General features: G+C 39.8%; 8 protein-coding genes across 19 annotated transcripts in view; 5 read left to right on the top strand and 3 right to left on the bottom strand.

Annotated features, from left to right (window-relative positions):
* The first annotated feature begins 1,467 nt into the window (after window positions 1-1,467).
* Window positions 1,468-14,110, top strand: cers2a (ceramide synthase 2a). Its single transcript, XM_079367581.1, has 11 exons — window positions 1,468-1,890; window positions 7,123-7,296; window positions 7,428-7,545; window positions 7,778-7,896; window positions 8,838-8,895; window positions 9,164-9,214; window positions 9,339-9,431; window positions 10,572-10,700; window positions 10,983-11,089; window positions 12,133-12,286; window positions 12,399-14,110. Exons 2-11 carry the CDS (start codon window positions 7,124-7,126, stop codon window positions 12,543-12,545), a joined length of 1,149 nt encoding a protein of 382 aa, XP_079223707.1. The 5' UTR covers window positions 1,468-1,890; window position 7,123; the 3' UTR covers window positions 12,546-14,110.
* Window positions 14,111-18,786: 4,676 nt separating this feature from the next.
* On the top strand, window positions 18,787-23,795 carry LOC306839194 (histone-lysine N-methyltransferase SETDB1-B-like). Its single transcript, XM_079367744.1, has 8 exons — window positions 18,787-19,131; window positions 19,418-19,483; window positions 20,574-20,915; window positions 21,121-21,294; window positions 21,874-22,075; window positions 22,348-22,421; window positions 22,953-23,143; window positions 23,263-23,795. The coding sequence occupies exons 2-8, from the start codon at window positions 19,423-19,425 to the stop codon at window positions 23,380-23,382; spliced, it is 1,164 nt and encodes a 387-aa protein (XP_079223870.1). The 5' UTR covers window positions 18,787-19,131; window positions 19,418-19,422; the 3' UTR covers window positions 23,383-23,795.
* A 654-nt stretch (window positions 23,796-24,449) lies between these two features.
* LOC306839192 (uncharacterized protein) lies at window positions 24,450-28,736 on the top strand. 4 transcript variants are annotated; one of them, XM_079367738.1, is made up of 10 exons: window positions 24,450-24,608; window positions 25,105-25,287; window positions 25,548-25,669; window positions 25,773-26,219; window positions 26,274-26,354; window positions 26,727-26,876; window positions 27,314-27,509; window positions 27,626-27,699; window positions 27,881-28,071; window positions 28,194-28,736. In XM_079367738.1, exons 1-10 carry the CDS (start codon window positions 24,595-24,597, stop codon window positions 28,308-28,310), a joined length of 1,575 nt encoding a protein of 524 aa, XP_079223864.1. In that variant the 5' UTR covers window positions 24,450-24,594; the 3' UTR covers window positions 28,311-28,736. The 4 variants fall into 4 exon arrangements, with proteins under 4 accessions (XP_079223864.1, XP_079223866.1, XP_079223865.1 ...); XM_079367740.1 differs by lacking the exon at window positions 24,450-24,608 and adding an exon at window positions 24,700-24,843; XM_079367739.1 differs by lacking the exon at window positions 24,450-24,608 and adding an exon at window positions 24,878-25,031.
* A 1,623-nt stretch (window positions 28,737-30,359) lies between these two features.
* clk2a (CDC-like kinase 2a) lies at window positions 30,360-38,682 on the top strand. Of its 4 annotated transcripts, none has more exons than XM_079368943.1 (13): window positions 30,360-30,563; window positions 31,604-31,791; window positions 31,895-32,180; window positions 33,206-33,296; window positions 34,139-34,205; window positions 34,581-34,697; window positions 34,973-35,139; window positions 35,613-35,707; window positions 35,921-36,050; window positions 36,589-36,671; window positions 36,930-37,009; window positions 37,116-37,206; window positions 37,376-37,622. In XM_079368943.1, exons 2-13 carry the CDS (start codon window positions 31,604-31,606, stop codon window positions 37,562-37,564), a joined length of 1,584 nt encoding a protein of 527 aa, XP_079225069.1. In that variant the 5' UTR covers window positions 30,360-30,563; the 3' UTR covers window positions 37,565-37,622. The 4 variants fall into 4 exon arrangements, with proteins under 4 accessions (XP_079225069.1, XP_079225071.1, XP_079225070.1 ...); XM_079368945.1 differs by lacking the exon at window positions 30,360-30,563 and adding an exon at window positions 31,330-31,433; XM_079368944.1 differs by lacking the exon at window positions 30,360-30,563 and adding an exon at window positions 31,333-31,441 and having other exon boundaries at window positions 37,376-38,682.
* LOC306839973 (uncharacterized protein) lies at window positions 38,173-42,269 on the top strand. Of its 2 annotated transcripts, XM_079368949.1 has the most exons (6): window positions 38,173-38,259; window positions 39,241-39,385; window positions 40,703-40,933; window positions 41,117-41,389; window positions 41,648-41,735; window positions 41,829-42,269. In XM_079368949.1, the coding sequence occupies exons 4-6, from the start codon at window positions 41,178-41,180 to the stop codon at window positions 41,985-41,987; spliced, it is 459 nt and encodes a 152-aa protein (XP_079225075.1). In that variant the 5' UTR covers window positions 38,173-38,259; window positions 39,241-39,385; window positions 40,703-40,933; window positions 41,117-41,177; the 3' UTR covers window positions 41,988-42,269. The 2 variants fall into 2 exon arrangements, with proteins under 2 accessions (XP_079225075.1, XP_079225074.1); XM_079368948.1 differs by lacking the exon at window positions 40,703-40,933.
* A 410-nt stretch (window positions 42,270-42,679) lies between these two features.
* On the bottom strand, window positions 42,680-45,419 carry dnajc8 (DnaJ (Hsp40) homolog, subfamily C, member 8). Its single transcript, XM_079368947.1, has 9 exons — window positions 45,311-45,419; window positions 44,803-44,904; window positions 44,449-44,505; window positions 44,256-44,322; window positions 44,038-44,132; window positions 43,865-43,936; window positions 43,473-43,564; window positions 43,242-43,317; window positions 42,680-43,143 (listed from the first exon to the last, which is right to left on the bottom strand). Exons 1-9 carry the CDS (start codon window positions 45,380-45,382, stop codon window positions 43,021-43,023), a joined length of 756 nt encoding a protein of 251 aa, XP_079225073.1. The 5' UTR covers window positions 45,383-45,419; the 3' UTR covers window positions 42,680-43,020.
* A 712-nt stretch (window positions 45,420-46,131) lies between these two features.
* On the bottom strand, window positions 46,132-53,344 carry LOC306839968 (heterogeneous nuclear ribonucleoprotein R). 5 transcript variants are annotated; one of them, XR_013781278.1, is made up of 16 exons: window positions 53,136-53,344; window positions 52,336-52,496; window positions 52,123-52,241; window positions 51,912-52,019; window positions 51,678-51,791; window positions 51,323-51,499; window positions 51,060-51,195; window positions 50,740-50,945; window positions 50,458-50,607; window positions 50,249-50,370; window positions 49,627-50,165; window positions 47,751-47,811; window positions 47,113-47,251; window positions 46,907-46,967; window positions 46,467-46,582; window positions 46,137-46,285 (listed from the first exon to the last, which is right to left on the bottom strand). XR_013781278.1 is itself a non-coding variant. In XM_079368933.1 (12 exons), exons 2-12 carry the CDS (start codon window positions 52,490-52,492, stop codon window positions 47,777-47,779), a joined length of 1,863 nt encoding a protein of 620 aa, XP_079225059.1. In that variant the 5' UTR covers window positions 52,493-52,496; window positions 53,136-53,344; the 3' UTR covers window positions 46,976-47,776. The 5 variants fall into 5 exon arrangements, 2 of the variants coding, with proteins under 2 accessions (XP_079225059.1, XP_079225058.1); XR_013781277.1 differs by having other exon boundaries at window positions 46,132-46,285; window positions 47,113-47,811; XR_013781279.1 differs by lacking the exon at window positions 47,113-47,251 and having other exon boundaries at window positions 46,138-46,285.
* An 11,830-nt stretch (window positions 53,345-65,174) lies between these two features.
* The window catches only part of LOC306839745 (adhesion G protein-coupled receptor B1-like), a 23,012-nt gene continuing 20,693 nt past the window's right edge, over window positions 65,175-67,493 (bottom strand). The window contains exon 32 of the mRNA XM_079368629.1: window positions 65,175-67,493. This exon is cut by the window's right edge and continues 410 nt beyond it. The gene's annotated coding sequence lies outside the window, so the exon portion shown is untranslated.

The raw sequence follows: 67,493 nt of genomic DNA on the forward strand, positions 1-67,493 counted from the left end.
ATCATGATTCAATCATGATTATGTAAATCATATCCCGAGTACCTAAGTAAGCGCAATGACTTTTTGATGACATTTCATGCAGCTCAGATTTGAAGATGAAGGAAAAGCTGAGGTGTAAGTAACCACAGCTGGGATGTGTCTGCATTTTCGTGTTGGTCTGATGCGTCCAAACACGCCTCGGCCCTCTTTGGCATGCATGGATGTATGCAGGGTGATTAGTGCTACACAGACGGATTGAATAAGAAAAAAAGTATTTTATGATACCCTGTCATTATTCTGTTAACACTGTTGCTACAATTTGGGGCAGGGGGGAAGAATCAGAATCAACAAATATATGTATGAATGGGAATCAATGCAGTATTTGTTGATCTAATACATTCAAGAAAACAGAAAACTGTAACTTCTGAAAGTGAAACACCTAGCAAAAGCAGAGGTGCTGCGTGGTGGTGCGCCGGGCCAGTTTCCCCAAAGGACTGAAAAACATTAAACCACAGCAGTGACTCAGACTGTTTGCAATGACAGTGGAAAACCTAGTTTTGGCTCCCCATCTAACAATAATGTTATCATGCATTGCATTTTTATTCCTGTGAAAACCTAAGTTTGACAATGAAATTCACAGAGACAATAAAGACGATTTATCCGAGAGTGAAAAAAGAAAACAAAACAATGGTGAGCAGATTGTGATGATTAGATAAACATATTAATTATATTAGCCTACTGCTTGTGAAGTTACTCAATGATTAACGTTTGTATTGCTCTTTATATTTATATTTTCCAAATAAGAAGGTTGTTAATGTTCTTCATATTTATATTTGAAAATTATAGCCTACTAATGGAACTTGGCAATTAAAAAAAAAGCTTATTGGCAGGCCATCTGTATTATTCCTTTGGGCCTCAACAGATTTGTTAATTGCCACTGTGCAAAAATGCAGTTGCCCCCCAAAAATGGGGCAAAGAACTTCTACAACCCTCCAGTGAAGAAAACAGGATTAAGCACCATGAAGGGTGCAAAAGCGAAGTGTGTGATGTAGTCAATTTGCAGTGCCCTTTAAATGCAGTGGAGGAAATGTAATCCATTGAGAAACACTTCCATTGGACGCAAAAATAAATAAATAAATAAAGGGGACTTGTACGGCCCCCATGTGATGAGTCAACAACATTGTTTGAAGTTCAGGACACTTTACAATATTGGTAAAAATACCTTAAAACTGGGATATATGTCACAATATGCCAGTTAAGAGTGATTAAAAAAAACCTTAATGATCTATGGTTTGATTTCATGGGACTTTAAATAGTTCTCTCACTATTTGTTAGGCTACAGTGCCAGTTTTACTTTCAAAATAGTCACATAAATATTTAGCAAAGAAAATTTACTTTTACCATAAATAGGTCAAAGCGTTTATGAGTAGAAGAACAAGCCATATCCCTCACGTGGCACTAACCACTCCTCATACATAGAGAAAAGAGGCTCGTGTAACTTTAAATAGCCTGCTCCCCGCCAGGTCCACTTTTAACATACTACCATGTTACCACCACTACATCCGTCCAATTGAATAACTCGACTGCAGACCAAAAAAAGCCGAGGTCTGATTTGGTAACTAAAAATCAGACGGAAAGGGGAAAACACTTGTCATTTCCCCCCCTCATAAAGTGGATTTTTGCGAGAAAGTGCGACACAGTTTTTCCTCCCGAGAATGTGGCGAAACCGAGGTTAACAAGAGAACAGAACACATTGAACGATCAACAAGTTAGGAGTCCAGTCCAGTCGATGGAGAGAACTACATGAAATCCCCCAAAACTTCTATACGCAGAGGAAGAGCAGCAGTACAGCCGGACAGAGAGCATTTTTGACACGACTTCCCCGCAGACATCCAGAGAAAGCGAAGAGAGGTAAGTTACCGTTAAGTTATGACGCGAGATGCGTTCACTGTCAGTGAGCTGAACGTTTATGTTGTAAAAAAAAACCGCTGCTCGGTTAACGTTAGGGCCGTAAATGAAGAACTTCTCTTCGGGGAGACGCAATGGGTTGTTTATTTTTTTAAGACAGAAATGTGAGCCCCGTCTTCTCATGACGATTTATGTTACGTTTTAGCCGCGGAAAAGGCTTTTAAACTCGGCTGGCAGACTCTCTCCGGAGCCCTGTCGAATCCAGCCGTTAGAAGACGTTGATTAGCTCACATCAAAGTGAAGCTTAGCTAACAGGCCTTCGTTCGTCCTGATCTCGGAGATGTTTGTTTAGTGATAGCTCCGTGATGCGAGAGCAAAAAAACGTTAAGTATAACACTCAAGGCACAACAACAGCATGTTTAAAAAAAAAAGCAGAAGTTGAAAACCGACCGAAGACTGCCATGTATACCTGTTACGGGAAAAATGAACGTAAAGAAAGTTTTCAAGCGTAAATAGGAGTTCGCAAGGGGGGAAAGTTTGGCTCTAAGTGATTTTCTAACGCGTCGAAGGTGGAGTTTATTTTTAATCTCTCACAGTGGAAAAGGTTTGCTTAGTTTGGTGTTGCCAAACTTGTTCAAAGCTCCATCTCTACTGTCCGTGTGCCGCTATGTCCGGGAGACTCCCCGCTTGCGCCACGCACTGAACCACTCCCTATACGACGAGACTACGCAAACAGCGTAGAGAGCTGGGACACTCACAAACCTATGAAGAGCTGATCCTATAATGTTGAAATGATACAGTGGCTTCTTCAATAATCAAAGAGGAACCAGGAGTGCCTGATTCCATGTTTTTCCTCATAGATTTGAGGCATTGTTTTGTCTTCTTTCTGACTAACTACATGACTAACTTGTATTTAATAGTTTCTTTGCAGTGTGAAGTGAACAACATCCATCAGCCTCTTTTCTTCAAAGTGTCGGTTCACAAAAAGTCCTCACTAGTACTACTTGGCTCTAATTGTGTCATCACAGTTATCATGGCCTGGGCTTGAGCCTTTAACGTTTACAAAGTGCCTCAGGGAGTTTTCTTGGAAACAAACATGAGCTATGTTTACCTTAAGTGTCACTCACTAAACACATTGCTTGCAAGGTCTCGGTCCTTTTAATCACGCTTTGTTTGCAATGTCTACCAGTTTGTAGTATTTTATTTCTTCTCAGCCCTTTTCTGTTTTTTTTTGGGGGGGGGGGGGGGGGTTTGCTCATAACTCCCAGATGGAGTAATGTTACGTTATTATCAGGATATAGTCAGTCCTGTGCTTGTGTATGTAGTCAAAGACATTTTGCCCTTTAAGAAAAGTCTTTAAAACTGGAGGTGTGATAGTAACAATGCAGGATAGGTATTACAGGAAGTAATGATGTGTTTTAATGTGTTCTAATCCATATAATGGACATTGGGTCTGGAAATGTCTATCTCTGCCGCACAGAGTTTGATTGTCTATTTGCTATTCAGCTTTATTAAAGTGCATTACCGAATCACTGGTTTATGACTTTACCTCTTAAAAAGAACTAGACCGTAAATCTTATGAAGAGCAGAGGAAGCGTCCTGTTTTCAAGATCAGATGACCTAGATATCATACAGGAAGAGCTAAGACAAACGAATAATTCCATGAACATAATCAATGTCATAAATAATGCATAGATCTAAAGCATACAGATCACTTGAAGATACCACTGACAGTAGAAGAGGCCCATGATGGAATGGGAGGGTACACCAATTAATTGCATATAACAAACAAATAGAAAGCACCCAGGTTGTTTATGAAGGTATTGGTCTTTGTGCAGTGCTTGGTGTTGCTCAGCTTTCAAGAGGGAAAAGGTGAATCACAATGAAAACGTAGACGTGAACTAACTCGTCTTGGTACTTCTCCAAGAGCAACACTTAACCACCGATGCTCCTCCTGTGCACTTTGTTCTTTCCGAAAAACTCTCCGTGGAGTTTGGAATATTTCAGACTCAGCATTAGGTGAGTGGCACTGGATTCAGTGATAAAGTCATGCCAAAGTCAGTGGTAGTTAACCTAAGCACAGATGCGGGATAACACTCCAGTCATTTTAATACAGACAACACTTGTGTAACAGATTCATTCATAAAGTCTGCTCATGTCGGCTGTTCAGTGACCAAGTGTTGGTCGTTTTTGTGCTTAGGATCCAAAATGTGATTTTTGAAATTGTAGAAGGTTTAAGCTAAACTGCACAGACCAGTCTACTTGTCTTGTTTGTTCCAGTTTATGCTAATTCTGACAACATTAGCTTGGTTAGGAAGTTTACTTTAGCTTGCAGCAGTTGCACCCATTGAACGAACATTGTAATCCCTAACAGCACAAATCAACACCTCAGGGCACAGGGAGGTTTACTGTGTCGAACCTGCACACACGTTACCTCTGGTTTCCTGTGAGGTTGCCAGTTTGGAGATGTATCCCGGTTTGCTCTCATGTGTTGAAACAGATCCTTTACAGGAACAGACAAATATGTGCTTAAGAATTTAGACATAGACCTGAGAACTTTTCTCGCCCCAAGGTTTTGTTTCCAGTTTCCCCCATTTTGTCAGAATAGATCTGTGTGTATTCACCACAATCTCATAATTCAAGCAAATACTGAATGTAAACATGAGCTTGTGGTAGATTTCTGACATGGGAGGGTACAAAGGCAGCAGGTTGACCTAAACCCACAAACTGATAACCTTTTTAAAGAGTGGTTAGTTTCTGTTTGAACACTCTGGTTTTGAAGCCACCTGTCCTTTTAAATGCAACACAGACCTTGTTAAAGTTCAAGCGAAGCTCCTCTGCTAACAAAGGCAGCCTGCAGGAGTTACTGCGCCCTCACAGTAAGCTCATAGCGGGTTAAAGTCCACAGACAAACAGGCCTTGTCGACGGATCGGACAGGAAACAGAATAAATTTCCCTCTTCAATGATTTGCTTCAGAGGGAGGTCACGAAACTTTGACTGCAGAGACGAAGGTGCAGCAGTAACACGAGGCGATATGATGATCCAAGTGTGCTGACCTGACATTGTTAAAGTCCACAGGTGACCCAGTGTTCTTTAAAGAGGTAATTACAGCAGCAATGATGTCATACTAAGTTGTTTAACTGCAGATTGAGTTGCCATTTCCGCACTCTGACAACAAAGCAGTAAGAATGTGCTTTTGGGACCGGGTGTCCGATGTTGCTCCTCTTTATTCAGAGTTCAACTTGAGGCCCTAAAAGACCTCGAACCTTGGCAGGAATCAGCACATTCAGGCTGTGGTGCTTAGAATGACAGTAAGGAAGTTCTCGCTAGGCTTTTTTTTTTTTTTTTTAATCATTCATTTTGCTCTGGTAAAATCAAGTACTGATAACGGGTAACTCAACGGCAGGATATCAACAAGTAAACAACTTGAGCCTTTATGGACTGTGATTGTCTGTAATCAATCTGGGAAATAGTTCAAGAGACAAAAAACACGTGCCTATACAATTCATCTGCTGCAGGATAACATGAACATGTTTGACCTGCAATAACACAGTTTGATATTTCTTTGCAGTGTATAAAGACATTTTGAAGTATTCATATAAACCCTCACTATCAGTTTGTAAAGTGGACTTTTGTCCTGCTGTTTCACAGGGTCATCAGTATTGCATTTCTTATTAAGTCGGTGCAAACTAATCTGAAGGTAGTTAAGGATAAGAATGAACTGCGTCGTCCCTGGAGGGACGTTTGTCGACGGTGCCACGCGACGCCGCACACACACCACTGATGCTCCAATCAGACGGTGACACGACAACCGCGACGAGACACAAAGAACAACAGGGCAGACCACAACGACACAGGATGTCTCCTTCAAGATGGCAGGATAGTCACAGGAACTCCCTTTCAGTGCACCTGCACCGCAACCTTTCACCCTCCTCTTCAACCATTTATCATATATCACAAGTAGCAGATTTACAGTAGCAGCTCTATTACGAGATATGGACCTTTTATGGTCAAAGCAACCTCAGTTAAAAAGCGCTCTTTCTTATAAACACAGCATGGCTGTCAATAAACACAGCATGGCTGTCAATAAACACAGCATGGCTGTTGTTGGAGTTTTTTATTTGTTCACATTTGTTCAGTCGTGGTGTTTATAGAGGTTAGAGTGGGAATGACTAACTTGGTGTAAAGAACCCAAAGTCACACGAAATGTTGCCCAAGAGATTATCGGCAACTGGCCTGTATATTGTGCAATTTCCTTTTGTCTGCTCAGATGTTACAAATAATTGAGAACTTGTGAAATTACGTAAGAATCAGCAGGACAACGTTTGTGGACAAGGTTGTACAAACCTTATTTGTGTGAAAGGTGCTTTTTTTTCTTTAAAGATCTATTTTGGGCCTGTTTACCTTTTAGACAGAGGTCAGAGGAGGACAGTGGGCAGAGAGAGTGAAGGCAGGAGTCCAACCCGAGCTGCCTCTGCATATGGAGCGTGCAACACTACAGCTAGCCAACCAGTCTCCGTAACATTAACGTTGATCATCCTTTTTTGGAAGGTTGTGTCATGGTAACTGTTGGATCTTCCCCCCCGAATCACTCACTGTGTCATGCTCACGAGTTTTATTAGAATCCAAACTTTGAGAATGAACACAGCCCCTTTTAAAATGCCATGAGCTACCCATTTGACAGGGAAGATAAAACATTTTTTATAAGCATCTGAAATCTTAATTACCCGGCTCACTATTGAGTAAACTAAGGAGCATCCATCTGAAAGGCCTGGATACAGGAGCTGTGTCAGACCAAGCCTGTGACTTGAAGTAATAGTTGTCTTTATTTAGCACTGATAAAATGAATTACCAACTAAAGTCCAGATTAGAACTCCGCATGAAATCTAACAGGTTTTTTAAAGGCCTCATTGTGTGCAGCCTCTCTTCATCACCCACCCTTTTCAGCTGTGACAGGAAGTGGCCAGATACAGTTGCCTGTTGCAGATGCCCAGAGAGATTAATCACCTCCAATCAATACTCATTTTCTCTCAGCCCTTTCTGTTTCCTCGTCTTCCTCTCAGGATACTGTCACAACTCAGTGGGTTTCTAAATTGATCTAATGGAAAATCTGAAAGGCAGATCACAGAGCTGACTGTTTTTTGTTTGGTTTGTTTTATACTTCTTAATTTCCTTCCACATGACACAAACAAGCCCATCAAATCATTTTTTTTCCTTTCTCTGTTTGTTTTCAGGATGTTGTCTCGTCTGTATGAGCTGGTTTGGGCAGACTGGATCTGGTTTCCTAAAGGCCACGGATGGGCTGATCTGACCGACCATGGCGATGTAGTCTTCCCTAAACCAAGGGACCTCTGGGCCACCATACCCATTGCCTTTTGCTTTTTGATCATCAGACAGATATTTGAGAGGTTACTCATCACTTCTATGGACTAAAAGTCCATTTCTATGCACCTCACTACCTTTCTTGTTTCTTCCTTTTGAAGTATAAAATGATTCAGAAGCGATATTTTCCCTTACGTGTGATTTTTCTCTCTTCCAGGACGGTAGCGACTCCTCTCGCCTCCCTGCTGGGAGTGAGGGACAAGAAGCGTGTTTGTGCTCCTCCAAATCCTGTCTTGGAGTCTTTTTTCTGCAGCACATCAAAGCATCCCACACAGGTAACCATCCTGCATACGTTAGCAGACCAGAACTGCCTCATACATATTGTGTGTCCTTCTGGCAGCAGAACAGCTTGGGACTGATCACAGAATGCACAGATGTTTTAAGAATGAAAGAAGCATCACGTCCATTTTTCTTACGTGACCAGTGCAGCTGTCATCGTTTCAAGACGACAAACATCAAAGCTAGTACTGACTATTTCCACTGTCCTTGTCCTGCCTTTGTCGTCAGAGCTCCGTAGAGAGTTTATGTAAACAGACGGACTTTTCAGTGCGACAGGTCCAGAGGTGGTTCAGGCGGCGGAGGAACCAGGAGCGGCCGAACAAGCTCAAAAAGTTTCGGGAAGCGAGGTAGCTGCACAACCCAAACCTTTATCTCTGTTATCTTTCATACCAATCTGTGTGTTTAAAGATGTGCCTCCAAACCATAAGGGAAATGTTGGAAGAAAAAAAAAATCCTTCAAAAAAAAAAAATGTGTTCTGTATGTGTCATTGTCAGTTCAGAGTTTTGCAGAGAGCATGATGTGCTGTAAAAAAAAAAGTAAGATACTTCAAAAGCAGAAAGACAGCAGCTAGGGGTCCAGGTGCCAACAAAAAAAACTAGATTCGCTTAATAAGCACAATAAAAAAATTAAAACGCTGTATGGTCTCACTGGCTGATTTCTGCAGCTGCAGTGTTCACTGGTGCTGAAAACTTTCTGCAGTATGCACAAACAGCAGATCGTTAAACAAGCGCAGGTTCATTTTTTTTCACTGCTAAACTGCAGTGCAAAAATGATTGAAATATTCTGTATCTGGTACAGTGATTTCATCAAATGAATACGGGCGTTCAACCATGACACCCACGTACTGGGAGCAGGCATGACTCACAGACGCTTCCAGAAGAATGTGCAGAGATAGGAGGATACAGAACACTTTACATTCACACTTATAAAAAAAAAAAAAAAATGCTGAAAAACACATCGACAGTAGTCCAGATGTTTCCCATCAGCTGTCGGAGGGAATTTTCCTCCCACTGTGAGTTTATCTAAGATTGACAGACTGTCAGTGCTGTAACTCTCAATGTGATTGTATGTTTGTCTTTTCTTTATGATTTGAAGTAATCTGTTAAAAAAAAACAAAAAAACGTTTCCACGGTTTTGATGCTTTAAGACAGTCGCTTTCATGAGTTGTTTTTCTCCTCTTCACTTTTCCTCGTGTGTGTCTCTTTAACCCAAAAAGCTTTGTGCTACCTTTTTAAACATTGTTTCTGTAAAACAGAATGTACTGAGTTGCTATGTTGTCTCTTACAGTTGGAGATTTACCTTTTACCTTGTTGCTTTCTTTGCTGGCCTGGCTGTCCTTTACGATGTGAGTACTTTGACACCAGCCTGGTTAGCACTCACAACTAGAACTGTATTGATTTAGTCTGTTTTGATAAATGTTGTCACCCCTGGGAGAATCTTTTTTCTGCTGCATGCTTAACACAAAGTCAAGAAAAGTAGGAAGTGTGATGTTCGAGACAGTCGGATGCCGGACAAAGAGTGTTTCCCACTCTGTTGTTGTTGGTGCTGTAGAGTGCTTGTGGTATTTACTTGAACACTCAGTATTCATTAATATTGAGAACCTCTTTCCTCAGAAACCATGGTTTCACGATATGAAGCTGATGTGGGACGACTTCCCTAAAATGGTAGGTCCTTTATAAAGCCTCACACATATGAAACGACCTCGCCCTTACATTTCCTTGACTTAACTTTCGATCCTTTGTTCACAAGATTACAAACTAAACAGGGAAAATTCTTCTCCCCTTCCAGCCGCTGTTGCCTTCACAGTACTGGTACTACGTGATCGAGCTGGGCTTCTACCTCTCCCTGCTTTTAAGCGTAGCCACGGATATCAAACGAAAGGTAAGTGATACAGCCCTTTCTCCTTAACTTCATTATCTCTGGGCTTTGAACCCCCTCAGAAACCATCCCATCTAGAGAGATCACTCACTGAAAGTAATGAGAATGATCAGTTATGTTGGGAGTGTATTTTGAGGTTTTGGATATCGATTTCCTCCCTTTAAGATGCCCCGGCTTTATGCGTTGCATTGAGTGGAGCTGTCGGCATGCAAAATGCCGTTAAAGATAATGTTCAGCTGCACTCATCCACCTCCACTGAAGTGGAGTAAAGTCTGAACTGAGCCGTGTGTGTGTGTGTGTGTGTGTGTGTGTGTGTAGACAGGGATGCTATATGTGCTGTGATCGGAGCTCTGTGAGGAAAATCTTACTGTGGGAGACAGACAGTCCGTTTCTTCAACAGGTCGACACGTTGTAAAAAGTTGTCCTTCAAGCCTCTGAGATGTGAGAGGCCTCCTCTGTGCCAGCTTGTGTTTTATAACTGCAGCTTACATGACTGCAGGGAGTTAAATCTTTAACACCAAAACAATGGTTTTCTAAACTGTGTGTGTGTGTGTGTGTGTGTGTGTGTGTGTGTGTGTGTGTGTGTGTGTGTGTGTGTGTGTGTGTGTGTGTGTGTGTGTGTGTGTGTGTGTGTGTGTGTGTGTGTGTGTGTGTGTGTGTGTGTGTGTGTGTGTGTGTGTGTGTGTGTGTGTGTGTGTGTGTGTGTGTGTGTGTGTGTGTGTGTGTGTGTGTGTGTGTGTGTGTGTGTGTGTGTGTGTGTGTGTGTGTGTGTGTGTGTGTGTGTGTGTGTGTGTGTGTGTGTGTGTGTGTGTGTGTGTGTGTGTGTGTGTGTGTGTGTGTGTGTGTGTGTGTGTGTGTGTGTGTGTGTGTGTGTGTGTGTGTGTGTGTGTGTGTGTGTGTGTGTGTGTGTGTGTGTGTTGAAATCAGCTCCCGTAAGGTGGGGACGGATTTTGTAACGTTACCCACTCAATGTGCGTTTGTTTTGTTTTTATAACCGCTCACCTGCTCCAGCTGTTTTTTTTTTTTTGCGGAGCGTTAATCATTTGTAGCATCATCAGACATCCCCATTTTGATTAGTGACCAATCTTTACAGCTGGATCAATAAGTGACACAACACGGTTGTATTTTGTTCCCCCCCTGCAGGATTTCAAAGAGCAGATAATTCACCATATAGCCACCATCTCCCTAATCAGTTTCTCCTGGCTGGTCAACTACATCCGGGGAGGAACTTTGGTCATGTTAGTTCATGATTCCTCCGACTATCTGATGGAGGTAAGACATGCTAACAGCGTCCTCGCGTGGTTTGTTTTTTGATGTCATAAGCTCATTGTTAGATTATTATTTGATTAAAAGTAAGGACGATTATAACCTCATATATGTGCTGCCTTCTCTCCTGGCTTAGTAACTGTTAGCATTGCTGAGTAGCTTCATAATTATGATGACGTTCTAACCAGTGTATAACTCACCATCTGCCCCCTAGAGGCAAATAAGAGAGACAGCAAGACATTTCAAGTTGTGATTTATGAACTCTAATCACTCTGCCTCTCGTTCCAGTCAGCCAAAATGTTCAACTACGCAGGTTGGAGGAAAACCTGCAACTTCATCTTCACCTTGTTCGCTGCAGTTTTCATCTTCACCCGCCTCGTCATCCTCCCCTTCTGGTAAAAACTCCCGACTGTTTCATCAGATTCACCGCAACTGTTCTGACTCACTAATAATAACATGTGAGATGTGGTACCATGTGTTGGCTTTCTTTGCACACATAAGTACAACAGCACAAGCACAGTTATTTAGAACGTAACACAAACTTTACTCACAGTTTCATAAACACTTTTTTTCAAGCTTTGCTCAGGCTTAAAATGCCATATAAAAAGAGATGATCATGTAACAAAGGCTGACGGCTGATTTTTCCCATAAGCCTCATCACAATAGTTCTATTATTTTTGTTTATTGTCAATAAATCCAGTGTAACGGCCAACACTTAACGGTGCTTCCATGTATTCCCAACAATAAGTGTTCATCTGTGGATACAGCCTTTTCCTCTGTGTGAAACATAGAGTAGAAACGCCTGTATCTTCATAATGATGAGCGTGTGTGTTTTAAATGATCCCAGATACATGGACCTAACTTCTGAGTCAAATGAGTGTTAAAGAGGACGTATTGTGAACAGCTGAGTTTGGAGCTGTGTGACACAGACGGGGCCGTCAGAAAGGAGAGATGAACACGTTTGATTTGGTCTTTCTTATCGGTTTATTGACAAAGAGGGAAAGCTCATCAATTGTTTTTTTTTGTTGTTTTTTTTAAAAAATTTTATTCTTCTACTGGATACGCCCTGTTCATGCTATGCGGCCGCCCACTGTGACAGAAGAAAAGGTTGTACAAATGGGGGTGTTTATGAAACTCTCTCCCTGCTTGCAGCTGGATACAAAGAAACTGAATGAGATCTGTAAAAATCCATCTGAGGTTAAAGCTGCATCGGCATAACTTGTGCTTGTATTTGTTGTAAGGAGTAAGTTTAGTCGTTCGCTCATTCATTTTTGCGCAGATTTCGTGCAATAAGTTTGGAACGTTTGCAGTTATTTTCTGTAAATGCAACAACAGACGCATTGTGTGACAGTCCTGCTGCCTCTCAAAAGGGCTTTTGATGGTGAGTGTAGGTGGCTCTGACTGGACTCTCTGTTCTGCCTTTGTCCTCTCGTCTCAGGATCATATACACAACGTGTGTGTACCCTCTGACCCTCTACCCTCCCTTCCCCGGCTTCTACTTCTTCAACGGTCTGATGATCGTGCTGCAGGTCCTGCACATCTTCTGGGCCGTGCTCATCCTGCGCATGGTCGTCAAATTCCTGCCTGGCAATGTATGCACCATCACTTCGAGTTTTTTATTTTTTTTATTTTATTTTATTTATTTATTATTATTTATTTAACCTTGAGCAAAGCTAACTGAATGCCTTCATTTTTACCCGACAGGACATTGTAGAGGACGAGCGGAGCGACAAAGACGAGACCGATTCTGAAGACGAAGGAGAAGAAGGCGAGCTCAGGGAAAAGTCTAAAAATGGCCACGTGCAGAACGGCCACACTCCCCTCAACAACAACCACCGTAAGATTGACTAACGGGACAGTGAAGAGCTGGAGGGGAGGCTGTGTGAGGGAGAGCGTCACATGTGGCCTTCACTTGAAAGCCAAAGAAGGAGAGCGTGGCATGTTGACAGAGGCATCAGGCAGCGCACACACACACACACGTACACACACGTACCTACCTTTCTCCTACATCCTTTCTGAACCCCTCGGAGTAACGATGAGACTATTCTGCGATGAAGAACCACTATGATCTGCTAAGCACCTTAGCAGCAGAGAGGTTGTCTGGTTACTTACGCTTTATCCTCTTTCCTCTCCCCTCTAGCCTGGTTTTGCTTTTCTTTCTTTTTTTTGTGCCGTTGACCAAGTCATCACCCGCCTAATCTGCCTGCGTGTAGCTTTAAGTTTGTTACTAGAAATGTTTGCAAGACGCACTGTGGTCAGGACGGGCCTTCTCTTCCTGCTCAGTGAGTTAAAACCCTTCTTAGTATTACAGCTCTTAAATCAGTCTCAGTTTGACTCTTAATAACCAAACGGCATCATTGTGAGGAGGAGTGAGAGTCTTTTCTATGGACCTTAATGTAATTTATTGACTGAACTTCAAGAGTTAATGTTGAAAGTTTGCAATTTAAGTTGTTGCAGTTTCCATATGGTCACGTTGGGTCTTGCCAATGGAGTTGCTGAAATGTAATTGTTCCAGTAATGTTTAAAAATAATAATTAAGAGGTAATTAATGTGGTTTTTAACAACGTGAAAGAGAGCAACACGGTGCTCCATCGGTGCCACGTGTCGTTCAAATGTGCCTTTTGTGAGCGTATGTCTTAAAGCAGAGATCGATGTTGTTAAGGTATGAACAGGTTTTTTGTTTATGCATTGTATCCTATTTTTAGTTTTATGATTTTTATTTTGTTTTGTGTTGTTTTGCAGCCACGTTGACAGTTTAAGTTTGGGAGCATTTTGTTCGAGAGGAGCCCAAAACAATCAGTGACTGTTAATGGATTCTTCATGGGCGGGTAGAGTCCAGAGCATTTCCATTCAGTGTTTTTTCCCTATCCATCCAAAGATGCACTTTATGGTCATTGATTTCATATCTTGTAAACAAGCTTAGTAATAGTGTTTGATTTACATTCAAACTGGTTTAGTTCAGAACGATTTCGAGTATGATTTAAAGTTAGTTTTATATTTATTCTCAGAGTTATTATCCACCCAAGATCTTCCTCTTTATGTTTTTGTAAAAAGAAAAGAAAAGAAGAGTTTAATAAGAATTTATCAAAAGGGGTAAAAATGAAACACCAAAGTTTACATTTTCTAACTGCCTTTTTTAGTTTCAAGTGCCTTTATTATTTCAAGTGTTAGCGGTCCCTTTTGTCTTAATATCAGACATCTTTGTGTCCCAACACGTCCAACACTTTTTGCACTGTAACGCTCTGGGCCTTATAAAAAAGCAAAAAAAAAAATCTGTATGATTGGCTCACAACCACAGATCTCCTGCAGCTCCCTCTACAGAGCTCTGCTGAAACAGGAAGTGTTTTTTATTCTGTGTTCTGTGCGGCTGAGATGTAATATCACAATGACTATGATGATAAAAAGATAATTGTGAATGACTCGTCTGTTTTTGTTTTTTTTGACAGTTATTTCTTTAGTTAGAATCTGCACTGGAAATTTGTTTAGATTAGAACGTTTAAATGTGATGAAAATTAAGCTCTTGAAATCCTCTTTACTCTGATTTATTGATGAATATGTCAAGTTTGTTAATCAAGTAGTTCCTCAGAATATTACATGGAAATGATCAGAGTTACAGCTGTAACAGTTTCAGAACAGATACATGTGATCTTATTGATGAAGCACATTTCATAACAGCTTAAAAACACAGGAATACAGAACACCACAGTCAGGGTCAAGATACAGTCATACACACTACAAAGAAAACATCAGCTACCATATAAGTAATGTCAAAAAATTGTTTTGCAAAGAAAGGGGGCGAAAAAAAGCTCAATGTCTGTAAATGTAAAGAGATGCACAAATGCCATCAGACTTCTAATCCCACTTTCAGGCTTGAACCCAAATACTTTCTCATGTTTGCCTGAGAAGATCAGAAATATATCTGAATCAAGCTAAATCGATTGCACATCGAAATAATTTCTCAAAACAGAAATACATTTGTCAAACAGAAACCCATTATACATCTTGCATAAGTATAATATACAAAATATAGACAGTATGTACTTTGAAACTGCTACATGAGTCAATATGCTTTTAATTGTTCTCACTCCCTTTGGTATTTTATGATTCGGAGTAACTGTAGTCCAAAGCGTGCATTACTTGACATATTTCAGGAGCTGATATATGTACCTGTACATAACAAAAAAAACCACCATCCTGAGGATTTTGTATCAGAGAGGAAGTGGAGCAGACCAAGCCTGGCATGATGAGCCCCATCCATCAGTGAGTTGTTCTGAGTAGACGTGAAGGCACCATGGAGCCATTACAATATCAGGTGGCATGGTGAGTAGAACCTGGCTGGCACACATTTGGGTAGGCGCAGTGTTGCCAGAAATGTTATTATAATTATCTCAAAGTAACAAAGAAGTTGGACCTTATTCAGAGTGCTGCACTTTTCTATCCATCTTTTTTAAGAGACAACTTCTTGTTCTTCCTTTTTCCTCTGCCACTTTCCCTCACAGGGTCTTTGCTGTGGTGTAAAAAGGACTCCTTGGCTAATTACATATGGAGCTGGATCAATTTACCTCTACACTGTTCTTGCCACTGCCAACCTCACTGTTACAATCTCCATTTTAAAGCGGCTGGGTCAATTTCCATCCTCTACAGTTTGATTGCTAATGCATCTCCTGTTTCTTCTGCTCCTACACCTGGGCTTGCATATCCATGCCCCCCCCCCCCCCCTTCTTCGTCCTCCTCCTCCTGTGTCCACTCCTCTTCCTCAAATCTTTGCCTTTCCTTTCTCATTACATCTCCCCTCCTTCTTCTGTTGTCTTCTGTTGTGTAATGAATAACCTCATTGTCGCCCAAGGTGCTTGAGTTAATTGTGGTGTGAAGATGAACTGGTGACAGCGGCGAAAGACAGGACAACAAAAGCTGTGGGGTGTTTGATTCACATGTGAACTGTGTAGACCGATATTCAATTCCTGCTTAAGTATTAATAAAGGCTTTACACACCAGGGGGAGGTTGCAAGGTGCAAGTGTGCGCTTGTGTTTCTACCATGTGCATACATGTATGTGTGTGTGTGCAAGAGTCAATTTGTGGGCTGCTCATTTTTCCTGTGATGATCATGAGAAGAGAGGGAACAGTTAAGACTTTGGTAACTGATGACTGTCTTATGTAACTTAGCGGAAGCTCGGAGGGAACAAAGACCACAATGCCATGACAGACCCTGTAAAGTTTGGATGGGAGGTGGACAGAGTCTGCAGAGACAAACAGCTGGATCACTGTTTACAGCACACAATGGTGAGTTGAAATGATATCTTCAAAACTCTTTTGAAATAGTTCCTTAAATCTTTTGAGAAGTTTGTTTGCCTGAAATTCTGTGTTACTGTTAGAATTCACTCTGACAGTGCTTTAGACGTAATACTTCAGGATGTCTTGAAAAGCATAGTGTGGGGGAAAACATGTTTGATGGCTTAACTTGTCAAAAATAAACAAACAAAGTAGAGCTGAGGAGGATTAGTTGATAAATCCAAAATTACGTTTATTTTAAAACTGAAGGAAGATATTGATCGTATTTAGTAATATAAAACAAATAGTTCTGTCCTTGAACTAGTATAGTCCATATCTGGAAACTGGTCTTGTAGCTGGAGAGGTGCCAGTTCCCTTCCCGAGAAATATTCATGTGCCCTTGAGCAAAGCACCAAACCCCCAACTGCTTAGGGGCTCTATTGAGTTGCATTCTGACATCTCTCCATTAGTGCATGTCTCCAGGACGCTGCTTGTGCATTTATTTTAACCTGTCTGCAGCATGTCTCAACAAAAGTCCCTTAAAGATGAATAAAGTATTCCCTCCTCTTCTTCTCCTTCATTTAAGTCCATTTTCATGCAACTCTATCAGAAGAGCTTCTAAAGAAAATAGAAAGCCTTGCTCTCTGTGTTGGATTCAAAGTTACTCAAGGTTAGGTTCATAAAGGGTTGCTTCCAACAGAGAACATATTCAATTCAGACAGTATACCTTGGCTTCCCAGGATGTTTACACTCTAATATTACAGATATCATTTACATTGTGAATAATTTAGTCTGAAGATTAATCAGTGATGCAATCAGTCAATTGTGCTTAAAACTTGAACAACATTTTCACTGTAGCAGGGTGGCTTTTTTCGGTCGACGTGTCAAATTGATTTAAACTTTAAAATGGGAACCAATAAGGGAGAACTGAAATGTTTCACAGGTGAAAGTCATGTGTTTAGAAAATGAAGAACCATCTGTGGTTTCAGAAGGAGCAGCTTCAAGTTCCTAAATTGCCTTAAGTGATGTCACATGAGTCAGGGCTGACTAGAACATTGAAAAGAGGGAGTCATGGAGGTAATATACAGACCCTTGACAGCATTTCTTCATCTGGGTTCAGACTAGCGGCTTAAGGCTTCATTAGCTTTAGGCTTCAAACTTTTCAAACCATTCTCCCCAACTGGACTGCCAGTGTGGGTTATGGAGATGTAAGATTGTGAGAAGCAGGATTTAAAGTTTGTGAAGATATCTAATGTGTTGCTACACTGGTAGAGACATTTTTCTTGAATGACTTATATTTGTTTTAGAGGGATTTGGGTGTTTTTTTTGTTTGTTTTGTTTTTGAAGTTGGAAGGGTTAAATGCAAAGAGCAAAGAAAAAAGAAAACAACGTGCAACAAAATTGAATGACCTGAACCATATGACAATTTTGATTCAATAAAAACAGTTTTTGGCTGGCAAACAGGGTGCTCAAGATTGAGAGTTATGTGCAAGAAGAAGCCTGCTCTAACTGTGTTTATCTATGTCTGTGTTTCCATTTTATCTTCTGGTATCAAGTCACCATCATCCTAAAAGAGCCAGAACACATGACTGTCCTCATTCTTAGGACGTGGTGCTGAAAAGCCAAAGAGAAGATACAGTTCAAGAGGGATCAACAGTCTTCCTCGACAACATGGACCAGGCTCCTCACCCTGCGTTGCCGTTTGAGGTAGATGTGGATCTGGGTTTCGCTCTCTTCTTCCTCGTGCTCCTGTGTTTCTTCCTGCTGGTGACTGTGGTGCGCTGTGCTCAGACTGTGATGGATCCTTACGGCTCCATCTCCACCTCCACCTACCAGGAGGAGCAGATCACCTGACAAAGAGGACGTACTCTCGTCACTTTATAAAGACACATCTGACACCTTGCAGTCCCAAATGGAAACCAAGTCTACACCACATCGGACCACTTATAAACAACATGCTGTTATTTTACTTTTATTGTAATGTGGTTTAGGTTGTGATTTAAGCTTGATGATACTGCAAAGTGAAAGTGATGAGAGAACTTAAAGATCTGCTTCAAGAGAGGACATATTGGGACTTCAGTGCTCAGACAGAGCACTCAACTTGATTCAACTCAAAAAAGTTGATATAGTTTGGGACAATTTTTAATTTTACTATCAAGAACATGGTATTCATTGTGGAATAAACTTTATAAATAAAATTGCTTTTTTAAAATGTTTTATATAGAGTCTGAGATGTAGTTTACGTTTTAGAGATTCATACATTGCTTTGCTTTCAATGCAAGTGAATGAATTAACAACTAATAATATCACGTTAATAGGCAATATACTGTTATACAACTTGTTGAGTGAGTTCCCAGCTTTTATCAGCTGCAATTGTTTCTTTTCAATGGTATGAATAAAAAGAAGGGGACAAAAATGAATTTGTGGAAAAGGTATGAAAGATGTTTTGTAAATTATTAGCCCAGATATAACCCTCACACAATGTCATGAAAAATGTATTCTTTTAAAACAATTCATACCTATTATGACTGTCTCATGTCTATTAATAAACGTTTTAGTTTCTAAGCTGCAACTTGAGCTCAAGATGACCTTTGCCACTTGAATATTCTACTTTCTACGGCCCAACATATGTCACTGATTCTCAGGTTGGTAAACGTGGAAAATTAGACAATATTTAAAGTTGTATTAAAGACAGAGGGATGTTATTGATCTAATTAACGATATAAGTTCATTACACAACAAAAATAGTCAAAAGAAGGGCAGACGCCTCTTTGAAAAGTCGTGCTGTTTCACCTCCGGTCCGGTAGGTGGCGAACACTTCTAATTCTGCTGGTTTGTAAAACATAATATACAAACTAAGAAAAAAAAACTAATATCAAAATGGTGGCAGTGGTTGATGCTAATTTTGCTCAACATTATGCTTAGGTGGTCAAACATTACAAAAAAAATGTTGCCCAATATTTTCCAGTCATAAGCAAGGCGAAATCAGGAGCGCGCTTGTGGAGTGCGCGCTAAACTTTGGAACCTTTTACACAAGGAAGCTATCAAGCTAACGAGCTAGCTGTGTCGGCGCTAGCTTCAAGCTGCCAAACACACACTATCTCATCAAAATAACAAGAAAAATCTGTTACAGATATCATTTTCAAGAGGATAACTAGGGCTTAACGGGTAAGTTTCAAATGACTTGCTTTAACTTTTCTTAGTTTGGCAGTTTAACGTGTAACCGTTTTCAAACCAACCGTTTTGTAAACTGAACAATCCTCCTCTCTAAACCAGAAAGATAGATAGAAGAAAAACCAGATAGATAGATAGATAGATACTTTATTGATCCCGAGGGAAATTCAAGCATATATATGAACATAACTGGTTAAAACGATCTTCCATCAACATTTTCCCCATTTCTTCCATCTCCAATTTGAAAGTGATGTAATGTGTGTGTGTGTGTGTGTTGCAGAGATTATGGAGGTGGGTGAGATGAAGATAAGAATTTCCAAGGTCAAAGAGGGAATAAAGGATGACGGTAAGCTTATGTCAGTTTTTTAATCAAACTGTGCAAAAAGCAACATTTTGAAGATTCAAAAACCTGTATTGTGTATCACATAGTGACAGAAAGCCCCTTTGGTTAGAGGCTCAAACAACATAAAACATTCACACCCATAGTCATACCAACAGCTCTACAAACAAGTAAAAGCACATTTAAATAAATCAATCGGCTTTATTTATATAGCACTTTTTATACATATAAAATTGTGACATTCGTCAGGTCACGGATAGCCTATACTGCGTTCTGGAGGACAAAGTAGAGCTGAGGCTTCTTCATGTGCACCCAGGTGACATTTATTTACAAAATAACAAAACAAACAATTTTAAAAACCACATGTCTGGCAGCATGCCCCGCAGCACCTCACCCTAGCCTCCCCCTGGCAGAGTGAGTGTGCTGCTTTTATACCAGCTGGTCCTCGTTAGGCCGGAACCTTCTCTCTTCTTCTCTTTCCCCAGGGACTCTTTTGGCTGGAACACCTTTTATCCCTGGTAATGGACACAGCTCCATTACAAAAATGTAATGCAAAGTGCCGAAAAGTAGTGTTTATCTTGCCTTGATTCAAGTGCTTATCACAGTGGGAATAAAACATATTTTAAGTCCTGTTTTGGGGCCATAGGTGCTCTAATACGAGAGGATGTGAAGAGTCCTCAGTGATGCAGACTGTTTTCCTCTCTATTTTATGGCTCTTCAAAATATCTGTTTTTAAGATGTGAGGTTGAAAGTCCCCCCCCCCTTACAAACCTGCTGCTTTGCCTGTGTTGGACCTAGGCCAGGGACATCTCCATGGCGACAGGGCTGTGTAATCAGCAAACTTTTGAGAAACAATCCAAGGTTCCACACATTCCCATTTTCAAGATGTCAGGGAACAAATTAGTGTCCGTGCTCATAGTCGCAATAGATCAGTGCACTCCCAGCACAATGATATGTCTTTGTAACTGTAACAATGACAATAAAGTCTATCTGTATTTCATGGAGTTATTTTTGTAGCTTTTTCTATGCTGTAGATTAGTTGTTGCTTTTTTATTCATTGCACACCACAGCTAATCAGATATTTATTTATTTTCAGAACTTAAGTCATATTCCACATGCAAGTCTTCTCCCTCCTCAAATGAGACTCTAAGCAAAAAGAGGCAACGGGAGGACTGTTCGGAATCTCTTGGTGTCATAAAAAAAGCAGTGGTGGTCTTGACTAGACTCCCGGACTATAAGATAAGCGCTCTGCGGCCGCCAACGCCTCCGCAGTTCTACAGTGAAGACGAATCCCTCAGCAGCTCTGAATCCGATTTGCAGTGGGAACCAGGAAATGATTCATGTGGCTCTGATAAGTCAAAGAAGACACAAACAAAAGGAAAAAGCCTGAAGAGTTCAACAAGTGGAGCATCTGCACAAACCAGCAATAACAACAATGGTAACATCACACAACGCGAAGAAATGAGGAAAGACGTACTGCATTCATTCACTTTTCACTTTTTTTTTTAAAGCTTCCAAGCTTGAAAAAAATAGTTTCAGAAAATTTCTGTCGCTGCTCAAAATATTTACAGTTTTTCCCTGAAAACTGTACAACCAGACATCCATATTTAACTCTGCCTCCCTTTGTTCTGTTTTTTCCACAGTACCAGAAGCATCTCCTATAATTGTATCAACAGCTTTTGCCATTTGCCCTGATGAAATCAGAAACTTCCGACCTGACCTGCCAGAAGTAGAGATTACTGTGGACCTGATGGTCCTGGCCAGGAAGAAACACATGAAATGGCAGCGGGGAAAAATATTGGAGATCATTTCAAAGCGTAAGGCGTTTCATATTGTTGGTAGGATATCAGTACCCGGCTCTCTGTATTACTAAAATACTTCTAACAGGGTCAGACAGATATGGGATAGATATCTTTATTAGATCTATGTGGTTCTGTAGATATACATATGAGATACACACTTTTTGTGCGGTACTTCCTCAGATGCAGTTATCAAACACTTGGGAAAAGATATTTGATGAAGACAAGATGATCACTCAACTGGAAAGTAACTGCTCATGTTAGTCATCACTGACTGACCCTGTGGAGGGGGATAGTGCTGGTTATAATCCACACAGCACACCCTGCTGGTGAAAGAGAATGATGATAATACCATTAAACTTCTATGAAATGATTTTTTATTTATTTATATCTGCAATAAAATTAGACAATAATGATAATGTCTGGACATTTTCATATAGGCTGATATTTTGCACATTTTTCCAGGTACAATAACAAGGGAACACTGTTTGTTACTTTCTGACTGGTTTCCAGCAACTATCAAGCAACATAATTAGTAAGGGTGATGATTATTATTTTTTTTTGTCCATCATTTATGGAAGATGTTTAATTTTTCAGCGGATGGACACATAAAGTACAAAGTACAATTTGAAGAAAGGGGAAGAAGCCTCGTGTCTGGCCATCACATCGCCTTTGACTCCACTCCGAACCTGGAGCAGCTGTATGTCGGCGCTCGTGTGGTGGTCAATTGTCCAGACAACGCATCAAACTTTCAGACTGCCATCATGGCGGAGCTCCCCACCAGAAGGAACCGTTTAAGGTGTGTGTTTGTAGCAGCGTTATTTCCGACATCTCTCAATCATGTATTTTTCAAAGTAATATCACACAAGTTTTAGCGGTGATGTAGACCACCGTGGTTGACCCATGTTGGCTTTGATGATTGAGCCATGATAATAAAGACCCTTTAAGTATCTGTCGCTCGGAGTGCTTTTGAAAACTTCTCATCTACTTTGAACACAGTCAGCAACCAGTCCATCCCACTTTCTTTCACAAAAGGTTGAGTTTGAATTAAAACGTTTTTGAACTTTCCAGGTTCTTGGTCTTCACTGATGATCACGTGCCCATCTATGTTGGTTTACCTTTACTTCACCTCGTGTGCAGACCACGTGAGTTTGGGTGTTATGTCTTTGAGTTCATGTCAAGTTACAAAGACTGTCCTGGGCATTGTTTACCTCCGCCACAGAGAGCATGGACACCCGTTTTTTATTTAAAACATTCTTAAATTAGAGTCCTATTTCAATTCACAACAGATTTGTATCTGTATTTCAGATGATTTTATTTGCTACATACTTAATGTTATTCTGCTTTAACAGTGATTTCAAACTGAAGAACTTTTCACTAAGAAGACAGAAGTTTAGTGGGACTCACTTTTACTCTACAAACAAAAAAATGTGCTGGTTAACATTTTGCATGTCATCTCTGTTTTCCAGGATCATTCTAGAGTTGTATTACAGCCACAAGTAAATGAACTTTTCCCACTTTTGGGCAACCATTGTTCAATGTATAGTGCAAACACAAATTACTAATGTGGGCAAACATTGAACGTAATGGTACCAGTGTATTTGACTGAAGCTTGGCTGATTGCCTGAAAGAAACAATGTGTAAATATTCTACCCTTCTTCTTTTTTGATTGGCAGTAGGAAACTCTTTAGATGACCTGTCAGACGGCCCACACAAGTCCTTTATGACTCGGTACATGAGGGACTGGCCGTGTCCACATTTAACCCTTTACAAGGCTGGACAGAGCATTTCTGTTGACTTAAATGGAGTCCAGGAGAAGTGTGAGGTGCTGGACATCGACTCCAGCTTGATGCAGGTTGTTTACAAGGTCAGTCTACATTGGGGGGTTTCTTTTATTTTACTGAAGAAGAAAAAAACGCGTACATAAATGTCCTTTAATATTAATTAAAATGTTTTTGTATAAAAACAATGCTTGTCCCTTTGCAGGAAAGCCAAGAGAAAGAGTGGATCTATCGGGGCTCCACGCGACTTGAACACATGAGACGAATATTAAGATTGAGAGAATCGGAGGAGCAGCAGCAGCAGCAAGAGAATGGATCTGGCTGACATTTTAAAAAACATATTGTTCAAGGATGTGATTTTTATGGATTTTCTAACAAGACTTTAATTGTCCATGGAAGTGTTTTCCAACCACAAACTGTACCTGAAAGTGTTGCCCAGTTGTTTTTAGGGCAGCTTTGTACAGTAGATGATTTTTTTGACCATTTTTATTTTTTTATGATCCCCATCTAAGAAAGACAAACAAGTTAATCTCTAAACGCACGCCACTGAAACACGTTTTGAGAGGCCTCTATATACTCTGCAGGTGATCAGAAAGATCTCGAATTCTATCCTTGTTTGAATCCTGTTTATATTGTTTGTGTTACATACTGTATGTGTTCTGAACTCTTAGTTTTGTGAAACTTTTAATTTGAAAGGGAGATGTGTTGATTAGATAAAATCTTTGTGATTTAACAATATTACCAGGATAGTGTCATTTATTTCTGATACACTGTCTGACTCTCTCACTCACACACACTCACCCTGTCTGCCATGACGACGTCCCAAACCCCTATTTTAAGAGAAATAAAGTAAATTCATGTCTTCACTACAAAACTGTTCACATTCTGGATTATGCGTAAATAGGCAAAATGTTTTTAAGTGCACACCCAAAGCTAAAGTAAATCTTCTAATGCCATATAAAACATGTGCTTTTTGCATGAAACTCCAGCTTTGGAAAAACGGCAAGGCAGAAATATTGCAGGAACGACAACATAATTAATAAAGATTTTTAAAAAGGAAAAAATGGTCAGAGTTCAGAAAAACGTACGTTTCTGAAAATATTCAAAGGGAGACCACAGGACACTCACAGTTTAGTACTCCTGTTGTATATTTAGATATTTTGGTGTCTGTTTGATTTAAACAACTTATTTTCACATTTGTTTTCTACCTGAGGTATTGACACCTCTTCTGTCAGTTTGGAGGAAAACTAATGTGGTCAAAAGATGAGCTGAATTAATTTGTTCAAGCAAGTACTCTCCAGTAAACAAAACACAGATGGATCTAATCTTTTTTATTTGATTAGGAATTGAATTTGGTTGCTTGTATTTTAAATTAAAAAAACCGTTGGAGAGACGCGTGTCTGTACCTGCTCTGTGTGGACACAGGGGGCAGCAGTGAGAGGCTGTTGTCCTCAACAGTAGGACACGAAGAAGACAGGAAGCCAGGCGAACTCACGCATAGACCGTAAACGTTGGCAAGCCGAAAAAGGAAATATTGATGCCTGATTTAAGGTATTTTCAACTTAATCACTTCTGTAAAAAAACAACAATACTTGATATGGAAACAATAGCCCACAGCACAATAATAATTGCAGCATAGTCTTCCTTGCTCTGTTAAATGACTTTTTCATCCGTGCTTGTCCATGAAATAGTAGACGTAACATTAGCATCATGAGCTGCATGGGTGCTTAACACAGATAAGCTTTATTGGCTGAGATATCAATTTATGATAAGCAGTTTAGCCATAGTAAAGACTCTGAAGTGCTGTAAATGTGTTTATCTTCAGATGTTATTGTTTTAGTCCAGGTGGGGAAAAGGGCGCACGCGCTGTCACAACTTTTGGATTTCAAACCTTTATTTTGCCTCCAAGTCTACCAATGGTATCCAGCTCACTAGACATTTGAATAAACAGCTATAATAACTGCATGTTTAAAGGTATGATAATCCACATAGAAGTATCTCTAAAGCTCAAAACCAAAATGGTATTTTGAAATCTTGTGTCTTGTAGTGACAATGGACTGGAGGGGGATGAGATGGAGATGTGCAAAGAGGAGCTCCAAAAGTGGATCAGAGGAAGGGTAAAGAAGCAGCTGCTGTCTACAGGTGTCCTAGATATAAAGAAATACACCCTCATCCAGTCTCTGCTGAAAAAAAGGGAAGCACAGGCGACTCAACTCCTGAAGCTCTGCAAGTGAGTGTTGCGTCAATTCCACGCCCCCGCTTTGCCTCTTTTAAAAGCCTGTTTGACTATAATAAAAGCCATTTGTTCTTTTTGGTTACACCTGTAAACAACCTGTTTCTCATGTAGGGCTGGACGGCATGGACCGAAAATCTTGTCTTGATATTAGCTGAATGGCGATACACGATATATACTTCAAAGATTTTCTCCGGTCACTTCTGACTTCTAATTTGAATTCTTCTTATGAAGCAATCTTCCTTGCATGTGTTCAGGTCTGTGGCAGGATGGGAAGCAATTGTGAAGAAACAATATTCTTTACTGGAATGGGAATACAGAGACATCGATTCTGAAGATGACAACCATCATGAACAAGATGATAAAACTGAAGGCCTAGGTGGGATACAACTTATTAAATCGCTGACATTTGCTTATTGTTTTCAACCAATTGTTGTTGTGTACCACCATCTTTTTGAACGGTGCTTTTATTTCATTTGTAGGAGATACCTCTCCAGTCCAAGGCCTGAGCTCTCCAGCTGCTAAACCTGTATTACTAAACCTTTTGGACATGGAGAACAGTGGCATTAGGGGCTCTGTAAATCTGAAGAGAAAAGCAGTGGTGGCCTTGAACAAACTTCCCGATCACCAGATCAAGCCTGTACTTCGCCCTCGTCCTCAGAGTGCTCCTCCTCATAGTGCTCGCAGTGATGATGAATCCTTCAGTGATGCTGATACCTATTGGGAACCAGAAAATGACGTGCAGGATTCTGATTATTCGATCACAAGTTATAACAGTGGATTAAAAAAGAGGAGAAAAATTGAACGAAAACGAACGAGACTTGCAGGGAGACCTGCGAAACTCCAACAAAGTACAACTACGGATGGGAAAAGCAATGCAACATCTGCGCCCAAAGCCAGTTTGAACAGCTATGCCAAGGAAAACAAAAAGAAATCGTTAGCAACCAAAGCTGACGCAAATAGCAATGCTAAAGACAACATGGAGAACTCATCAGAAACCAAAGCTGACGCAAATAGCAACGCTAAGACCGCGATAACATCGAAATCTGCAGCAAACACAACAAGTAAGAGGCAAAAAGAAAACGCCAAATAAACAATTAACACCTGTAGCAGAAGAAAGTCGGAAGATTTTGCACTTGTTTTTTTTCTCTGCTGTGTACCAGACTACACTTTGTTGGCACTTAGAAAGGTTTATGACAACTTTAATGAGCAAATAGTTTTGTAAACTAAGTTGGGAATAATACCATCTTCTTAAACACTTGAACCTGGCACAACATGACAGTTTTTGGTGTCTGGGTTGATGTTTAAAACTCATTTGACACAACAATTTGGGGGAACGTTTGATATTCATTTAAAAAGAATCACGATATAGATATTGTAATATGCAAGACGAGAGCTGAGTTGATGCTGACGTTCTGTTTCTTCTCGACACACAGTTGTGACACCTTCAAGCCAATCGTCAGTTGTTGCCACAAATACTTCTGTAAGCGTGCCAAGGGGAAAACTCTGTGTCAACATGGATGTCGTGGCTAGAAAGGAAGCCATGAGTTGGCTGGAAGGAAAAATCCTGGAGATAATACCAACAGGTAGATTTCTGTATAACGCAACATATTGATAACAGATCTTTAAAGGGTGCCTTATTATGCAGTTGTTTGACAAATAGTAGGTGATGGTTATGTGACAGAAATCCATCTGTGTAGGTAATTACCATAATTTCAACTCTTCACAGAGATTAGACATTAGCTAGCGCCGTTTTTGACACTGCAACTCACACCTACCCATTCACACACTAATGGAAGATCAGTATGAACTAATCCCATCCATATATTCACATGCTGTTAACGCAGCAGCTGGAGTGAATTGGGTTTATCAGCATATGGCTGCGGTAACTAGGGAGGAAGATTTCAATATAGTGACATGAAGAGTTTACTTGTGTAATGTAGCCACCACAAATTCAGGATGCAGAGATCACATTACTCTAAGGGTGTTTGTTTAAACTTTTAAAAAAAAATTTATTCTGCAGATAATAGACTCAGATACAAGGTGGGTTTTGAGAAGGGGAGGAAAATTGTCTCCGGTCACCACATCGCCTTAACTTGCACTCCAAAGGTAAACGAGCTGGAAGTTGGTTGTCGTGTTGTGATCAAGTGTGGAGCTGACTCGTCCAACTTCTTCCCTGGTATCCTGGCAGAGCTCCCCAACAGGAAAAATCACATGAGGTTTGTGTGTGTTTGATGGATAACTTTTTTCAAAATAACGTAGATTAAAGAGGTTCTAGCTTTTCTACAAGACCAAATGCATTTACTGTGGCGGTATATGTACTTTCCATCTCCAGGTTCCTGGTTTTTGCTGATGATCACACTCCCCATTATGTTGGCTTACCTAAGCTCCGACAGGTCTTCAGACCACGTAGGTTTAATTCTTGCATTTCGCACCCAGACCTTTTGTATACAAATTTACAGACAAGGTTTTTTCCGCTCCTGAAGTAAGACACATTTAAGTGCTGCAAAAACGCTGACTTTGTATGTAATTGGCACACAAGCAAAGGGCAAGACTTTAATTCCAAACTGTTCTTTTTTTTTTGTGACAGTGAAAAAGCCCTTGGATGATGTTCCCGATGGTGCCCACAGGGATTTTCTGGAGGATTATCTGGAGTCTTTGCCTTTCCCACCTCAGACATCTTACAAACTTGGACAGAAGCTTAATGCAGAATATGAAGGAGTCCAGAAGAAGTGTGAGGTGTTGGAGATTGACAGCAGTTTAATAAAGGTTATGTTTGAGGTCAGTACCTGTGCCCGTTTTTTTCCCCAACTTTTTTGTTATGGATTTGTGTTGTTTTTTTTCACTGGTTATATTGATTTAGATATTATGACTGACATTACTTTGTGCTTCATCCTTTTCAGGAAGATCAACACATTGAGTTGCTCTATCGAGGCTCCATGCGCCTGGAACACATGATTAATATGAAAAAAATGCAGTTAGAAAAGGCTCAGCAAAAAACTGTGAATGGTAAAAGTTGATTCTGGAAGTTCTAAAAACAGGAATTTATTGTTATTATTCCTGTTATGCTACTTGTCTCCTCTTCTTCTTGTACTGTGAACCAGAGAATCATCAAAACAAACAAAATAATGGATCAAGGACAGATTAGGAAAACTGAACGCTGTGCTTCAAGATGGAGCCGGATATATATTCAGTGAAAGCTGCTCACCTGTGTTTTTCAGGATCTGTGTTGTTGGGCCTGGAGCTCAGTACATTAGGTATTTGTTCATGATGCCAAAGGTCACCTATTGCTGAAGGTGGCTGAAATGGGATCTACTGTATGTGAAAGCTCCAGCTGGTTTTATCTTTGTTGAATGTCTCCATGATATCTACAAATTATAAAATGTATCATCTGTTATGATTGTATTTAGTTATTTGTTTCTTAAATAAAAATAAATTGTCCTCTTTGCCTAAGTAGTATCTTTTCTACATATAAACTCCTCAAGTGAAATTTGGAAACATAACTTCTGTTAATTATTTCTCCCCTTTTATAATACTAAATGGTGTTTTACTGTATATCATTTGAAAGGCTCATTAGTCTCCTTCACAAGGTATAACTTGTAAGGATCGGGCATTTCTTGATAACTTGTTCCTTTTCTCAATCAAATGTTTGGCTTGATATAATGTCAACTATGTCATTTCATAATTGTGAAGAATATTTCATAATTGTGAAAAGTATTGATTGTGTTCCTTGGAATATTATCAAAGATTTTTGTTGTTGTTCATCGTTAGGGCAAAAACACCAGAGGTGGGAGATTATTTACAGTTCAAGTGTGCCTTTCTAAAATGCACCATCACAACTCCAAACTGATCATCCAAAGATGAAAAGTGGGTCAAAATAAGAACTGTGGTAAGAATATATGATAATTTAGAATGATCAAATTAACAATTAAACACTTGATCACATTGTTACCTTATGGTGGGTGGGCCCGCAACAGTGAAACCATAACCCCTCCAACTTTGAAATTTCACAACCAAATCTCCATACTGCACCTTTAACCCAACCAGCACATCCAGACCCTCCACTCGAGTCGTCAATAAGATCTTTTGGTCATAAGTAAAGAAAGAAAATACTAACAAATTTGTTGCGTTTGAAATGATCTCTTTTTAAAAATAAAACTATTTAAAAGATACAACTTAAATCTTAAAACAGTTTCACATCATTACCACACTGAACTTAGACATGCGCTGACCCTCCCAACCTACCAAAAGGAAGGACTCTGTTTTAGTTCTTAGCTCCTGTGTGAACTGCTAGAGTCAACATTACAGTATATAAAAAACACTCCTTTGTCAACCAAATGTTGTTGAGTTAAATTATTCGCACCTTCTTTATGTCTTGTGACCAGATGATAACTGCTGAATTCAAAAGCAAAAGAAAAGGCGCAAAATGCATTTCACATGCCCCCCCCAAAGACTAAGGTCTGGATGAAACCCTTGAACTAACCCTGTCACTGTGAATGTACAATATGATATTTAATTTATATGATCATCTATGCACACTCCATATAATGTATGTAAAAGATAACTAAACCTCATCTTTACTTCATCATCATTTTGCACTACTCACTGCTGCACTATTATCTTATTTAGTTTTTATATATATTACTCTTTAATTACTTGTCCTTTTTTTGTGTTAAATTTTACAGAGAGCACAGTCTATCCAAGTTTAATTCCTTGTGTGTTAAACATACCTGGCTAATAAAGCTGATTCTGATGCCTGTGAATATTTTTGTATAATTTTATTTAGTTATCTTTTTTGTGTATTTTAGTGTTATTTTTTATGTGTTTTGTATTATTGCTTTTTGTATTCTTTTATTTATTAATAATTTTTGTGAGTATTTTTGTATTCTTTTTTACAGTCAATGGTGTGTGTGTGTGTGTGTGTGTGTGTGTGTGTGTGCACTTAAAGGTGAAGCTTTAATAATTTTTGTTGTACTGTAAATTGTGTATAATGACAATAAACGTATCAAATCTATTCTAGTCATGTTATGAGGATGAGTACCGGTACTCTATAGCTATGTTCAGTGTGTGTGTCTGCTCTGTGTGAGTACGTACAGGGTAAAAACAGTGTGGGCGCAGGGAGGCGTGAGCAGCTCCAGTCTGAACCAGAACTCTGTGAACAGGCAGCAGCACGGAGCCTTTAGCATTAGGCCAGCAAGAACATAAAACGAGAACACTGGAACGCCACGACGGATTTCTTGTGGGACAAGCGAACAGGCCTCGCCGCTAAAACGGTAGATATAATATACGCGCTGTCGTGTCGTATGCTTTTACTTGAGACGTTTTCCGGAAGAAAAAAAAGTATTCAACGAATGCTAGCAATAGTAGCCGTGAAGCTAACAGATGAACGTAGCTATGCTAAGATGGCGGCCAAATTATTTACATTAGCTAATGTTGCTAGCGGGGCATGCTAGCATGCAGTACGTCGCTCGTTGGTGAAATAGTTTGCTGATTTGGAGTTTTGATGTCTTTTTTTATCACTACAAATATGTCAGCTCTTGTAAACAGCTCTTGTAAACGTGTACAATCATTGTCTGGGCCTACATCACGTAGAGTGTATTAATATTAACCGCCTTAACGGCAGTGTTATGATTGAAGCTTCATACATGGTTTGCAAAAAAAAAAAAAAACAGAAACAACGAAGCATATTTTGAACTTTTATGTTCATATCTCTAAGTAGCATTAATGTCTTTTACATAAAATCATGATATATGTTTAATAAGTAGTATATATAACACGTTTAACGTCTGCTTTGATTTGAAGCAACATTCAGGATATTTTCACGGTAGTCTGTGCTTGTAGTTTTTTTTAAAGTTTATTATCATGCAACAGGGTTATCGACATGCATAACAGAGTTTGACCACTATTCATTTATCACAATGTTTTTCTTTGTCTGCCTAAGCAGTCTAGCTGCATCTATTTTTTTTTACCACTGCAAACTGAACGAGCTGTTTCTGTAGCTGTGGGTATTCAAACGAAAACATAGTCGTCCCTCCCAACACAAACATGCTTCTGTGTTTTGTTTTGTTTTTGGAACAAGTTTACCACCGATCTAGATTTCAGGAGCCATCGAGCCAACCTTTCATCAGGAGCTTAATTTAACAGTGAAGAGGTTTACATTTTCTTAAAAGTTGTATAGTATGCATTTCTGAATAATACTGTTGCAGGCTTTTTACTTCATTTGTTTTTTTAGTATAGATTTTTCTATGATAACTTCAACAGATGAATTCCAACAAATGTTCATTGCATATATTTGTGTCTTTTATCTTTTTAGATGCCTCAGACCAGACGTTACTCGTCTTCGGACAGTCGAAGCAGCTACAAGGACCGCTACAGAGACAGAGACAGAGGTCGAAGACACCGACACAGAAGATCGCCTACTTACTCCTCCAGCAGTGACAGAGACCGAGACAGAAGGGGACGGGGACAGAGACAGGAAGGAAGCTTTGCACGTTCAAGGAGGTATGGTTAAGTTTGTGTCAATAACAGGATTTGTTGTTTCTCTCGAAGTTTCATTTCTTTGAGCCTTTTGAGTTTTAATGTATTCCCCTTTCCAATTACTCAGCCGTAGCTATGACAATCGCTCTACGGAGCAACGGCCATTTGACCGAAGGTACTGCGAGGGATACAGACGCCTGGATCAGAACCGAGATGGAGACCGGGACAGAGAACGGGAACCACATGGAGCAACAGAAAGTTACTACCCACGTGATTTCTCGCCAAACATGTATGACTACCGGCGTGGCCGTGAGAGGGAGCGTGAACGGGATGAGTCTTACCGGCGGAAAGGCAGCAGGCGTAAGCACAAACGAAGGCGGCGTAGAACCAGGTCCTATAGCCCATCCTCCTCGGTGAGTACAGCCAAGCCCGAGATTTTGTTTTACATCTCCTCATCTCTTTGCCATCTCTTTCTCTTTCACCCTGCTCTCTCTGTCCCTGTCTTTCTTTTAACCGTGTCTTATCCCCAGCTTCTGTAATGGGTAAGTAGTACAATCTTTATGATTTGTTTTTGTTTTGTCAGCGGGATTTTGCTTCATTTGGCATTTCTTTTTTTGGCAGAGCATTTTCATTTTTATCGACACCTTTTTGTCAGCAGCTTAGCAAAGGTCAAGCATTAAGTTGTTACTTTTTTTTTTTTACCCATCACAACTTGAAACTTTTGCTCCTTGGAGCCAAGGTTACACTTAGTCAGCCACTGATTATTTTAAGTGCAGACAGGCTAAAAAAGAGTGAAAATATTCTGCCAAACTCTATTCAACATTTAGATCGAAATTTAACTCAGGTTTTTTTTAAAAATCAAATTTAAGGGAATTTAAAATGTGGTGGATTTAAAAATTGAATTTCTTGTGTGGCTTATGTGGGCCACACAGTTTATAAATATAGTCTAAGCAAGGGGTTGATGTAGCATATATGTTGGGGTTATATCAATTTTTTTTCTTGCTTGATTACACATGGTTCTCTCATTTTATTACCATGTAATTTAACTTGAAAAGTCAAGATGATAAGTTTGATACTAGTTTTATTATTGTTACAACGTGTTCATGCGTTGATGAATGGATGTGCCAGTTGCTTTCTTGTTTGTAAGCAGCTGTGGTTGAAAGGTAGAGGGGGGAAAGGAGCAGTGGACAACATGTGATCTTTGACTTGTTCCCTTGCACTATATCCCTATCGTTATATATTTCCTTCACGTGGTGTCATGCGTGAATCGCCCCATGACCACCAAACCCACCTACCACCACAACTACATCAACACCACCACCCTCCTCCTCCCTCCTCGTCTACCTGTGCCGCCTGACGCCGTGGCTGCGGCTGCCTATGAAAACCCACTGTACCTTCCGGTCGTGGCCTGCTGATGGCGATTTTGGTGTGAAAACAGCGGAGTGACAGTCGGACGCGGGCACTGAGTGTGAGGGACGACGAGGAAGGGCACCTGATCTGTCGGAGTGGGGACGTCCTGCAAGAGAGATGTACTCACTGCCACTACTCTATCGTAACCCTTCTCCATATGAGTATTAAAGCATAGAGCATTTACATGACATGGGAGTGCCTGATGATGATGATGATGCCTTGCTAGAATGCTCTTCGCTCTAGCTGCAATAGCAGGGTGGATTGCAAGAACGTTGAAGAGTTTGAGAGGGACTTTAGGTTCCTTCTCCTTTTTTGTTCTAGGATTTTAAGCTGTGGAGCATTTTCGATGTTTCACAGGTTACTTGAGTTCCCTAAACATAGAATCCCACTTGCAGCTGTTTGTTTCTGTCGCATTTCAGATTAAATCTCAGTCACAGTTTTAAGTATTTGACTTAAGATAGATTTTTTGACACGAGTATCTCAGGGATTTGTTGTTTATTATCCTCAGTAGACACATATCACTGATTTAGACTTTCTGTTATGCAGCCATCACACATATTAGCAGCACATTTACATCTTTGTGATTGTAATGACCACACACTGTTTAGTAGAAATGGTAATCAGTTTTACACATAACCCTCTTGTCCTTTTGGGCATGTGCCTCTTTGTTTCGATGACTGCTAATTGGTCATCAAAGGAAGGGAGCACTTTAACTTGCTTTATTTTCTGTACATGTGTCAGGGTGCTATGCATTTAGTTACCATAGATCAGCTCCAAGGGTCCCAAGCCTGCCAGATTGAATAGGCGGCCATTTGAAAAGGCGACAGGCGCTAAATTTGATCTGCCTGTCTACACTTTTGAATTCTGTATCCCTGCCTTGGTCCACACGTCTAACTCTCCTGTTCTTTCTTTTCCCCCGTGCCCCCTCTCTCTTCCTTTTTCTGTTTGTGCTGTGTTGCAGATGAGATTGTCAGCACTTTGGGAGAAGGCACCTTTGGGAGGGTGATGCAGTGCATCGACCATCGAAGGTGTGTATCTGGTTACATGAAAAACAAAAACAAAAACCCAGTTGTCAGGCTCTCAGGAAGGAATACTGACTACTGCTCCTCAAATCCTCCTGATCTGGTTGTTCACGCGGTGAACGTTTATCTAAGGCAAGACGAGATGTAAAAAGACTCAGAGCAGACACAGAAGTAGCATCCGTGATACAACTCTATAAAGAGAATATTTGTCTTCATATCAACACAATGTTTAGTTAAACACCATCAGAATATGAACGAAAAGCGGAGAAGAACATACAGGTGAACAGAAAACGTGCTTCAGCTCGGTCTGTATATTTTGAAAATGTAATAAACGTTCCGTGGTTGTTGCCTCTGTATTTAGCTTCTTCTTTTGTTTTTCAGGGGAGGAGCCCATGTTGCATTGAAAATCATCAAGAATGTAGAAAAGTACAAAGAAGCAGCTCGCTTGGAGATCAATGTATTGGAGAAGATCAACGAAAAGGACCCTGATAACAAGTAGTGAGTTTTGCCTTCGTATTCAGTTGAAATGAAAATGTATATGTAAAAGTTACAATGCCTGAACCCACCCCACAGTCTTTGTGAGAGCTCAATTAAGTGTCCACTAGTTTGGATTACATCTACAGGTTACCTTAAAAAAGTCCTGTCCAGTTTTAAGAGGTTCTTAAACTTCTTGTGTAATAAGATTAGTATAAATATGTTTATTTTAGCTGTGAATAACTCATAAGTGTTCACTACGCAAGTGTCAAACCTGCTTTATTCTGTTTACTTTGCAGCCTGTGTGTTCAAATGTACGACTGGTTCGACTACCACGGTCACATGTGCATCTCCTTTGAGCTGCTAGCTCTCAGCACCTTCGACTTTCTAAAGGAAAACAACTACCTGCCGTACTCCATTGGTCAGGTCAGGCACATGGCCTACCAGCTTTGTCTCTCTGTGAAATGTAAGTTTACAAGATAACTTCTACTTACGTATGAGAACATAAATAGTAAGATTAAGAAAGTTTAGTTGTCTCTAAAATCCATTTTTCATCCAACAAATATTCCCTCACTGATTTTCGGCATGTGTTGCCTTCAAACTGAGCAGCATTAGTGCAAGCCTCTAAGGCTTTGTGGTAGACAGCCTGTAGCCACACGAGGGCATTACACAGCAGGCAGAGGACACCTGTTGACTTGATAAGAGCAGCGGGGAGAAATAGTTTCTTTTTCAAACGTCAAATTGTGAAGAAATGCTTGAATAATTTTGTATTTTTTTTGTCTCTTGAACAACCAAATCATGTCCCCATTTATAAATGAATCTTCATATTATTAGAATAAGTTGAAGTCTTTTAAAATACCACATGAATAAGATCAGTCCATGTTTAGAAGAGACGACTTGAGTACATTTCTCTAAGGCCTCTTGTTTTTTCCTCCGTAGATCTCCATGACAATAAGCTGACACACACGGACTTGAAGCCTGAGAACATCCTGTTTGTAAACTCCGACTTCACAATGTCCTTCAACGTAGAGAAGGTAAGACAGATGTTAAAACAAGCGATATTACTTTTTATGTATGGAGCCCTGAGGGGCCACTAGGTTGTTGCTAAAGGCAGAAACTGAACATGTGGGCAAATGATTGTGCATTTAATAAGTGTGTGCACTTCTTCGTACAGTGAGGGGTTTTTGTGTTTGAAAGCCGAGTTAATCATTACATTTAAGACACTTCCTTGTGTTTCCTCCCTTCAGAAACGGGAAGAGCGGACGGTGAAGAGCACCGCAGTGCGTGTAGTGGACTTTGGAAGCGCAACTTTTGACCACGAGCACCACAGCACCATCGTGTCCACACGGCATTACAGAGCCCCTGAGGTCATACTAGGTGAGGATGTCAGTCGTAAATATATGAAAATCACCATCACTTTTAAAGGAGTTAGGATTATTTCCAACTAGAACGGTCCAACTCATTATTACATGAAAGTATTCCAAGCAAGCGAGTTAGTTGCTTTTTTCCTTGTCAAAGTTCCGTCGTTCCTCTTTTTGGCTTTTCCTGAACGTTCTTGTGGAAACGGGCGGTGGTGTTCAAGGTGGAACAAGCCCGGGCATGGCGACCCACCACCGATCCCTCCTTTGATAGACATTTTAAGAAGCATGAATGCACTCCTGATCAAGTTCATCTGCATATTTTCATTAGCACATGCACAACAGAAACAGCACTTCTATTACACGTCACTTTAAAGGAGCAAACATTTTAGGGTTTGAGTTTGTTTATGACTTTAATATGCATCGTTGCCACGCTGTTCTTTTTGTTTTCCTTGCAGGCAAATGTCATTACAACTTGTCATTAAATTGCACTATGTAGCTCAATGACCTGAAGTTCTCTCCAGTATGACACGTTGTTCTGTGTTTCATTCCTTTAGAGCTGGGCTGGAGTCATCCCTGTGATGTATGGAGCATTGGCTGTATCCTGTTTGAATACTACCTTGGTTTCACCTTGTTTCAGGTACAACAGACCCAGGACCCTGACCTCATTCAGACTTCCTTTAAATATCTTTTCTTTTATTCATATTCTTCTTTGATATCACTTTTTTATTTGGTCTTTATTTACTTTAGTGAAACATTACGGAGGACTTATAGTATAATGTTTTATTTTGGATGGGAATTAAACACTTTGTGTGTTTTTGTTCTCTGGCCACTTGACAGACGTTTAAACTTAAATAATGTTTTGAATCTGTCTCTCCCTGTCTTGTTCCTCCTTCAGACTCATGACAACAGGGAGCACTTGGCCATGATGGAGAGAATCCTGGGTCCGGTTCCCTCTAGGATGATTCGCAAGACGAGGTGAGAGAACATAGCAACGCATTAAAGACCATCAAACACACATTAATGCACCTTGTTCTGAAAGGAAAAGTTACACCATTGACTGCTGCTTTTCAAACCCCCTCAGGAAACAGAAGTATTTTTACCGTGGTCGTCTGGACTGGGACGAGAGCTCCTCAGCGGGGAAATATGTCAGAGAGAATTGCAAACCTTTACGGGTAAGAAATATAGATTGGGAATTCGACATTAAAAAGTAGTAAGATAAGCAGGGCCAAAGGTGAAAAGAGTGATACAGCAGCAGAACTTAAGTGTATTCTATTTTAAACTCTAGCTGTCTTGGAAGTCTCCCAGTATTTATCTTAATCTCCTTCTTGTTTCCACTCTTAGCGGTACTTGCTGTCAGAGGCGGAGGAACACCACCAGCTGTTTGACCTCATTGAAAGCATGTTGGAGTACGAGCCTACCAAGAGACTATCATTAGCCGACGCCCTAAAACACCCTTTCTTTGAGAACGGGGGCGTCAGTGAAGCAGCAGGCAGCAAGAACTGGGAAGGAAACCGGGACATCAGCCGGTGACCCACGAGCCTCCTGAGACTGATTGACAGAGGAAATAAAATCTTTCTGTATAAGTGGAGCAGATAAAATGTTTCTCATTAAAGCATGGACACGTGAACTTCCTGCTCCGCCACTCTGACATCCACCTCTGCAGCCACACGAGGCATGTTCTTGCAACAGAGAGGCCGAAATACGCCACCCAACCTTGAGAAGAGTCGAAAAGGATTTTTTTTTATTTTGGCCTCAACGTAGCCCTCTATGCAGCTCCTGTCTTCCTTCAGCTTCTGAGCATCTTCCATCCATCCGTCCAAATGTTTGTTTCATCAGCATGTGAAAGAATAATTCATTTTCTGAGCACATGAGCACTGCAAAGTCAGTTGTACGCCATTTTTGAAAGGAATTGTCCTCCAGTTCTGAAATGTAAGCAAAGAGTAAAAAGGAGATGGAGCTGTATATGCAATGTAGGTCTTCACCCAAGTCCATTTGAACATGGAGACGTGCAAAATACTCGATTTATGTTACACCATATAATTCAAATTGAATATCTTATTATCTTGGAAATTGGGTCTCAAGTTTTTGAAGTGAGAGCTTACATTGCATATCAATTTTGTTGTGTCTTTTTCATCTGTAAAAGGATGATCTCTGATGTGGAGACTCTTACTCTTAGTCCCCGGTCTGCAGGCCTGCTATGACACGCCAATGAGATGATGATAATGGTGATGGACACTCCACACTCACAGGCCTCTTTGGTCTGACTTATTCATAGATATATATATATATATATGTTTGTTACAAAATGCTTTCTGGGTGTGAGTGAGTGCGTGTCTGTGCAGCGGTGGGATGGTGTGGGTGACACATTTATGTTAATGTTTTGCTTCTCTGTAGTTCAGGTTGGAAACTTTGTCACACACTTTTAAAGACATGAAAACATAAACTGCCTTTGCCGTCGAGGTTAAGCACACAGCTCCTGGTGGTAGCCAGCGAGCCACACACAACTCCTGTTGATAGTATTTATTTTGAGTTGCAGTAGGTCATAGTCTCCACCCCCCGCCTTGTACATGACTTTTTTTGTATGACATGAAAGAATATAAAACTGTATATATGTAACATTGTGTAGAATTAAAGTTAAGTCCTCCTTACCAGAGGCTTATGGTGCTCTCAGTATCGGTTTGGGCCTCTGGTAGGTGAAGGGAGGTGATCTGTCTTTAAATACCTCGTCTGAGTCTGCGTCTCTTAGCTTACTTTGTAATACTGCTGGAAGATGTGCAAAATGTGATGCCCTGAAAAGCTTCAGTCAAAGTCAAACATGGTGTGTAAATAGTTTTATTTAATGGAAGTCCATTGTAATAAAACATGACGTACTTAAAAAAACGTCATGGTTAATATTTAGGGGACAAAGCTTTAATCTTATTAGGGCCATCATTAATGTAACTTTAACTTCAGAATTATCACTTGATCACATATGGTTTTGTTCCTTTTATTGTATAGGGGTTTGACATGCAGACTGCTGCAATGAGGTCTGTAGCCTCTGTACGTGGGGCTCTAACCACACGTGACTTTTTAACTCATGACAATTTTGACTTGTATCCATTTTACCCAACTTCCTCCCTAATTTTAAAATGTCTCAGTTACTCACCATTGGTTTATTTTTATCAAGTTATTTACGCTCTATTTTCATCTTCTATTTCTACTGGCAGAAAAGGGCTTCCTACATTGGCTAACTGCTGTTATATCCCTTCAACCCCCTAAGCTCAGATGTCATGCTGTCGGGACAGGAAGAGACGGATGATCTGCTGACACAGGTGCAGGTGTGTCGCTGCTTCGTCACACAAGCTTCTGTTGGTAAGGTGCCACTTCCTTTTTTTTTTCTTCTTTTTTTTTTTTAAAACTGTTTACCATGACTCACTACTCAACCCTGACCTCATTCTATCTTGTAGCAGAAAAGGACTCCAGATTAGTGAATTATTGGGGGACTACTAACACTTGAATTGGTAAACACAAGTGCAGGGCCCTCAGATGGTCTGCATGCAAAATAAATGAACCTTAAACTGTCAGAATTTGATCTGATTTGTGAGCGGTTATGGTGAAGTGCAACTGAAGAATACTTTGCATATTTGCAGTACAGTTAAAAAGGACAAACATAGGATTGATTCAGTATATTTAGAATTCCCTGAAGTTTTCAAGCCAGCGGATTTGTGGCAGTGCAGATGGTTGGGCGTCTCAAGACCTGGATTCAATTCCAAGTTGAATGAAATGAGCCATTTAAGTTTGTGAATCAGGTTTCAGTCAATGGAGGTGAATGACACCTAGACACTTGGATTAGAAGAAATCCTCCCTGCGTCACAGAATGGTCACCAATTCAGTCTGTTATGCTACATCTTCCCCAATTCCTTTCTCCAACGATCTCATCAGGTGTCACTTGAACACCAAATACATGTTTTACTGCTGATTGTGTGATTTTGAACAATGTGCAGACACTGCATCCCCGAATAGAATAAAATAGAATGCCTTTATTGTCATTATACAAATTGTACAACGAGATTATTTGGCTTCACCTTAAAGTGCACACAGCTAAGAACAAAAAAACGACAACAACAAGCGTATGGGTCAAAAAGAAAAAAGAGTGACCCTAGTTAACGGAAGGTTAGGGGATATGTGTGGTAGGACTCCTTACAGATTGCAGCATACTAAATTTAAATAGATAAACAGACATCAGATTTCTTATTGCACAGTACGAGATATCAGGTCTATAGCAGGGTGTCAAATATAAATAGTGCATTGTATGAGACGTGAGCCATGGCAGGGTATAAACAAAAATATAACTATTTTCACTGTAAGAGATGTAATTTTAGCAGTATATAAAATATAAGTCTAAATATCACAGTATGAAATGTAATTTTTGCAGTCTATAAAATATAGAATATAAATATTTGCACAGTATAGAATGTATTTAGGAGTATATAGAATATAAAAATATTAATATTTACACAGTATGAAAGTGATTTAAGCAGGATATGAAATATAAAAAAATATAGATATTGCACAGTATGGATGTGATTTTAGCTTTATATGAGATATAAGGTAGCATCTGAACGGTAACACTGGTGAATGAGCCGTTTCTGTGCTCAAATCTAAACCAGCAGCTGTTGTCCTGTGCAGGTTTGTTTGGGAACGCTTGGCTGTTAATGAGATAAACGACTCATGCGTCGTGATTTAATCCTGTTTGAGGTCCAGAGAGGTCGTCACTCAGATCCCCATAAGAGCAGACCGAGACAAAGCGGAGGTGTTTACAAGTACTCTACCTGAAGCAATGCAACAAACAGGACTACGCTTCCAGCTTTGACAAATGACTTTATCGGCTGGTGTTTTCTACAGCTAATACAGATACATGTGAGTTCTGCTGTTTCTTTAATGCATGTACAGTGTATTTTGTTCCTGGTTTAACTGCTGTAAGTAAAAGCTATGGTAGACAGTTTTGTTTTTTTATTTTTGATTCATATTTAAGAAAAACATCAGAAAGCAACATGAGATTAAAGAGCTGTGAATTCACTGTTCTTCTTTTTGTGTTTTCAGATTAAAACCTAATTTCTCCTGCAAATTAAAAGAAGACTGGCAACAACTTGTGATTTTCGTCATGGATTCGCTCATGTCTCTGGGTGCCCCTCTGAAGCAGTTCACCAGCTGTGTGTCGGGGAAAAATGCCTCCGTCAAGAAGAGCCAGTCTGTCCGCAGAAACAGCTTCACCCGCAGGAAGAGTGTCAGCAGGAGGAGAAGCCTTCCCTGCAGCAGCCAGAAAGTGCCGGACTCCTGGCTGCGAATGTACCAGGCTGATCTGAAGAGAGAGAGGTAGGCTTCAGATAAGATCCCTCTTACAGAGAAGAAAAGCTGCATTTTTATTTGACCGGTTTTCAATTTCTTTCAATCTGAACTCCATTTTTAAAGAAATGTTTTTAGACAGCTAGAGTCTTCAGTTACTGCCTTGTTACCCAGCTGACACTTTTAGCCAGAGAGACTGAGCTAAATGAGGATAAAGCTGTTCCTCACATGAATAAGCTGCTTGTCCACGTGTTGCGCCTCACGTTGCTTGTGTTGTGTTTTCCAAAGGAAACGACAACAAGCCATCCTGGCCAAGAAGAACGCAGAAAGAACGGTCAGAAGAACTCACTTTAGAAGCCACCACTGCCTCCCAAGGGTGAGTTAGTGAGCTAGAAAATTAAACAAGCACTTTAAAAAATATATATATATTTTGAATGTCGCATCATCTCCCTCTCGCTTCCATACGCAGCACACAACAGGTGCCAGAAAAGCAGCCCCTGTGAAGGACGATTCCTTCTTCGGTGCCTTCCAAGGCCTCAGCCTGGACGGCCTGATGGGAAGCGGCAACGGACCAACTGGCACAGCCGCTTCTTCTGCTGCAGGTGGAGATGCATGCAAAGTCATGTGAGGCCACAGTGGAAGGACAACCGGACTGTTTGAACGAGCCATTACATCAAAAGACTTGGGGATAAAAGGCTCAAGAAGGAAAAGTGACGACAGAGGCTGAAATCTTTCAGAACCCCCCAAAAAAATAAAAAATCTTCAGATGTTCATTTTAGAGGGATTAATGTTGATTGCACTTTACTCCATTGTTTCTCAGATTCTTCTTTGTATCCATCTTTGCATTTTTTTCTGTTTACTGCATTTGTTGTCTAATATGAACGATATAAAAATGATTAAATCTCTGACACCTCCCTCTATGATTGCAGTTGTATTCATCCAGTGTTCAGAATCTGGAAAAACTAAGTGTCAAAATATTTGATTCTATTCTTTGAAAACAACAAAACTAGGCAATTATTTGCATCAAACACCCGTCCTGTGTTTGGTGTTTTATTGGCAACATTTTAATGAATACACTTTAGACATGCAGGACTAAGGTGGATATTGAAACATGTAAAATAATCTCAATGTTTTCCAGCTGTGCTGTGACAGCGCAGCATGTTCCTGTGAAAGTCTAGACAGTGTTCTATTGTTTGCTCAAGTAATGTCACTACAATCGGATCTTGAAGAAACAATAATGCCCCTTATCTGAGAATATATCCTCAACACCTAGCTATTGTCCTTTTCTGCTCGTTTTGACTCCGCTTTTTTTCAACCATCTTGCTTTCAAACACAAAGCTTTATTTAGTTAAAAAAAAAAAACGTTGACAAAAATAAAGACAAATCACATTTTTCTCACCAGTTACAGAAGTGGAAGATACATGGTGTCTCTTGCGAGATGAAGGTATTGATCTCTGCGTCCAGATCACAGCTATGTACAATAGAAAACCGAGTACAAAACTACGATTTCCAGGGACAACATGGAGAAATATCATCTGTCGCGTATCCTGACGACGGGGTGATAACTGCACGGCTGACTGCAGACGACGAGGTGAGGACATACAGAACTTGGGTTTTTTTTTCTAACAGTGAGTTCGAGCTAATAAAAGTCCTGTTTTACATCATTCCCTCTGTTCCATCTTGACTTTCGGAGGCTTGAGGAAAGACCTGTTTTTTTTCTCTTTGGTCTTTTTGCCTTTAGCCTGGAAGGTCCTCCAACTGTCCACACGGCCATCTCTTGTTTCCTGATTTAAAAAAAAAAAAAAAGCTATTAAATTAAACCAATACATGTCATCTGATTGTTACTGAAAATCCTGTAGCTATGCAGCCGGGGGGAATTCACCTCAAAGTTTTTCTGCCATTCTCGGTCTCGCTTTGCCTTCTCAGCTGTCTCAATTTCTTCCTCTCTTGCTCTTTTCCTAGTATTAGGAGAAAAAATTAAATAATCCATTACTTTCAAAATAAAAGCCTGTTTTTCACTTTTAATTGTGAGATGTGTAATGACACTGATCCAACAGAATCACAATTTCCAACAACAACAAAAATCCATCCGTATAATGCTGTGGGGCTTTACCTCTCATGCATGTCCTTTGCTTCCCTTTCTTTCCTCTTGATTTCGAGTTCTGCAAACAGCTTCATCGTCTGTTTGTAAACTGCTTGCTTAAACTTGAGAAAAAGAAAAATCATACATAACCTTAATGTTAATGGACATCGGTAACAAAGCTGCCTTACAATCAGTGTAAGAAGCCTTTAAATTGAAAACCAACCACATTGAAAGGATTTACATTAAAAAATCCTTTAAAATAAGATGAATCCTACAGCATGTCAAATAAAACTGCATTAAAACATCGTCACCAAAAGATCAGTTTAATTCATATAAGTATCCATCGCTGGGAGAACCTGACAACATATCTTCATTCAAGTGTAGATTAAATTTCAAAACATATTTCTATAACTTTAACTTACCACTTCAGGGTCGTCCTCCTCCACGTTCTGCAGTTTCCCATCCTTCTTCAACTGTTTCTTTTTCTCTTTCACCTGATGGAGAACGGCAGAAAATAAAAAAGTTACCAAACAAACACAGACGAGGAGAGCTCAGTGACAATGTTTGGAAAGGGCAGGGACTTTGTGTCTCTCACCATATGCTCAACATATTCTTGTCCCGCATGGATCACATCTAAGGCTCTCTTCTTCTGGTCCGGTTCAAGGAGGAGTTTGTAAGCCTTGTCCACAGCTAGAACAAAGTAAAGACACATGACTGATATAAAAACATGACACGCCCCTTTTTGTTTTTTAATCTACTGACACAAATGCAAACTGTAACTTTTACTACTGTAAAATCACTTGCAACAATTACCTTCAAAAGCTTTCTGTGCTCTCTCTTGATCATCCTGGTTTTTATCGGGATGGACCAAAATAGACAACTGCACGGTAACGAGAGAGAGAGAGATGGATTAGGTATTAAGACACATACAGACGCTTCACACAGCAAACAAACAAAAGTAACATCTTCACCACAGGATGGTTTTTTTTTTTCTTCTTTCACTTACCGCACGAAATCTCTTCTTCAACTCATCATCTGTTGCCTCTGGGTCAATCTGTAGCACCTGAAAGGATGTAAACATTGTGAAGCTTCTTTTAGAGGAGTATCCCACGTGATTAATTGGGACATCTCTGGAGTTTATGAATTCTGATCAATTAAGCAGGAATGCAATTTAAGCACTTTAACATTAAATACACAAGGCATCTTTAAAAGAAAAAATAAATATATATATTAGGTACAAACACCAGACCCTTGTATAGCTTCACAGATGTGTTACTTGTAAAAGTGTTTGACTGCAGCTCTGATCTTTAAGTTCTAATAACATGGAGTTAAAGTTATTTTCAATACTTTTGAGACTCACCTCAAAGGGATTGAGATTGAAGTAGGACGAGCCAGGTCTGAGCAGTCTCTCTATCTGCTGCTTAGATGTCAACACAGAGTCTCTCTTTTCGATCTGCTTCACCTGTCAAAGACATTAAGACGTTCAACATTCAGACATTCAAACATACATCTTACCTGCAGCTCTGCAGGAACTGCAAAGGGAATTTAAAGGAGGCACTTGTTAAGACAGCTAACAGCACCTGCACTGTGATGAATTGATAAATCATCAAACTGTGATCCAGCAAAAAAGCGACTTGGTGACGTTTAGCAAAGAGATAAAACCCAAAGGGGGTCTGGTAGCTCAAGAAGGACGAAAGAGCGCATCAAAAACATCATAGTAAACGTTAGCATGTTTCGTTAGCCAATGCTAACGTCTGTGAGGCCTCACAGCTGATAAACACAAGGCTCGTTAAACAATCGAGTTGGTCCGATTGACGGGGAGCAGCACATATTTTCAAATACGCCACATCAGACCGAGCTTATCGTACCTCCGTGATGAAGGTTTTAAATAAGTCATCCGACATGTTCTGAGTGGAAGGCTCTCCTCCGGCGGCCGCCATCTTGCCCCTGGTTTACATCTGACGTAGTAGCATCACGTGACCATGAAAGTTCAATTTTAATATTTTTTCTTCTCTCCCCCCGCCACCCACCCACGTAAAGTTTATCATTGCATGCTCCGAAAATTACGAAAACAAATACTAACGAGTACAATAACGCTGGGAATTTGTGATTCATGATTTATACTGAGACAATTAACGCAGAAGCTTTAAATATTAAACCTGCAAACAAAAATAGATGCAAGGGGGGGGGGTTATTTGTATTTCTTACAGACATTATTTACACTATTATTCCATATATAGTTTTAATATATACAATTGGAGAGTGAATAACGGATACCTCAAACATTGTAGAAAGCATTCCTTAGACTTTGTTCGTTTGTGACTTTAGAAATTCATCTCCAAAACAGGAACTTTGAATTGAGTCTTAGTTGCATCAAATTTTGTTTAAACTTCCTTAAGTGGGGGCTAGAAGCCTTCACTAATAACTAGCCAATCTCCTTACTGTACAGAATGTAGGGTTTGAAGTGTTAACAGCTGCTAAAATGATCTTTATTCATGCTCTATACTTTATATCTTTCATTTAACCACGAGGAGGGACGAGTTGAGTTGAGTGAGATGTTGCATTCGTCCATCCAGAGCTCGGAGGGACCACTGCAACAGTGAAGGGCACTAGGTCGATCCTTTAGATTTACACAAAAATGCCACTACTTGTTAAAAAAAACTGCTACACTGTAAATATTCACAAAAATCACACAGATTATCTTGGTTAAAAAAACCGTTGTATTTAACAATTACATGCAACATTTTCCTTCACAGTAGTATTTCTTTGAACCGAGTAAAAAGCAGCACTCAGCTGGATGGCGCTTTGGCTCACACGTTCATCATCTGTATCCTCCTGTGCTTCTGCATGAAACAAAAAGACAATAAACACTTAAATATTTACATTTCTGAAAGCTAAATCTGTTCCAATCTCGAAGACATTAAATATTATTGTGAAATTAGAAACAGACTAATGAGTCAGAGTAATACTAGCCGCAGACTCTTCAGATACCATCAGCTGCACTAATCAACAATAATCTCATACCTGTGTCAAGGTAGACAGCTACAGTTCCCCTGAGAGCAGGACCTTCACCTGCCTGCTCCTGTAAGTAGGTCACTCTGAGGGATGTAACACCTTGTGGAAAACAGTCTGCTTTAGAGCTAGAAAAGGGCCACACAGACATGGGCATGTAAATAAATAGGGGTCAATCAGTTTCTCATCATCACAATGACAACACCAAAAGCAGGACCACACTGAATAATAGCGATGCCTTTAATTTGATGGAATATATTATTAATTTTTAAAAAAGGGCCAGATGTGTGACTTAAAGCCAGGATAAACGCTGAACAACATAACTCACAGAGTTTGCTGCCTCTGGGAATCTCAGCGAATGGTACGACTTAAAAATCTATCCATGTAAAATTGAAAAAATAGCAACAGGTCGAGACTTTCTGAGCATGAGTTCAGATAAAGAACAATCTTACCCATCAGTCCCCTCCATTTGTGTGAACTCATTCACATGGATGGGGGCAGCTCCTTTACTGCCTGGTGACAAGAGGCAACATATAAAAGACTCAGTTCTGATGTAAGAAAAGGAGAAAACACTCAAGCATATGATGGTACGTCAAAACACAACAAAGGTTCAATTGATTCAATCAGCTTTCTGCTCAGTACAGTGCTCTTCTCTTACCTGTGCATAACATACACTGAAGCCCATCTACTGCCATCTTGTGGTTTTAATAGGTACTAACATCAGTTTTCAGGCAGTCTTTGTTCCATCATCAGCCAATTAAGCCAAGATTTGAATCAGTATCCCCACAGCTATTGACCTTTATTTGAAACACAGATCCCAAACTTAATATCTTCCAATCAATAAACACCTTTTCAACTCGGAAAATGGCCAATAAATGCATCGTGGAGTAAGGCAACAATGGATTACTAGTCATGCTTGTGTGGAACTGCTACCTCTAGCGGTGTAGGAGGGGAACCACTGCTCCTTCACAGAATTTCTGCAGACAGCTGATTTGGTGCAGCAGACCAAGACAGGCAGCAGGTATTTGCCGGGCTAACACAATCATGAATTGTCGAGACATATGCTGGCAACAGAACTCATTTTGATATTTTTAAATATCCTTTTGTCAACTTTCGTGATTTTGTTCTGGCCTGGAAAAAAAAAGCTAACTCCTACAGAATAAGATGAAAGATTGATTTTTCTTGAATTAATGAGAAAACAATAAAAAGAAGAAAGTATAATTATGGCGGATGTTTCTCCAGTGATTACAAATAGCCAGAGGAGAGGAGACAGTACTCTGTGCAAGGCTAGCTCACCCTTGAGTACAGTTCAGGTGAGTTCCTCATTCTAGGGGTGCCGCTCTCAATGCTTCTCCACCTAGGCAGGTTGGAATAAGAGGACAGACACATGAAACAAAAGACAATGATACCATGGCACCAAAAGGCAGGATGCTAAAAACACTCAGTAAACAAACTCTAACAGGTGGTACTCTGCTATGTTTTTAAGAATTTTAACCCTTTGGACTGTCAAATCCGTGGTGCCGTTAACAAGGATGGTTAAGATGAAATGGAAATTTTAAAAAAATGAATTGAAAAATACAAAGCCTTTCTGAGTCAAATCTGTTGTTCTTACTGACACAAGCGTGTCAGTTTCAGGACCAGAACAGAGCAGGTGACATCTTTCCATTATCCAAGATTGTTAAAGTCTTTTTGTGAACAGGTAAACAAAATATATGCTTCAGTTGATTCCAAACGCACAAGATGCACGAGGTTTACATCTGAAATCTTCTGTGATGCTTAGAAGTATGCTTTAGAAATGATCATTTCATCTTCCAGAAGTGTAAATTGAAAACAAAATGTTACTGAGGCTGGATCTCAAGGATGAGTTATGACACGAGCCACAGGAAACGCAGTCTTGAGTTAAAAGTTGTTTTTCTTTACATGAAATATTGTTTTCTGAAAGATGGAAATAAAGTTAAATGAAGCACTCAATGTACAGCAAAAGTTTACCTGTGCACAAAATACATGGACAAATGGGTACAATCTTGTGCAATGCAAGAAGTCAAGTGACAGTTTGGTCCTTTAATATCCACTCTATCAGTTCTGGGAGCTGTAAATGGCTGGAGCTTGAAATAACATGCACTGAAAATTAAAGGGTTAAAATCCTTGTCCCGCTGTCTGATTGCACAATTTCAGTTTTTCTTTTGCGATTGCCTTATGAAGCAAAATAATTTGACTTGAAAACGATGATCTTCACTCAAATAAGAGAATTGAGATAGAAATCAAATCAAATATTTAATGACAACACTGAATTTGAGTATCTGACAATTGACTGATGCTCAGCGGCGTTTTATTGAAACGGAACAAACGTAAAAGTTATAAATACAAAGAACATCAGAGAACAAACTGCTATGGCTCTTAAGGTAAGCCAAACCAAATTCTATTGGGCAAGTTCAAAGAAAACAGAGGAAGTTATGTTATAAGTTTAAAAAAAACACAATTTGTCTAAGTCTAGAAATGCTAGGCATACACTTTGAACATTACAAAACTTGATTTCTTCCTTCCTGTGGATTCTTTTCTCCACCATTGCAAAAAAATGAAGTATGAAGCTCTAACCATATGCATTTATTTACAAGCAAGTCCCTAAGCAACTATGAGAAACCACAAATAAAGGGAGTACAAGAAGGGGAGGGAGGAAAGGGGCATGGAAAAAAAACTTCCTGCAAGGCAAGTATCATTATTTAATGTCCTCTCAGACTTATGAATGTCCACTTTTTTGTAAATGTTCATGGTTGGCTTTTAAAGAATCAGGAAAAAAAGGTAACAATAAAAGTGTTTTGAGTGTTTTTTTTAAAGACACATGTCCCAATGTAACCGTAGGAGTAAGAAATGATTCACAACAACGGTTACGTTCACTTCTTCAGCCAAAAGGCTTTGCAGCCAATCACGAGCCAATTCTGGGTTCTGTCCATTTTTTTTTAGATATGTACAGATTTTTTTTTCATGGAGGGATGAAGAATAAAAAGTCAATCAAAAAATTGTGGCCAATCTCCATTTTTTTTCTTTTTATTGTTGTTTTTCTCTTTTTTTGTTGTTGTCACTTTGTCAAATACCTTTTGGTGGATCTACTTCCATTGCTGCCCATAAGAATCCTGTGAAAACTCCATGGTGTCATTACTGTAACCATAGTTACCAGAATAGTCGGCCCCTTGCTGCAGGGGCTGCTGGGCGATGGGCTGGGACCCCCAGTTCTGTTGGTTGTTGGTCTGGCGGCGCTTGGAGTCAGGCTGGTTAAACACGTCTGCCTTCCTCTTTCCGCCGACGTTACCCCCACGATTGCCCCTGGCCCCACGAGGACCACGACCCCTCTGCGGCTGGAAAGGGGCTCCCCGGCCTCCTCGGCCGCCCCTCGGACCACCAAGGGGTGGCCCTCTTTGGGCATACCCACCACGGCCTCGTGCTGGTGGCGCTCCACGGGACCTAGGTGGCGGAGGTCCCCCCCTGTTTGGACGAGTACCACGGCCCCTCATGCTGTACACATCTTCGTAGCCGTAGTAAGGGTCTTCATAGCCACCGCGGTAGTCATGATAGTCGTAGCCATAGTAGTCATCATAGTAATCATCGTATCCATAGTAATCTGGGGGATACGCATAGCCCCCTCGGCCACCGCGGCCCCTGCCACGGCCTGGTGGGGGCATGCGTGGAGGTGGGTAATAGTAGTAGTCATCATACCTGCACAGGGGATGACAGTGTTATAATTAGAGAAGTTAATGATAGGTTTAGCAACTGACCAATCACATGTCTCGGTCCCGCACCCTGTATTCCTTGTGGTCTGCCGAGCTGCCTGGCGCTCTTTCCTCTTCTTGTCTGGAGGCTTTGCAAGGACGATCTCAATTTCCTCACCCCCGAGTTCCTTCCCGTTCATCTCATCCATCGCCTAACAAAGCAAACACAATGCATTACTTCGGCATACAGAGAACCACTGGACGTCCAAAATGAAGGATTCAAAGCACAAACGACATACCTTCACAGCAGCATCCCGCTCCTCAAAGTGAACAAAAGCGTAGTCTTTCAATTTCTTGACGCGCTCCAGCTTTCCAAACTGAGAGAACGTCTTTTCAAGAAGTTCTTCAGTCACCGCTGTGGCCAGCTTTCTCACAAAGAGCACCTTGACCTATGAATTTTAGCAAAGGTTGGTCATCTCATCCTAAATCCTCAGGCTACCTCTTAAAGTGCTCCTGCACAAGAGAAGGGAATAAGAAAACTACAGACCAATTTGTTTTACAATGACATCAGAATCACTTACCTTGGCCATGACCTCGGGGTCAGGCTCAGCAACGGGGTCGGCCCACTCCACAGTGACCGGGTTTCCCCACACCTTGACCTTGCCACTCATTAAGCGGCGGCGAGCCTGAGCAGCCGATTTGTGGTCTTCGTACTCCAGGAAGCAGAAGCCACGATTCTTTTTCTTGTCATCTGGCTGGTGGTACAGTATCACCTCTTGGAGACCCTCTGAGACAAAACAATAACATCTCCAGCTTTCAGCACAGCTGCCATGTGTAGCCTGCCTCACAACAGAGGTGATGAGAGTCTAATAGAAATCCATCACCGTGCATCTTAACTGACCTGTAACCTTGCCGAAGTCTTCCAATATGCTTTCTCTTGTCTTGTTCTTTGGAATTGATCCGACAAACAAGCGATTGTTTGCAACGGATATACACACTCCCAGGTACTTGCCAGGGCGAATTTCATGGTTATCACACTAAAAACAAAAAGGAAAAGTCCCAAGAAGTTATGAAATATATTGTAAACAAACGGCAACATGAACAAATCAGTATCACTTATTAATGCTCTGACATATGGTTATTGTATGTGTTTGAAATACTTACAAGTTTCACAGCCTTTTGGGCATCATCTTTGTTGCAGTATGTGATGAAAGCGTAACCTCTATTCTGACCCGAGAGAGGGTCCATCATTAACCTGAGGTCCCAGATGGAACCCGCAGACTCAAATAGCGGGACCAGCTCATCCTCATACAAATCCCTTGGAATTTTTCCGACAAACACCTGATGAGCAAAAGGAGAGCTACAGGTGTTAGTGTTCATGAATGACTCTATACAGCAAGATACTTAGAAAATCTTCAGGAATGATTCAACAGCGTGCTCCAATCATTTCCTGCCACGCCAAATGTAAGTGCCTTAAACTAAGCAAAACACAAGCCATAACAAAAACAACACTTTCTACCTCAGTTCCAATCCCTGGTTGTGTTCCAGTAAACATATCCTCAGGTGGCGGACCTCCATATTTTCTCTGCCCTGTGGTGACATCCAGGGTGTATCCTGTCCTCTCCAATAGAGCCTGAAAAACACAGAAACAAAACCATTTACTAAGCTGCCTTAAAGCAGGGGCATGTATATACATAGACTGGATTCATTCTGACATTTTTACAACCAAGTAGAAAACGCTGTGGACGTTTACCTTTATTTTTGACTCATCTGGGCCCTTTGTGGACTCCTGTACTTTACTTCCTTGTTTCTCTCTCTGTCTATAAGTCTTCATGACTCCACAAAGGAATGCACTTTTATTCTACATTAAAAAACAAAATGGGTATTATCATTATTATTAATGATCTAGACCACAAGTAGCCTCTTAAAAACAGAAAACCGTTGTAATGAAGCTGTGGGCAAACCTGCACATGGGACAGGTCGCTCTCTTTGAATTGCTGCAGCACAGTAAGCGCTCCCTCCTCATTGAACTCTCGCAGTGCATCAATGGCCCTTTCATCTAGGTCTACATATGCCACCAAGCCTGTAAAAAGCAGGTTCACAGTCAGCCCCAGCCAACTTCACATTATGTAGTCCAGCCCAACTTGTTCAAGATATTCCACGCTACTATAACCCACCTGTCTGGAAGATGTTATCTAGACTTTCAGCCACTTTCTGCGGGAGCCCAGCATCAATGAGTGTTTGGTAGTTCTCCGTGTGTGTTGTCGTCACATCCATGGGCTCTTCTTCCTCCTTTACAGGGGCAGAACTTCCGTTCACCTCAGCTGCAGCCATATTCCTGTAACACATAGAGAGATTCATATGAGGTTTATTTTTTCATTTTTTTTTAATCAAAAATAATTAATGCACGTTTGGATTTCTTCATCTGAGAATAATAAATAATATTTCAATGTGGAACATGTCTTCATAATAGTTGATTTAAAAAAAAAAAATATGAAATTGAAATAATGGCCTGTGCAACCTAAAACCTGTACTCTCATTAAAACAATGATATTCATCACATTGAACAAACAGTCTGTGGGGATTGTCATTTGGTAGAAATACTGTTTGAAATAGGACCTGAGCTGCACAGGTTCAGGTATTGTAACATAAGCAGGTCACTTGTGGAGACCACCGACAGACGCCGCCCCGCCCCCCTCACATGCAGCTTGCAGGCTAACTGGGTTGACACATTTCATTTTATCATTCACATGCATGTGGATATTGGACAAACGCCTATTTCAGCATTCAGTGACACACATTTTTCAGAGCAAAATTAATATCTGCAGGGTTTTAACATCCTAACCTGATCATTATAGTTCTTAGAAGCTGGCTAGCTTTCAAGCTTATACCAAGGCCTCGCCGTGCAAAAAGACACCTTTCGCAAATCAAACAGGCGCTCGGGGAAATGTGCAAACAGATAGTTAGCAACACTTACCACTCTAATTCTGGACTCTTGTGGCAATGGGTGTTAAAATGCAAATGGGTTCAATTTTTCGGACGAACAAATATCTATTATTTGGAGAAAAGGTTTGATCTGACACACGAGACAAAATTTCCAGACAGCTACGGTCTCGTCGTCGGCTCGCCCGAACAACACCACCGCTCAGCAACCATCGCGAGATTTTGGGCGATGACACTCGCAGTGGTCGAGTTGTCGGGGTGTGTTCATTTTTTTCCCGTCTTCTTTTTCCTCTTCTTTTCAAGTATAATTACATCAAGTTTGTGCACTACCGCCACCAACTGTTGTGTTTAAGGAATACTTGTTCTTGTTACGAGTGATGTTATTGTTACTACAGTAATTTGAACTCTCTCTTTATCATTCGCGAAATCATACTGGATTTTATTTGGTACAAATGACATGTGCCTGTATTGTATTTCCCTTAATCCTTTCCTCCATTTAGCGAGGCCAAAATCAGTATAAAAAGCATTAGGGACCTGTTACCTACCAAACAATTGATAGACTGAGCTTATTAGCTATTATACTTACTTAATACTTCAAAAAAAAACAAGAAAGGACAATTAACAATTCCAATATTATTTTAACTCTGAAGAGGCTGATTTTCTGCTAAAATTCTGTAGATCTTCATATAACAAGCACAGGGAATTATATTTGTTTTCTTTTTAAAATCAAACACAAAACCTTGACACTTCTACTTTAATAACTATGTCTCAATAGTGGCATAGGAGAATGTAAAATACTTTATTTAAATTGTAACTATGTTTTGCCAGATCGCTGATGGAGTTTTACAAATGCTCAACAAGTGTCATCCTTGTCTTCTCAAAGTGTAGTTAGACCACTTTGTTGTATCTGACCTAACATGTCTTGTTGATTTGTTTCAAAGGTTTTCCAAGAAGACAGATGTTATTGTCCAGAAGAAGTCTCCCGCAGCCATGCTACTGAAGAAACCCTCTGACTCTGAATGGGACTTCATCCAGGTCAGTCGGCTCTCTTTTATTGGTTTTATTATCTTAATAAACATTGCTTTTGAGTATGTATTGTTTATTTCTGATTGATTATGACTCTGACAGAGCGACACTGGAATAATGCTGCAGAGAGGAACAGTGACAAGCCATACGACAGTCATCTCTCCTCTCCACACACCCAGACTCTAGCAGTTCACACAGGAGCTAAGAACTAAAACAGAGTCCTTTTTCCTGAAGTCAAACACATGACAATCTGGTCCCAGGACTTTTTTAAAAGGTCTAATGAAGCTTAGCTTGCAGTGACAGTGCACCTACGACACATTTTCTTTTTAAAGGTTTATTTTGGGCATTTTTCAAGCCTTTATTGTAGAGGAGGACAGTGGATAGGGTAGGAAATCAGGGAAAGAGAGTGGGGACAGAGATGCGGTAAAGACACCACTGGCTGGACGTGAACCCGGGCCATCCTCGCGAGGACTATAGCCTCAATACATGGGATTGCGTGCACCACCACTGCGCCACCGACGACCCCATACTACACATTTTCTTACCTAAATGTTTTGATCCATATTTCTGAAGAAAATTTCTTTGTCTTGTTTGCTCAATCATAAAATCAATCAATTTATGAAGAAGAAAATTCTCTTCCCCATACAACATAAAATGTAATATTAGAATGAAAAATAGCTTTCTTTATTACATCTGTGTTTAATATCTACATTTTCAGTATTATTGCAACTGTTGATATTTGCCCATATGTTCTGATATTTACATCTCAGATGTTTTAATGTTTGGTAAGGGTCAGTTATTTAAAAGACATTTAAGAAATTGCATTTATTGCATACTGTACATAGTTTAAAGCAGACTCTAAGCTATGTCTGTTTACTACTCAAAACCTTTTGAGCTGGAATCTTTGGGTCACCTTACAGTTTGTTTATTTGTTGTTTTTGTTGTTTCAATTTGACAGTAGCAGCATTCATATTGACATTGCCCTGACAAATAACACTAACTTTATTTCAATTGTTTATAAGTTTGTATTGCCTATTTTGTACATCACATTAAACCATATTTTAGGCAGTTGTGTGTAGTCTACAGAATAATGAAGTTGTATTCTTAGTTGCACTGATATTATAAATCTTTAAAATGCACAATTTAGTTCTTTTATTATCTATTGTGTATATATTGTAAACTGTGATAAATTGAACATAAAAGTTCTTTGCAGTCGTACATCCAGCTTTCAAAAATCTGCGGTAACGTTGATGGTTTACTGATAAACAATGCAACATCTTTTGCATCTATGATAATATGATAAGTTTAAAAAAAAAAGATCTGTGCCTCAAGTGAGGGGGGCACAAGCATTTATGCGGGCGGGCCGCTGACAGCGACGGGTGCACACACACACACACACACACACACACTTTTTTTTTTTGCAGAAGAAGAAGAAGCCTTTCAAGAAAGGAGGCCTTGATGACATGTTATCTTTCTTTTGAATTTAATCTATCTATCGATCCACTTATTTACAACTCTTTTCTGGTCTAATCAGCTGGTATTTATATCAAACAAAACCACCACATGTGCTCATACAGTAGCTTTTAACAAGATAAAATGTATTCAACTTTTGCAAGTAACACTGGAGGATTTGATGTATTCTGAAACATCTCAGCACATTTCCCTTTTTTGTTGTGTTATATTTTTTTATTTCTTTAAAACAAACTCTTAAATGTTAGGTCCTTTGGTACCAGTCATGGGCTAAATGCATTTTTTTCTGTATCTATGTCAACAATGGCCTTTGCTTTTTATCTGAACTGCCGTGCTCTGACAGTATTGTCTCTAGATTACACAAGCTCATCTATTGCTTTAGTTAATTGGAAGTTTATGTGGTGGATACACAGCTTTCATTGACCCCAATTCCCCTTTGATAAGCAACATATGAGCTCATGCAAGGAAATTAGAAGTAAGTCAGAGAATACTGTACTTGTGATGCAGTAGGTCGTTCAACCTTTCATTTTACCCTGTAAACGAATTATACAAATATTTAAGACATTGACTTCAATCCAGTTTATGCATTTGTTTTTATATTCTATGGTTGTCCTGCAGCACAATGATGCAGTTGTGTTTACTTTTTACCATTTAAAGCCCGATCTCAAGCACACACTTTAAATAATGTCAACCTGTTTAAAGCAATCATACATACAGTTATACAAATTTAAAAAAAGACAAAAAAAAAAATACAGACAGAAATATTTCACCTCCTAAGTGATGATCACTGTCAAGTAGCTGCACAGGTCTGTCTAAGAAAACCTTACATTTTGTAAATACAATTAAACACCGATGTAATATCGCTATGTTGTGGTCACATGACTGGAAAAGACTAAACCCAGTGCTCATGTCAAGTGCTGGGTGAGACACACTCAGTTGCACAAAGGGAAGCATTTCTGTGAAGACAGGTTGTGGGTGTTTCCGATGAGTCATGATGGAGTCCCAGTAATGAAGGGTCCTCTCTGTTTGACAATCCTCATCCACAGTTGAGTATGATCTCACCGTCCCTGACACTTCCCCCTTCTCATCAACTGAGTCCAGCAGAGTGGATGGTCAATGACAGGTGTAGGCGTAGTGCCGCTCTAATGATGTGCTGCATTCTGTCAAACTGTTTTGATGATTCTGAGGCTCCTTTGAAAAGAAAATTATGGGAAGTTGATAGGCCACTATGTTCTCTAATGCAACATCTCTGACTCATAGGTATTCTTTAGAAAGAGGAAACAGAAAAGAAAGGTAAGATTAAGGTACACAAGTTGTGCAACTGAGTAAAAACAAGGTCAAAAAGAAAACATTTACACAGTTTTCCACAGAAATGAAAGTTGTCTTTGCTATGGCAACATTACTTTCTATGTAGTAGTAACACCCTTGGAACAAATGGTGGCAGTATGCTCCCATACTGATGGAGAGCATCTGCTATGTGTTGCAATGAATATGTAATAAACTACCATTCATATAGCAATCTTACTGTATATAACATTCCTTCTTCTCTTGTAATGGACCTCAGAGAGGCTTATTTAAGTCCAAATGAGGATGGAAATTGAGTTTCATAAGAAACAATGCATATTGCATCTCAAGAATCATTACTGAAGAGAAATCTCCAGTATTGACAGAGGTAGCTGATTCTGCTGCATTTATCGCATAAATCAACAGGGGACACTGTAAAAAAACAAAAAGAAACCCTGATTACTTAAATAAAAGGTACTGATATTTAAAAAGGATAAGATCTGAACTTTTAGGTCTGTTCTTCTGTGTAAAAGTCTGCATGACTTTCTATGGTCATACGGACTTCCGGTCCAAAGGATGCAGAACGGCCAGTTTTCTGGTTTCTTTCAGAGCTGCTCACCTCGCCAGCTCAAGTGTTGCCATAGGAAATAGTATCCAGGCAACAGCACTAACCTGAGCAAAGACAAAGTAAGGTCATGCAGACAACAAGACATGGTACAATGTTCCTGTGTATGCAACTAATTTTCACAACGCCCGCTTGCAAGGACATTTAATGCATTTTTCAAACAATATCCTTTTAGTGTTTTTGGCTTAATAAGGCTTTATGATAAAAAAAACCATGTGAATCTCCATGGCCCTTTTGCAGCCATTTTGGTGGTTTTTGTTGTTGTTTTATTTTCATACTGTTTGGAGTAAGTGCTCTATTCTGTCTGTGCACCATCAGTAATTGCATAAAATAGTCCTTCCTATAGAAATTCAATTACACCTCTAGGGAAAAGCATTTTGATATAGGCCTCCCTCTGGGAATGTCAATGAACCCTTTTTATTCATGATTTCAACACATATTAAAGAGGTATGAGAATTTTTCTGGCATGGACTTATTGAAACAGCTTATACTGCTTTCAAAGAAACCGCCATCTAATGCAACATACTGTAGTAATTAAATATGCAGTTAAAAATACAGGAATGCCAATTGCACCTGAACTATACTGCAGGAGATTGCAAGAATTGAGACCTCTTGGTTCCCTTTCTGCGGCACTCTGGTTATCTAATTCTCCAGATCAGTCTGTGCTGGGACTCCTTGTTGCTAATAGTTCTCCTCATGAGCCCTGTTTCCAGTGTTTCCATGGTGACCATCAGGGTTGATAAAGGGGCTCAGGTTGTTTGTTCTGTACATACAAGGTCTTTTGGCAGAACAGTGGCAGACATTATTTACAGGAAGCTTGGCTATAATTAAAGAGAAACTGATTCATTTAGCAAAATGATTACAATCTGAGGAGTGTGTCCAACTCGGATTAGTTCTTTGGTCAGACACTTTATTTCTCAATCTGGAAGATGAGACTGCTATTGCAGGGTGTAGTGGCATTCACTATGAGCTGCATTATAATGTAAAGGATGTGTCACTATGTTATATGGGTAAGATGACATTTATTCTATCATAGAGTTGACATGAGAGACCGAATGTGGTATTTTATGTAAAGATTCAAAGCAAGCTATCTGCTATATGCTAACATTCAAGACATGTTAATCATTTTTATTGTCTTTATTTGGAAACGAAGCTCACTAACAGTTACTAGTTAGCACAAAACATTATTTTCAGGCCGTTTTGAAACGTTAAAGTCAAAGCGAAACAGCGCTTCAGAGTATTTGACTGACTTGTCGTGATGTTTTTCTTACTTAATTAAAAAACAGTACCAATCACAAGATAGAAGGCGGGACATAGTGTTTGGATATATTTGATTGGATCCTTAGCTTGGACAAGGCCTTTTTATTTATTTTAGAAAATGCCCTTAATGCAGGATTAGTCTTCTGACATTTGAATCCTTTTACAGGAAGAGAAGATACTCAGGTAAAGCTTTATTAAAATATATTTAGTTGATAAATCAACATTTAAAATGAATGCAGGATTCAAACTGTGAACAAATATTTGTAATTTCATGGGGACTTTAAAATTAAGTTAATTTATTAAGTGGACTGATATCACTGCGAGACAAGCTTCATAAGTTCTTCAGTAACAACAAAGGTTAGTCCCTTTTATACTGCTGAGATAGTCACCAATATAGTGTATGATATGTAGTGTATAATATTTGTGTAAAGATTTGTCTCTGTTACATTGAAAGATGGAACCATTTTAAACTCAAAGGTATTTCTGGAACACAAATATATGAACTTCTACATCGAAAGTGATCCTCGCGTTAAACTGTGGCATGGTGAAAGGTAATCTGAGCTAAATGCTAATAGCAGTATTCTATGCTATTATTGGTGTTGTTTATTATCATGTTTATTATCTTTTTTGTTGTGTTAGCTAAGTAGCATTTGATTGTTTGCAAAAAGGACAGCTAATTTTCTCATAGGCAAAATTTATAGCTTTGGCCAATCAAGTTTAGCAGGTATTTTGTTCATAAAACAATGAACAGAGCAAATTAAAATCAGGACCCATGGTGTCACTCAACTAGAAGTAAAGGAGTCATGAAACTGAATCTAAAGGGGCATTAATATGTCTGCCTAATATAATGGCCATAAATCATGTTTCACTCATAACTGAAAATGTGGCCTCCAACTCCTGTCCTAGGAAGGTATCAACAAAGACACAAGGTACTTCATCTGTGGATCAAGTTGATTTTTTCAGAACATCGTAAAGACCAATTTTGTAGACATTTGATATTTCTAACAATATTTAAACACTTTGAACCTGTGACAGTATGTGGCGTAAGTGTGACAAACAGGAAAGCTGAAAAGATTGAACTTCTTTGGTTGATGATTTAAGCACAAAGTTTCACTTTATATAAATTGGCATGTTTGACAAGATATTTCATTGTAGATTTGTGTAGAGAACATATACAATAATTGTATTTTCTATTCATAAAGAAATTTATGAATAGAAAATACTTTCTCCACAATAATTTAGTCTTGCCAATGACTCACTCACTTGTGAACACTTTGAGCCTCTTTCCAGGTTCCAGCTGGAAAGAGCTTAACTTTCACAAAGAGCAGTTACTGTAAAAAATGTCCAACACACCTCAATATTAAATCCATTTGTATTCCATCAAGTTGGTTATTAGCTATTGTCCGTCTAGTCAACCCCTGGGGTTAGCATATGGTCTGAAAGCAAGACAAGTAGTAACACCCTCCAGGGAACCACTCTCATAAGACTGCTGGCATTTCCCTATGACGCACAATCACAGCTGTAACCCATCACATTTTACTTTTTTTGTCGTCGTTAAGAGCCACATGGGGGAATTTTTCTCATGGCACACAACGGACCAACCTCAATCAAGCAGAAAAGCTGTTTGTTAAGAAAGATATCGAAAAAGTCCTCCTCATAACTCCTACTCATGTGCTGATTCCCTCAGTGGTATGAGATTGCTTTTAAATTTGTATTGACATTCAAGAAATATTTGCCCACCAGAAACAGACGAGCTGGGGGTTTTGGCGTCTCACAGTCGTGCTTTCAGATCTGTTACGCTCTGAAAAACAAGAGGATCATTTGAGCTGAAGGACATGCTGTGTTGCAGCTGAAAACACTGGATGCAGCTAATCTTTAGGGCTTATTGTGTTTCTCCAGTAATGACTTTCAACAAAATTTCAACTGGAACCCAAAAAGTCTTTTTTTCAAAGACACAAATTGTCCAAAATCCCCCGTTTTAGGAGTTTTCTAATTATTTCAATATTTAAGCTCTTGTGAGGAATTTACTGGTTATGAAAAAAGACTACCACTATATGGCATCAACACTTTCTGTGTGTTTTTATTTTCCTCTGTGTGTGAGTCATAGTTCATTGTTCTGATTGATTGAGATGGCTGTATGGATACATACCTTGCAGCCATCAAGCCAACATACTGTACATGCCACTCATCTGCAATCAGGTCACCTACACATTCTACAGGATAAATGCCCGGCTAGTTTACCACTCGTTGCCAGAAAGTCCATTCACCCAGGGGTAATCAGTTCAGGTTGTTTAGAAAGTGTTTGTGATGGTTTTGTCATGCTAAGCCAGGGTGCTTTTCTTTCTTACCTTGCATCCTTTCTCTGAGTCCCTAGAAGCCTCTTTTTCCTCGGCCATGATGAAAGAGCTGCCAATTCCTTAAATACACCTGAAGAAGACCGGGAATAAAGAGAGAGGAGGCTTCTTCAGGAGCTCAGAGCGAGGAAACGTGTATTCTTTGCACCAATATTTTGACCAAAGATGGGACACATTTAGTGTGGAGAAATGCTGCACCTCCACACCATTCCTTCCTTTTTGTTCTGCACACTGTTTTGTTTTACAATTAAAAGAACACGCAAGATGCAAGGAAATGACACAAGTTATGGGCGTGTTGGCTGAAGTGTTTGGTCTGCCCACAAGCCTAATCAAAAGCTAAGCCAGCACACTGAAATAACTTACAAGTCTGCTGGTGTGTCTCTTGTCTCTTGTAAATTTTGAAAGTACAATTTGCAGTGGCTGCAGTTACCACTTGGAGCCTGTGATGAGAGTCTTACGCTATTTTTGAGTGTTACTGCTCAAATTGTATATTGATTTGTACTAGACTTTACAGAATGCTTCACTGTAAGCAATTGCTGTTAATTTATGGCCAATTTTCAACACTACGATACTGTTTTCATCTAAAGCAGTGAAGAACTGTAATTAGAACATTATAACGTCATTTTTAAATTACAAGACACAACCGTATTTAGGGTTAGGGTGTTTTTTCTTGAAAACTTGGAGCGCGTTCAGTAGTGTGGCATGTTAAGCTGTGTCCTCTTTTGTCGGAGCAATTTTTTACTAGCAATTTACAGGGGTTTTTGTCATTAAATGTAAAACTTCATTATCTTATACCAAGATTACATTCTACAGTATTAAACATTATGGTACAGTAACCATTTTTTATGGAGAATACTGTAGAAGCTGTAAAATATCACCACCAAAAAGCTGACAGTATAATGCTGTAATGTTTTTTTTCCATACAGCACAGTAGTGTTGTAGATTACAACGGGTACTGTTGAATAACAGTTTTTGAAGCTGTAGCTGCCAGAAGTTTACTGTAATTTAACAGGCACATTTGTTACAGTGTGCTTCTAAGGTGTCTACTCCTGCATGTTAATGACAACCTTATATAACACTGCACAGTTATGGTGGCTGATGCTTCTCTTCCTTGAGCGAGTGAGCCAGTCTTATCTGTACAGGTTGCCAAGTTGGAAGACTTGGACTGGTTCCATACTAAGGCCGTGAATCCATCTTGTAATTGCTTAACGGTCTCTCTAATCACGGCCTCTTACGAGTATCTCAGGTAAAATGTCACCATATCACATCACACTGATTTAAGGTGACAGCTTGTCATTAGCTGCAAAAAACACACCCAGAGTGACTTTCACTTCCACAGCTCTGCTTAGTCTTTTTGATCTGTTTGTTGTTTAATGTAACGTGGATCTATTATTACGCAGCAGAAACACTGACAGTTTTAGGGAAACAGAAGCATTTCAAATTGTAATAATCATCAACATATTAAGCTGTTAGAAATTCTGGTTTGCAGTTATGAATTGATTCTCAAAATGCATTGAAGGGCTGTGATTACGAGATCCTCCTTTCACGTCACTACAAAATGTCAGGTACAAAAGTGTACTGCAGGAAATATCAGACATCAAGGACTCATACTGTAGCTTCATTGATGACAATGTAGAAGGTGTCACTTGTTCAGATGAAGTTACAGGCAATTTACCAGAGTCCTTATTTTTCCCCCTTACCCAAACATGATCAACCTTAATCTTTACAAACATCCAAACATGTGCACACATAATCTCACACATATCACAATATTCTTTATTACATTCAATAAATAAATCTCTCTGTTAGCGCTTCTCTTTTTTTTAAACAATTACTATTGTTTTTTATGTATTTCTTACCTCTGATAGAATCTCTTCTTCCAGACTAACCATCCATCTCGTATTGGTAATCTGTTCATTGTTTCGCTGGATATCTTTTCTCCTTGTGTTTTTGTTTGTCTTTAATGTCCCTTGTTTGCGATGTTATTTCACCAATAAAAGAAGGAAATTATGAGCAGAATCTGCAGCTCCGCTCACTTATATTTAGATTTATGGAAACATTGGTGTCATTAGAAGTCCTCCCCACATCCCTCCTGCCTTAGTTCACTCTGACAGTCAAACTAAAGTGCAAAAAAACACTGTACACCACCTGCTCAGAACTAAATGCAGAAACCAAAAGCAGAAAGACAGAAGAGTGACAATTTGTCCTTGATTCCAAGGATAATGTACAACAAAACTCTAAGTGAATAATGATATGATCCACGACTGCTGCATGTGCAAATAAGCAGCTATTTGCTAAAAAGTTCAACTTGTGAATTTAACATGTGATGATAATGCAACCTGCAGGGCTGACAACTGAAGCCAGCATAAATTAACTAAATCAGCAGTTTCTCTATCAGCCACAAGAAGCAGGTGCCAAAAAAGACCGCAACGTTTCCACTGGTTATGATTCTCCTATTTTTACAAGCTGATACATAAACCTCTAACTGATGTTACCATTTGTATAACTGAGCACAAGGGGAATTTAATATGACTCACCTATTGAAATATTAAGGTTTAAAGTTGTGCATAATTAAGGGCATTGTCTCTTTGGATGAGTGGGATGCTATTAGCTGTCCTCTAGGAATCACTTCAGCTGTTCCAAGTCACTGAACCTAGGTGCTCAACTGTGGGTCCATATATGGCCTCAAAAATGAAGTAATAGCAGCCAAAGTCTACAGGGTGAGGATATGAGAACTTCTGTTCCTGCTCCCCTTGCTATACACCTCCTTCAGTTTTAGGTATATAGAGCTGAAGTGTTGTAATAACTGCTATAATCCCACAATATATATAGCAACTGTAAAACAATAAGAAGGGGAATTAAAACATACAAGCTGAATTTGATAATTTTACACCCTCATTGCTCAGAGTCGATAAAAATAGTAAAACAAAAAATATCTTTATCAATATAACATGTTCATGTGCTTCTAAAAAGCATTACAAAGACTGTGCTGTCTGTGAGAGGAATTCTGCTCTTTCTGTTCTTTCACTTCTCTTTGCATCTCTTCCGGATTAGCATCTGCTGTTTCTATAACAACCGCCTCCAATTAAGACACAGCCAGGAATTCAGTGTTACCGCCACCGAGGTGCTAATTGATCCGGGGTTCTCATCAGGAGGGATGGGAGTGCTGAGATGAAAAAGGGACTAATGTGTATGTATGAGTGTGTGTTGGGGGGTGGGGGAGGGTTTTCATCAGCTTCAGGAGGTTATTAGTATGGGGAAGTTTTTTTTTTTTTTTTTAAACACACAGACATGCAGCACCAGCATATACTGATTACTGTTATTTTGATTGGATGGACTTTGTTAAAAGGCTAATGAGGAGGCAGAGCTGCTTGCTTATAGATATGATTGAATAAGCAATGACTGCAGCATCTTTAGAGCTGCATGAATATATTTATTGTGTACACGGTTTACATTATGTGTATGGAACTGGTATGCCACTTGGAGAGCTTAAGTGATGTTTGCACCATTCAAAATGTAGTAGCAAAAAGTATACCGATGTTTATGCATTCACACAAGAGGCAAGTATTGCACATTGTCCCATATTCTGCCAGTTTATTTATAAACTGTGTCCATCTTTGTAGCTCTTGATCTGTTTTTTCAGTTAAATCTGTCATCTTGCTCACTCATTGCAACCAACTGCGGGTCATGACATGAAAAGAAACACAAATAATGAGGGCCACAGTGATTCATGTAGGATATTTTTGGAGTCACATTTCAAATGCTGCCAAATTAGCTCCAACATTAGTGCTTTGAATTGTCAAGAGCAGACATCGCAAAGATGACGTCTGGTGGGATAATAAATGAGCACAAAATGAGCCATGAAGCATAAAGTAGAAAGAGGGGAAAAGGAAGATTGTGAATTTCATGTGAAGGGAAGACAAACATGAAATGCAATAAATAAAAAAAGGCATCTACAGTGAAGTGCCATTTGCACACAAGCCAGTCTGCTCCTCCAGCTGACCTCACAAAAAGCAGCGCTCACAAATGGTGGACGTAAATCTCCTTTTGCTTATAGCTTGCAGCAGAATTACAGCAGGCGGATCCAATTAAAACAGAAAAGAACATAGAAAGTGTGAGAGCCAACAATGCAGACTGAGCAGGCAAAACTAAATTTATACTCTTGATACATTTGTCCTATTTTTTAAAGAGGCCATAATCAGATTTTGGCCCCTGTCAAATTTGTTTGTTTTCTCATTACTCAACTCCATAGATCTTTTACTCGACAATGATTTGCCTCCCTGCAAAGCATGAAAATAGAACAGAGGATATTTGCACTTTTATCATTTCTAGAGATTGCTTTTTTTTTTTCTTTTTTAGCCCTGCATATTCATGTCTATATTTAGAGAGCCAAATGTTCGCCTGAGGCTTTAATGTGGCATGGGCTCTAAATCCATTTCTCCATGTTCTGCTTTACTTTTTACTCATTGCAGTACGTTGGTGAATCATTATACATTTAAACTTTTTATTTTTAGGAGGCGATTTAGTTGGCTATCGCTTGAGATATCAGAGTCAAACAAAAGTCTGACTCTGCAGTGGAAGAAGTTTTGAACCAGATGATTGGAAAGAATAAGCGTTTTAAAGACGTGTGTCTCCATTACAATGCAATTATCCGTCACAGATGGAGGACCACTTTCTTAATGTAATATATATGTGTTTTATTAGAAATAAGTCACATTCATTGTGTGCTGTGAAAACTGTACATTTACAGGAGGTAAAACAGAATAAAAACAAAGCTATGACAAGAGAATACAAATGGGTCTCTGATGCGAGTAACTCCGGGTCTGAATCAGGCTAGACGCAGGATTCTGAAGGGATGAGGGAATTGGCTGGTAGTACATACTACTGAGTCACTGACAAGGTTATCAAAAACACACTGTTACAGAAGACATGAGGTTCGAATACACCTCGCTACACAGCGAAGAGTAATCACAAATATCCTGAAGCACAGTTTAGATACCATTCATTCTACATAATGTTCGCTCTATAGAAGTACAATAATCTACCTGTCACTTAGAGCTCCAAATATGAAGTCCTGTGCTAACAAATCTCTAGTGAATAAATTCCTTGAATTACTAATACAGATTTGTTAAACAATATTCCCATAAAGCATCTTTATGCTTTGTAAATATGAGGAAGATGGTACAAAAGTTTGAAAACATTTGTAAGAAAAATACTGCCAAAATCAAATCAGTCTTGCTTGAGCATCAAGCACCCATCATATTGCACTATTTCACACTGATGGCTGAAAACACAAATGTGTTGAAGTCTCGAGGACCTGGCGCCGCATTGGAAGTCACAACGGCGCCAGGAAGCCTCTGATCGGTCCAAGAGTCCTGCAAGGCTGAGCAAAAACATAAGGGCGATGATTAAAAGGTTTCGCTGAACCCTCGAATCCTCATGTACGACATGGAAGAGCCTGCATCTTGTGCCAGCTGAGAGGAGTCACACATTCTTCACACTTCGAACCCAGCATTTTACCCAGAGTGCACTGCTCTTCCTGTGTGAGAGTCTGTGTTTTTTCCTGGTGCTGGTGTTTTTGTATCAAGGAGTAACCAGGACATTTTTTTTTTACATAACGATCCCCTCCATCACCACTCTGTGTTTGTCCCGATGCAGTCCATCGCAACACACATTATAGATGCATTGAGTCTTTTCTGGAGCCTAATGTAGTATTTTACTGTAAAATAAACAATATATCTTGTGCCTGACAGTCATGTGGGGAACAGAAAATAAAAATAAAGGCTATGAATCCAAAATGACAATTACAATATAATAGCATTAATCATTGGAATAATAATAACCAGGTTGATAACAGCTGTGAGAGAAGCACTATCAGCATGATATAGCCCGCACTCACAGATAAGAGATCTAAGAGTCTCATCAAAGAGTCTCTTTTAAGGCTTTTTGAAGCAGTTCCAAGTGTGAAGCAGAAAGCAGAAAAAAATAAAATAACCCACGGCACAAAAGCAAAAATGCAGAGTGTTGGACTCCAAGCATGAAACGGACCCCTTTTTGCTCCTTTGCCTTGTCTTAGTTTGGAAGTGAGCTTGGCTTGAAGAGGAGCAGCCAAAGGTTCTGATTGGTCCTCCCAAGAAGCAGGGAGGACGCACCATCATTATTAATTTTTTTCTCCAAAGTTGAGTTGAAGGAAAAAAAGAAGCACAGACATGTCGACCACATCTTCTGAACCCAAACTGAAGGGTTTCAGGAAACTCCCAATGAAGCATTAATGGAACCATTTACCAGTCCTGGTCCATGGAAACCACTGATCGCTTCACTAACCCTTTGACTATCAAAGCACTCAGTCACGAGATGCTTTAAGTCCACACAG

The sequence above is a fragment of the Symphodus melops genome, assembly GCF_947650265.1.
Source record: "Symphodus melops genome assembly, chromosome: 18".
Taxonomy (NCBI): domain Eukaryota; kingdom Metazoa; phylum Chordata; class Actinopteri; order Labriformes; family Labridae; genus Symphodus; species Symphodus melops.

What these genes read in the sequence shown, in the direction of transcription:
- cers2a (XM_079367581.1), top strand. Translation starts at nt 7,124, where the DNA reads ATGTTGTCTCGTCTGTATGAGCTGGTTTGGGCAGACTGGATCTGGTTT. An exon ending in CCTCCGACTATCTGATGGAG is followed by an intron (nt 10,701 to 10,982) that starts GTAAGACATGCT and finishes CTCTCGTTCCAG; the next exon opens with TCAGCCAAAATGTTCAACTA. An exon ending in CTCGTCATCCTCCCCTTCTG is followed by an intron (nt 11,090 to 12,132) that starts GTAAAAACTCCC and finishes CTCTCGTCTCAG; the next exon opens with GATCATATACACAACGTGTG.
- LOC306839194 (XM_079367744.1), top strand. Translation starts at nt 19,423, where the DNA reads ATGGAGGTGGGTGAGATGAAGATAAGAATTTCCAAGGTCAAAGAGGGA. An exon ending in AGAGGGAATAAAGGATGACG is followed by an intron (nt 19,484 to 20,573) that starts GTAAGCTTATGT and finishes ATTTATTTTCAG; the next exon opens with AACTTAAGTCATATTCCACA. An exon ending in ACCAGAAGGAACCGTTTAAG is followed by an intron (nt 22,076 to 22,347) that starts GTGTGTGTTTGT and finishes TGAACTTTCCAG; the next exon opens with GTTCTTGGTCTTCACTGATG.
- LOC306839192 (XM_079367738.1), top strand. An exon ending in TGATAAAACTGAAGGCCTAG is followed by an intron (nt 25,670 to 25,772) that starts GTGGGATACAAC and finishes TTTCATTTGTAG; the next exon opens with GAGATACCTCTCCAGTCCAA. An exon ending in ATCTGCAGCAAACACAACAA is followed by an intron (nt 26,355 to 26,726) that starts GTAAGAGGCAAA and finishes CTCGACACACAG; the next exon opens with TTGTGACACCTTCAAGCCAA.
- clk2a (XM_079368943.1), top strand. Translation starts at nt 31,604, where the DNA reads ATGCCTCAGACCAGACGTTACTCGTCTTCGGACAGTCGAAGCAGCTAC. An exon ending in CAGTGCATCGACCATCGAAG is followed by an intron (nt 34,206 to 34,580) that starts GTGTGTATCTGG and finishes TTTGTTTTTCAG; the next exon opens with GGGAGGAGCCCATGTTGCAT. An exon ending in AAGGACCCTGATAACAAGTA is followed by an intron (nt 34,698 to 34,972) that starts GTGAGTTTTGCC and finishes TTTACTTTGCAG; the next exon opens with CCTGTGTGTTCAAATGTACG.
- LOC306839973 (XM_079368949.1), top strand. Translation starts at nt 41,178, where the DNA reads ATGGATTCGCTCATGTCTCTGGGTGCCCCTCTGAAGCAGTTCACCAGC. An exon ending in GCTGATCTGAAGAGAGAGAG is followed by an intron (nt 41,390 to 41,647) that starts GTAGGCTTCAGA and finishes TGTTTTCCAAAG; the next exon opens with GAAACGACAACAAGCCATCC. An exon ending in GCCACCACTGCCTCCCAAGG is followed by an intron (nt 41,736 to 41,828) that starts GTGAGTTAGTGA and finishes TTCCATACGCAG; the next exon opens with CACACAACAGGTGCCAGAAA.
- dnajc8 (XM_079368947.1), bottom strand. Translation starts at nt 45,382, where the DNA reads ATGGCGGCCGCCGGAGGAGAGCCTTCCACTCAGAACATGTCGGATGAC. An exon ending in TGAAGAAGAGATTTCGTGCG is followed by an intron (nt 44,323 to 44,448) that starts GTAAGTGAAAGA and finishes GTTACCGTGCAG; the next exon opens with TTGTCTATTTTGGTCCATCC. An exon ending in AGCACAGAAAGCTTTTGAAG is followed by an intron (nt 44,133 to 44,255) that starts GTAATTGTTGCA and finishes ACTTTGTTCTAG; the next exon opens with CTGTGGACAAGGCTTACAAA.
- LOC306839968 (XM_079368932.1), bottom strand. Translation starts at nt 52,492, where the DNA reads ATGGCTGCAGCTGAGGTGAACGGAAGTTCTGCCCCTGTAAAGGAGGAA. An exon ending in AGATAACATCTTCCAGACAG is followed by an intron (nt 52,242 to 52,335) that starts GTGGGTTATAGT and finishes TGCTTTTTACAG; the next exon opens with GCTTGGTGGCATATGTAGAC. An exon ending in AGCGGGATGCTGCTGTGAAG is followed by an intron (nt 50,371 to 50,457) that starts GTATGTCGTTTG and finishes TTGCTTTGTTAG; the next exon opens with GCGATGGATGAGATGAACGG.